At 38.2% G+C, this 72,089-nt stretch overlaps 1 protein-coding gene across 1 annotated transcript; it reads left to right on the forward strand.

Moving 5' to 3' along the window:
* Positions 1 to 13,824: 13,824 nt before the first annotated feature.
* On the forward strand, positions 13,825 to 47,764 carry Mchr2 (melanin concentrating hormone receptor 2). The gene is given in 6 exon segments (XM_004660658.3): positions 13,825 to 14,006; positions 29,862 to 30,071; positions 41,221 to 41,415; positions 44,422 to 44,541; positions 47,390 to 47,663; positions 47,666 to 47,764. Coding segments are annotated over 6 exon segments (1,080 nt in total).
* Positions 47,765 to 72,089: the final 24,325 nt, after the last annotated feature.

Raw genomic sequence — 72,089 nt, forward strand, 5'->3', positions numbered from 1 at the left:
ATCATAAAACTTGCAGTAGAAATGAATACTGAATTTTTTAATGCAATCCTTCTGGGATTATACTGTCAGAATGGATATATCTTTTCTTTGATGTTTTTGAAATTAGTTTTATGCAACTAGTACCTGTCTGTGGGAAATATTAACAAAATAAAGAATTCTTCTACTTTCTCATTGCTATTAAATATCTCATTTTTAGGTCTTAGGAAATGAAGGGTTTGATTCAGCCTTAAAAATTCCAACACAGTTGCTATTTTATATTCACAACATGTTGAGTCCTTGGAAAGGCTGCATCTAGAAAAGTTCCCCCCCCTCACACACACACACACACACATGCACACACACACACGCACACATGGTATGCCCATTCCATATAAAGTGTTTATTTATCCCACAAACTATCTGGTCAGCTCTTCCCTGTCTGTCTGACAGGGCCAGCAGGAGACCTGTAGTTCAGGTGCCAAGACCTCCTACAGCCTCTCAGATGCTTTCACACCTGAGCCTGACCAAAGTGTTAGTAGTAGCAGGTTTAGTTCCAGTCTGCCCTCACCTGGCCACCAGATGCACCCAAATAAGCTCATGGTGACAGTAGTTCAGAGTCAGCAGAGTATGCAGACCTGCCTTTAACCCATCTTATTTTCCTCACAGATGAGTCTATGGTGCTCAGAAAATTTATATTCCTGGAACTACCAAGTACTATCAGTAAAATGAATGACAACAAAGCACTCCAGCCTGTTAAAGTCTTCTGGTGAGGTTTTGAAATCTCACCTTCTCATTAATTCATCAATAATCTATAAAAGAGAGCAGTTAGTTATAAGTTGAAATAATCAAATTAAATTCAAACCTCTAACAACAGGAATCAAAATTTTTAAAGAGACTTCTTTTTTAATACTTTATACATACATAGAGAGAATGGGTAAACCAGGGCCTGTAGCCACTGCAAACAAACTCCATACACGTATGTAGATATCACATTGTACATCCAATTTACATGAGTACTGGCGAATCAAACCGGGTCTTTAAGACTTCACAGTCAAGCACCTTAATCACTAAACCATCTCTTCAGCCCATGAGACTTCTTAATATTGGTAAATTTTCAACAAGAATCAACTCTGCAAGTATAAACTTGTAGATCAGCTGGGCAAAATATTAAGCATTACAAAAACATTTTTTCTTTGTAAGTAAGGCAAGAAGAAACATATTTCAGATGTTTTCTTCCTTAAAAATATTAAAGTCTAATTCTTACAAACATATGATATTGATCACGGTATATGAAAGGGTATTAAATTAACAGCAGTTTAAATCATTATTGAGTAAATTATCAAGAGCATCATCTATTGTCACGCTTCCATGCTGCTTTGTCTAACTGAAAATGGGCCACAAATATAATATATGTAATTTAAATATATGTAAGTTAAAATTTTTCTAGTACCTACATTTAAAAAGGAAAGGGAAAGCTGGAGAGATTGCTTAGATACTAAGGGTACTTTCTGTGCAAGCATGAGGGCCTGAGGGGCTCTGAGACTACCTGAGTTCAAATCTCCAGACCCGAAGTAAAATCGCTGGGTGTGGCCACACCTGCCTATAACTTCAGTCCTGTAGGGTGGGAGAGACGTGAGAATCTTCAGAGCCTCCAAATCCCAAATACTATAAAGGAGACTCTGGCTCACCAGCAAGACCAGATGGAAGATAGTTCAGAGCAAAACACCTGCTGTTCCACTCTGGCCACCACATGTGAGCATATGGGGCACCTCAAGGTCACATACATGTGCACACACTATACACACCACATATCACATTACATACACACACATATTTTTAAAAAGGCAACATATAAAATTAATTTTAATTTATTTACCTAATTTAATCCATTATTTTCAAATAGTACTCCCACATGTAATCAATACAAACTAATTACTAAAGATTTTTGTTTCATTTTTCCACATGGAACACAAAGTTGAATACATTCAGACAAGCCACATTCTGGCACTCAATAGCCACATGTGACTGATGGCTCCTGTGGCCGCATGGGAAGTTCAGTATCACCTGCACAGTGTGGTGGTGATAGAAACATGACTTCGCCCTCAGTAAGAGCTGTGTGCAGGGATTCCTTCCTTTTGGACTTTTGGGTATTCAGTGGTGCTTATATGCATATACACAGAGATGCTTTCTGTTACCAGGTCACATGGCTCCCACCTTCCAGACAAGGACCAGGCATTCCACCACCATCTTAAGAAAAATAATTTCAATAAATATAAAAATCCACATCTGAAAAGCCAAGCCCCCTAAATCTGTACCTTTGAGCAATACAAAACTTGCATAATTGTACCAGGAGCCTTGTTGGTTCCTTTGGCCTGGTCTTGGTCATGGCTGTCATCTCTTTTTCCTAGTTCCTTCCCTGCCACATGCAGCCAACATCAGATCAAGAGCTTCAGCTTAGAGCCCTGCTTCTGAAAATCCACTACTTCCACCTTGACTGCAGAGCAATGATGGAGATGTATTATTCTTGCCTTCTTCATCTGTTCTCCTTCAACCTCTACATGCCATTATCCTCCCTCTTGCAGTGCCAGTGTGTGACCTCTCCATAAACTGTCTTGACTTTCTGTAGCATCTTTGAGACACTTAAAAGCTAGGCGAGACTATGAGATACCTTCTGATCATAGTCTGCTTCCAGAAAGGACTCAGAGGTAGTCCTGATTCCATTTATACAAGGTATTTTCCTGGAGGTTTTCACATGGTAAGCATTGCAAGTGCTACAGGGAAGAAAACCTACATTCTGCTAAGCCATTTGAAGCATTAGCAAACAAGAGCCAGGGCATCTTCCTGCTGTGGAGCATGTTCCTCCTGGAGAGCAAACCTGCTGACCTAGCTAAGTGTGGTGGTGTATGCCTGAAGTACCCCACTTGGGAGGTAGAGGCAAATTGATCAGTTAAGGCTAGCTTTGCCAATAAGTGAGACTTGGTCTCAAAATTCAAAAAATAATAAAACAAAAAATTCCCAAGCTCCAATAATACAGTTTCTTTAAATAGTTTCTATCACTACTTATCAAAACTTTCCTGCACATACATGGTAGTACATGCTTGTTATCCCAGCACTTGAGAGGAAGAGGAAAGAGAACTGTGAATTCAAGTCCAGCCTGGGTTACATAACAAGATCCTGTGTCAAAAATCAAAATGAAACAAAATGAAGAACTTCCCTAGCAAAATAATGGTGCTGAGAGATGAGCTGATATTTTCCTAAAAATGTAAGACTTCTTACAAAAAGAAGAGATAGAATATGATCTTGTCTGGACTCTAATCTGTTTTCAAGCCTCCCTTGAGCAACAGTTCGGGGACAAAAGGATATTTTTAAGAATGTTAATTAAGAGTGATACATTGCTCAAGCAGAATAAAATTAACTTTTATCCACACCTTTGAAAGTGATTCATGAATGAGTGGTAAAACATGTCACACTATATCTCAGATCATAACTGCATATCAAAGTTAAGCACTTGCATGAGGACAAATTCAGTAAAGTATAACTTCATCATAAATGTGAAATAAAAGCTGAAAGAAAAAAATCTCTGAGTCAAGCCTAAGGTTGCTATGTTGTTATGGAATGTGTGAGTTGTTTCTGACAAAGAAATATCTGTGGCAAGAGGCTAGAAAGTGGCTGAGACAAGAATTTTAGCTGCAACTCTTAAATGAAAGGCAAAAGTGGACTTTGAATAGCAGTTTCTAGACCCTGGCCAGTAAACCCAGTGCCAAGGTTAGACAGTCTGTGTGCAAAAAACTGGAAGTGGTCAGTAGAAAGAGGTTTTTGGAAGGTGTGCTGATGTGGAAAACAGAATTTTTAACCCTGGAAACCAGGTTGGTGTGCTGGCAAACTTGAGCACTGTCAGAGAGCCACCAAAGCTGACCTGTGAAAGCTGACAGGCTGGAGTAGCTTACAGCAGCCACACGTGGGACAGCTGCCTTGACAAAGGACAGGTCATCAGTGGTTTGAGGAATGGAGTGATGGGAATAGTTATGCAAGATAAACTGCACTTCCACCCTGTTTGACAGTCACCACATTTCAGGCACTTACACTAAGTTCAAATGTCCCAAAGTCCTGTTAGTTAGCTCCCACCAGCTGATAGCTGGTTTTTATGTAAACTGAAAATACTCAAATATAAAAAGGCTGAGTACAAGATCATATGGTGTCCCAACAGTGTGAGACAGATGAGAATGTGTGGTCATTGTAGTTAAATAGATAACTACCAATTATGCAGCCGACATATAGGAGTAAGGTGTTGTAGTCACTTGTTAAGCAAATTTTTAAAAAGTTACTTTTCCCCTCAGTTTTGTATTTCTGGTACTTTTTAGCTTTTTAAAAGTTATAAAATAGGCTGGAGAGATGGCTTAGCAGTTAAGCGCTTGCCTGTGAAGCCTAAGGACCCCGGTTCAAGGCTCGGTTCCCCAGGACCCACGTTAGCCAGATGCACAAGGGGGCAGACGCATCTGGAATTTGTTTGCAGTGGCTGGAAGCCCTGGCACGCCCATTCTCTCTCTCTCCCTCTATCTGTCTTTCTCACTGTGTCTATTGCTCTCAAATATATAAATAAATAATGAACAAAAAAAAATTTTTTTAAGTTATAATATAGTATCTTTTTTTTCTCATTTCTAAAAAGAAATTTACCTATACTTTTGTTGACAAGTATATTTTTCTTAAAGACCCTAATTGAATAAGCTGAAGGCCCCACAAATCCTGTATGCCTGCTCACACCCAACTGAGAGACCCAATTCCTGTAGGGAGAATTTCTTCAGTAATGTAGAAAAAAAATTAAATTGAAGAAGCTACCAAAGTTTATATACAATGAAATGCCCTTCTGTCAATTAGGGTGAAAATAAAGTACAGCTCTTTAGGCTGCATTAATTAGTGTTTTCCCCTAAGTGTAACTAGGAGATTGGTAAGAGATAGAAATGAAGTGGCAGGTATGTTTAAAAGACACTCTAATGCAGTTTGACCACACTTTTGCATCATTATGACCAACTTGTAATGTATTCACCATTGGAATAAGCTCTATTAGTCTCTCTGGCCCGTCTCTCCTTGTCACTTGGAGATAATGTGGGAGGTTGTTTGGAAAAGTGGGAGGTGGACTAACTGCTGCAGATTTTCTTTGTATTACAAGTGGCAAAGCCTAGTGTCCCTATGTGTTGATCTAATCACATTAGCTGTCATCTAAACCATCAGGAGGTAGAGATGGAGTCATGGGATATTGAGCCACTTTCCTCTGGCTTTTTCGATGTCTGAGGTGCTGGCCCTGTGTTTCTAACCACATTCCCTGGAAATTAAAGGATTAAAAATGAGCTTGAGCCAGGCATGGTGGTACAAGCTTTTAATCCCAGAACTCAGGAGACAGAGGTAGGAGGATCACTGTGAGTTCAAGGCCACCCTGAGACTACATAGTGAATTCTAGGTCAGCCTGAGATTGAGTGAGACCCTACCTTGAAAAACAAAAACAAAAACAAACAAACAAAAAAAAATGAGAGTTTTAACGTCAAACCTTTTTTAGTTCAAACTCCATCCAATGGCTCATACCAGAAAAACACTCTAAACTCTAATACATAGAGAGATCATAATGATGACTAGAAGTGTTTGAGCAGTTACTAAGACACATTGTCCTTTTTACTATTGTATTAATCATTACAACTGTATTATGAGCTAGAAACTTACTTTTTGGTGGTGTTGAGGAATCTATTCCAAGGCCTTGTGTGTGATAGGCAGGGGCTCCGTACCACTGAATTATATCCCTAGCCCTTGGCTTTTTAAGATAGGTTCTCATTATATATCTCAAGTTGACCTTGAACTCACTATGTAGCACATGATGACCTTCAACTTATCTCAGTTTCCCAAGTGCTGGCATTGCAAGTAATATGACACCATGCTTGTCTCAGTTGCTTTTATTAGGTAACCTTTGGGGAAACTGAGATATGGAGATATTACTCAATAAAAGTTACTAGTGTCAAATGGCATAACCATACACTCATATAACCACAAAATATTATGTAGTAAAATATAACCCTAGGATTCATTGACCAATATTTTATGGTCAAAGTATATTATAGTGTATAAGAAAATATCATTCTGATGCCTATTATTTTGTACAATTAATATACATGAATAAAAACAGAAGAAAGGAAACCAGGCTTGGTGGCAAATACCTATAATCTAGCACTTGTCTGGTAGAAGCAAGAGAATCAGGAGTTCAAGGTCATCCTTGGCTACATAGGGAATTTGTAGCCAGTCTGAGCACTATATGCCCTATCTCATTTTTTTAAAAAAGGATAAAGGAGAAATGATTATGTTTGTTGAATGAATGAATAAATGAGTGGTGTGATGTCACTAAAGTAAAATTCCTCAAGTAGGTGGAATGAGAGAGATGGAAGGGTGAAGCCCGCACACTCCCGGGGGTGGGTGGGCAGGAGCGCTGCAGGTGCGTGCAGCTCTGAACTCTGTGGCCACCGAAACATCATCAGTGACTTCTTGAGGTATCAGTAGCAGGATTGTTCAAAGAGCTTAAAAAGTTTTACTTGGAAATAGTCAGAAGGGAAGCAGCTTATAAACGGGCTCTTTGTTCACCTAATCTTATCCTGATAATGTTTACTGAAAAAAAATTAGAACAATTATTTTTGACTTTATATTTAGAGATAATTAAAACTGTGAAAGGATCACTGTGATGTCCACAAACACATCATCTGCTAGAGTTTTAATGTATTCCCTACTGTGTGCTCCTCCTTGCCACAGATATCTTCTTATCACTTTTAAGACTTCTTAACACACTTTTCCTTCAAAATGGTCTAATTTCCTTGAAATGCATCCTCATTTTTCTTGTCCTAGTCATTGTGAATAAATTGTGTATGTATGAAGATGAATGCTGTGAATCAGAATTCATTAAACTGACACTGTCAATCTTCTTTCTATACCAGCCTCACAAGCATAAATTTTCTTTTTCTTTCTTTCTTTCTTTCTTTCTTTCTTTCTTTCTTTCTTTCTTTCTTTCTTTTTTAACTAAAAAATGTCTTGGCTATTAAAAAATAAAGCATCCTCAACTTCTTAAGATCAGTTTGCTTGGGTCAGAGTCCAAATAAGTGTCAAAACTTGAAATTTAAGAAATAATAAAAAGGTTTGCACATAAAGTTTTAAACAGGAAGTACTTTTTTCTTTAGTAAAGAAAAAATATGGTGGGTTCACCCCAGAGGTACCACATGATGGCAGACAGAGAGATTGACTTTCATTATAAAATTTGAGGTAGTCCTATTGGAATAAAATGAAAATAACTAGAGAATGGCTTCAGCTTTCTCAGTAAATATTAACAATAATTAAAATTGAAATATAATTTAAGTACAAATGTTTAACATTTTTAAAAGCTCATATGCAACAGCCCTCACTGAATTAGTATTTTGTCTCTGTATATTTAATGAAGAGTCTCTTAAGAAAATCAAGGGAAGAATATGGTGCATGTCAGACTATATGAAGTACCAATATTGGTGATATGTTCTCTTCAAGGTTCAAGAGAGACACAACTAACAGCCAGCAAGCACTAATAGCCAGAGCTCAATCTGGTTCTCTACATCTAATAGGACTGGACTAAAGATCTGCCTCTAGTGACACACCTCCAACAAGACTTAAGTAGGAAATTTCACCTTAATCAAAAATACCTCAGGCTGCCGGGCATGGTGGTGCACTCGTGAGACAGAGGTAGGAGAATCACTGTTAGTTAAAGGCCAGCCTGAGACTCCATAGTGAATTCCAGGTCAGCTTGAGCTACAGTGAAACCCTACCTTGAGAAACCAAAAAAAAAAAAAAAAAAAAAACAGAAAGAAAAAAAGAAAATAAACTCGGGCTATGGGGGACACACATTCACATTCAAACCACTACAGGGAGAAAAGAATTATTTTGGTTCACTGTTTCAGAGGGATTTCAGCCTATCATAGTAGGGAAGGAATCACCATAGAAGGGGCTTCATCTGTGGTGCTGGGAGTCACATGATGGCAGACTAGGAAGCAGAGAGCACAGCTCAGCACACAGGTAGGTGAAACCTACTGAGTGATCTACTTCACCAGCCAGACCTCAAATCCTGAAGGCTACATAACCTTCAAAGGGAAACAGTGTAGAAGCTGGGGCTGAATATTCAAAGCATGAGCATGTCGGGGGGGGGGGCATTTAATATTCAAAACATAATGGACATTTTAATTAAATATTAAGGCTAATTAACATGCAGCAAGATTATGCTCCCAAATCTTAAATGTGAAACCATTAGTCTTAGAAATACATATTAGCATGTATGTTGACTAAAACTTGGAGAGCCATATTCATGTAGATCATATTTGTAAAAGAGATATTAAAATTCATAAATTACTTGGGAGATAATCAAAATTGATATGCATACTTCAATGGAAAAAGTTTGCATATGTACATAGGGAAATCATGATTTCAAAAGTGCATGTCACTGCAGGTGCCCCAAACGTATTCATTTGAACATATAATTCATATTTTCACTTCAGACTTACAGAAATATTTTAAGAGCAGATGTCTGAGCAAGTGAGATAACTCAGTGGGTAAAATGCTTACCTTATAGCATGGAGAACGGAGATGGATGCTTAAAATCCATGTAAAAATATGGGGTATGTTAATCCCAGTGCTGGGGAGTCAGAGATGGGACGATCCCTGGCTGGGTCTTGCTGGCAACCAGTCTAGCTTAATTGGTGAGGTCCAGTCAACGATAGACCCTGTCTCAAGGAAAAAGATGAACATATTTCTGAGAAGCAACATCTCAGGCTGTTCTTTGGCCCCATGTAGGCATACATATGCGTGTGCCTATGCAAACACATATATAAATGTGAATAAAAATGACCTGTCATGTTCTCTCCTGTACCTTAAGTTATTACAGCTAGAAAATATTAAATTTTTATATCACTACAAGTCTTTTTTACACAGATTTTAGTGATTGAAATAAAGTATCCTCTTCACTTTTTTCAAGCAGCCATATTTGTGGTTTTAAAAACAATATGAAGTGATTACTTATAAATATTTCCCTATATGAAACTCTTGAGCCATTTAACTTTGAAGCAACAAATTTCTGCATAATAGAAACACAGAGTTAACATTTATTTATATTAGCTGAGTTTCAGTTTTAAATAACTGAATTAAAATGGTAAAAGTGATTAGAGATTAAGTTAAAAAGTTAAGAAAATTATTTTTTTAAAAAAAGAAGAGATTTTGACCATTGTCTTGAAGTCAGGTAATCACACGTACACTGATTTTTAAAAATATTTTCACTGTTACAAAAACTTATAGAGCCATACATAAACATTGGCCATCAAAGATAATCATCAAAGACAACCCCTGCTGGCTGCCTCGTTATGATCCCTCTGGAATCTCTCACTAGTCACAACTCATTGTAACTTCAGAAGTAGCCAGAAGTCTATGACTTTAGCAGTTATTGCCTCTTTCTGTATTCATAATTTTAATATTATATGTATCTCTCTAATACTATAGATTAGCTTTTCCTATTTTTAAATTCACTATGGATAGTATTATAATATATGAAGTTTTGCTTTCTTTACCATGATTAAACTTTAGATCAGCCATTTTATCTTTGCACCTGGACTCTGTTCTGGTACCATGCACTGCAGAAGCTTGCACCACCTAGTGGGGCATGTACAGCCTCACCTTTGCCTCATCTTTGTGTATCATGCTTATGCGGGATCTGTAGAGTCTAACATGGGTCCTTAGGTTTTGCAGCAAATGCTGTAACCACTAAGCAATCTCTCCATCCCTGTTAATATCAATTTTGACTAATTCCAGTTTAAGACATTTAAAACAAATATTTCTGTTATCAGGCTGGGGCACTTAATCTTATGTGATCCCCCCCCCCCGCCATGGATGCCTAAAATCACAGATAGTATGGAACCCTATATATTATGTTTTTATTTTCTATAGATCTAAACAACTTCAGAATATTGCTTTTTATGAAGTCAAGAACTTTTTCCTTTCTCTTAACAAGTGCTTTACAGTCTGTCTCTCTGGCATACTGAAATTGCTAGTATCAACTCCCTTGCATGCATAATTAATAAAAGAAATGTAATGTGAGCACAAACACTGATACTTTCACAGTTGATCTATCTCATGTAACTTCTAAGTGACTATATATTTTAACTTATGTGTGCAGTATGCATATATTCATAGGTATAAACATATATATAAGTGTTTATGTGATTAGTTTCCTCATGTATACAGACAGTTGTCCCAGAGCCATCTGTAGAAGTGTATTGCCTTTCCTCACTTTGCTAATGTGACATCTCTCTCATATATGAGGTCTACTATGTATATGTGAGCCTATTTGTGAGGTATCTCTTTGGTTCCATTGATCTATTTGCTTACTTCTTCTAAAATATTTCTCTGTGTTTTACAGTGCTTTTATCATTTTTCTCAATAGCTGGTAAATCTTGTCCTATCTAGTTCTTTTTTCAAGATTTTATTCACTATGTTTAGTCTTTTGCACTTTAAAATAATCTCACATAGATAGTCATGTTTTATGCACAATAAAACTGCTGGAGTGTTTTGGGCTCACATTGATTCTATAACTTAATTTGGGGAGGATAGACTTCTACAGAATAGTGAGTATTCAAATGCACTAACTTGATATTTTTCTCCATTTATATGAGTGTTATTTAATGGTAGTAGAGAGATTGCTCAATAGTTATGGTACTTTCCTGCAAAGCCAAATTATCTGGGTTCAGTTCCCTAGTACCCATGTAAACCACATGCACAAGGTGTCACATGTGTCTGGAATTCATTTGCAGGACTGGAGGCCCTTGTATACCCATTCTTTCTCCCTCCATTTTTCTCTTTCCCTCTCTTTCTCTCTCTCTTTCAAATAAATTAAAATATTTCAAAAAAAATTTAAGTTTATAATTTTTCATGTAGAGTTTTTTCCTATCTTTTCATAGGATAAGAATTAGGATTACATATATAATATATATGCACATTTATACATAAATATATGCATCACAATTAATATTATTTTTAAATTTTCTTTTTCTACTGGTTTCAACAGGATAAATGGGAATACAATTAAATTTTTGCTTGTTTATTTATCTAACAACCTCACTATCTTCTTATAGGTATATAATGTCATCTTCTAATATTGAAATGTTTTTACAATCTTCACATATTCTTTTTCTTTTCTTTCCTCCATTGTACAAGAGAGCTATGATATTGAAGAGAAGTGGTGATAGTGTCATTCTTTCCTAATCTGAAGGGCAAATGTTCCCATCTACAGTTAGTTCACTAAGCATTTTTAGCATAAGTGTATTTTTATGTAAGATTTAAGATTTGTTCATCAACTGAGATACTAACTGAATTTTTCCTTTTATTTTTCATTTCTTTTTTATTTTTCATTGCTTTATGTTTTTATTTGGCTGCATGCCATACCTTGTCATGGTGTTTTACATAATTGGATCTTCATTGCTGATAACTCATTTTCTAGTTCCTTAAATTTTAAACTCAGCTGTCCAATAACCCCAATATCTAAAAGCTGTCCAGTGCAGTGTATTCTTAATTCAACTTGGCTAGTTTTTTATATAATTAGCAGTCAGTTTGTAGGCCATTTCCCTTGAAACTTATTGCAGGGTACAAAAAGAGTTTCTAGATTCCTTCCTTTAGGTCCTAGACCACCTCAGATTAGGTTCAAGTCTTGAGAGGCCCTGGTCAAGTAGGCTTGCCTTCTTAGGGTATAAATCAAGAAAATGCTTCTTTTGGGTCCCCCAGAGAGGATCTCTAGGAGCCACAACCTCATGGGAAGCCATTGTTTTTTGTTTTTTCCCTCTTCCTTTACATTCTTAAGGTACAAAGGCAGTTCTCTGCAGTTCCTAGTGGCTTGGAGGTAGAAGAAATAAGATCTAGATCTGGTTCGTCCTTATGTAAGGATGGAACTTCTTCCAGCTCCAAGCAGGGTCTTTCCTGGATTCTATAGACATGAGGCCAGAGCTTAAATATAATGGCACCAAAACTTGTCTTCTGGATAAATATAGCCCTGATGCTCTGATATGCTGCCTACCCAAGGTCTCACCTAAAGCACATCCCACTAACTTTTCAGCTCTTGAATATTTTGAAGTTGCCATATATATACATATATATACTCTACACATAAATGTAATTATGTATGTGTGCCACTGTTAGAGACCACTGTCATGCCTGAATGTGCTGAGGGCATGCTTGACTTGTGTTGCAGTCAGGTTCGCATTGCTGGTAGAAATCATGCAACCAAGAGCAGCTTGTTGGGGGAAAAGGAGGCTTATTATGGCTTACAGGCTTGAGGGGGAAGCTCCATGATGTCAGGGAAAATGATGGCATGAGCAGAGGGTAGACTACACCCCCTGGCCAACATAAGGTGGAACATAGCAAGAGGAGGATATGCCAAACACTAGCAAGGGGAGCTGGCTATAATACCCACAAGCCTGCCCCCCAAAATACACCACCTCCTGGAGGTGTTAATTCCCAAATCTCCATCATCTGGAAACCTAGCATTCAGAACACCTAAGCTTATGGGGGACACATGAATCAAACCACCACAACATATAAATGCACCTTGAGTCAAGGGTATTTATGATGGCAAAGACAGATAAACATGTGTGCAGATGCAAATCAGAAATGAAGCTGCCCCTACCTCAAATTAGACAAAATAAGTTAAATCCTTGCTACAGGACCCCTTACTCTGTTTACCATAACCATATTCTATCCTTTGAACTTAAAAACTACATGCCATAAAATCAAGGAAGTTCTCTTGATAGTATTATGTCAAAGTTGTTATTTATGATGCATATGTAAGCTAATTGTGATATGTGTAAGCCTGAGAAACAAATCATGGGTGGGTAAGATTCTGGACCTCTTTGATCCTTTGAGACAGATAGAGCCCCCCACCAAATTAGCCAAATTATCTTGTGTTTTTTGTTTGTTTGTTGTTTTTTTTTTTTTTTTTTTTTTTTGCAAGCCTCTAAAAGATTTCTAGTACCCTGCTGTGTGGGACCACAGCATGTCACTAGCATATATTGTTGTTTTCTCTAGAAAAGTTAAACTAAGAATTCCAATTTGTCTTGACCAGAAACTAGAGTTTAATACCATCTTAAGAATATCTTATATTAAGATGGCGATTATAGAAATAATTTGATTGCTTGGTTTCATTTATTTACTTGCTTATTTTTAGAATGATTGATGACCATTTCTCCCTATATACTTCTTTACACATGGTTCCTCCTCTGGTCACAACACTTCCTGTCCTACAGCTGTCATTTTCTGCGATGATTCTTGTTTAACCTTCATGATAGATTAAGAATCATCTCAGGAAGTCTTATCTATTCAGTTCCTATGCAATCATGGGTGAGTGTACCCCATGTGCTAGGCAACAGACAAAGGTACATGTCAAAGAACCTCAGTGCTGCAACATACTAGCCACAGATTATAAGAACAGACTCATTTGTAATCAACTAGTCCCAGTGTGTACTCAATGGATATCAGCTCTGCTCAAAGTATGGATAAAATAAGCTGTCATAGGATATGAGTACTATTGTATTTCTTATACTGTTCTGTGATTTTCTGTTAACCAATCTTTTATTAATATCTGTGATATTATGTTCAGGGACTAAATCATATATACCCTAGAATTCTAAATTGCATGAGATCTTGGTACAAAAATGGCTCAAGTAAATGTTTTTGAATTAGACAAATGAAATTCATATTGAGGAAACTCATTAAATAAACTATTTCCAATTACTTCACAGCTTTTAAGGCTGGAACTGAAGAGCAATGACTTCATTTTACTCATCATATTGGAATGCCTCTACAGAACATTTAAACAAATCCTGCCATAAAGAGTTTGATAATCGATCCCCCAGCATCGTGGATGCAGTCATCCTCCCCTCCATGATAGGGATTATCTGTGTAACAGGGTTGCTTGGCAACATCATCATTGTTTTCACTATAATAAGGTAAGTACTTCCTTTTTTGTTTCTTCCATAATTTAAGGGATACTCAAAACTAAATAAATGAATGAATTCTTCCTCCTCTAAATATTACTCATCAGAATTGGAAAATATTTGTGAAAAACAATTAAAGATTATTCTACATATCCTTTTATTTCACATTCAGTAACATCTGAGGTGCAACTCTCAGACTGCTAAGATTTAGGCCAGTTCTTACTACTGGGCAGCATTTGCAGGGGGGCTGTAATGTATGTGTGTGTACATGTTCATATTGTAAGGTTTGGGAGTCACCAGACCATACAAAGATTTTATTCTGGAAAAGCACAAGCAGCCAGGGCTGACTCTCAAGAGCAGAGCACAGCCCACCTGAGTTTTCAGGTAATGGGCTTTATAGGGCTTTTGCAGTTGGGGGAAGGTGAGAAAGGAAAAAGAACTCATTTGTTAAGTTAAATAGAAAAGTTCCTTTAGGAGAGATCATTACATTAACCATTTAAAATAGGTAGGGTGTGACATTAGAACAGTGATCATGTTATTTATGAGATAAGGGGGCAGGAAGACATGTCCTGGGACATTGTTAAGCAAGGAGAGGATAATGATCAGGTGGTTTCTTGAAGAATGTGGATAATCCGCTTTCCTAGGCCTCTGTCACCATTCTGCTAACCTTGGTGACTCCATCTTGGGATCCCATCCAGACCTAACATTCCAACCCTTTGTTAATGATAAGAGACAGTCATCTTTTCTTCTGTAATGTCTTTATGCTGACTGAAGGGGCAATGAGGTTTTATGGGAGAGGCTGGAGAATGAGGCCGATGGGTCTCCCTTCAGGACAGGTAATGAGGAAGCAGTTTAATGGTGGCTAGAGGTTGCAAAGTGGTGAGATCAATAAAGAGAACCTTCTGTCAGTGCCAATGTAGCATGCTGTTACAACTTACTCCTGAGTGAAACACCCTTTCTTTGTACCCTTCCTGTATTGAGCTGGCTTTGGGGCAGTAGCTGGTGACATCTGTTATAGATAATGTAAGGTAGATGAGCTCCGCACACCCCATAAAAGGACAGAAGGAAGAATTAAGGAGCTGGTTATCCTTGTCAATAGCTACAACATCAAAACGCCAGGTGCAAGAGGGGATGAGCACTCAGAGGCAAGTCATAGAGAGCTTGAGGCAAGAGAGAGGAAGGCAGAGGGACATCAGTGTATTCAAGAAGAACATTTTGGGATCGAACACGAGAGAGTTGAAGTTTGAGAGGGCCTGTTGTGGTAGCAGTGTACTTATCCCTGGATAAAGTAGAGTAGTATGGAGGTGACTTGCCTCTCTAGAGGTATGATAGGTGGATCTAACTGGGTATGTCCTGAAGCTTTGCAGCCACAGGAATGTTTAGGATCACCAGATGAAGTTTGATCCAGAGTAGCTTGAGTTTCTGTGGGCAGAGCTGTTTTAGGTAGACTTGGTCTCCAGGGTTAAGTGACAGAGTTGTGGTTCCCTCTGATGGTTCAGGAAGCAGGTGGTGAGTATGTTTTGGGAGAAGCTTTCTGATAAAAGTGAAAGTTGGTAAGTACCCATGGAGAGAAGTTTCTGGTAGTGGGGGAAGGTTGTTTAATAGGAAGCGGCGCCCATACATGAACTCAAAAGAGCTAAGGAGTGAGAGGCCCTGGGAGTAGCTCTGATTAGGGCTAAACAAGTGGAAGGAGCTAGGGCCAGGATAGTCACTGTTTAGAAGTTAGTTCAGACAAGTGAGTTTTGAGAATAGCATTTGTTTTTCTACCTTGCCTGAGGACTGAGACCTATATGGAATATGAAGTTTCCATTCTATTTTCAGGGCTTTGGATACCTCTTGGGTCACCTTGGAAATGAAGGTTGGTTCATTGTCTGATTGAATGGCATGGGGAAGGCCAAAGTGTGGCAGAATGGACTCGAGAATGTGAGAGGCAACTATACTTATAGTTTTTCCTGTAGTAGGAAAAGCTTTAACCCACCCTTAGAAAGTATCCACCATAGTGAGAAGGTATTTAGTATTTTTGTGAGGAGGCATGTGAATAAAGTTTATTTGCCAGTCCACTCTGGGAAGTGATCCCCTGTGTTGGTGGGGTTTGAAAGAGGGAGGGGGTTAAACTCCACCTTGTAGAGAGGCCTTGGCACAGAGTGAGCAAGCCTGTGTAGACAAAAGTTGGAGAGTAAATCTTTAAGCCTCTGGGGAAAGAGGATGGTTAGTTGTCCAAAAGTGAATTTTTGTGTCTCTTGGGCCAGAAGAGCATCGGTAGCAGGAGGATGTAGGTACAGTTGGAAACTCAGACAGAGGTTTTTAATTGTTTAGAAAGATAAGTTACAGGGGCAAAGGATGGACCCTTTATTTGGCCCAGAACTCCCAATGCCATTACCCATTTTTTTGGTGGACTAAAGAAGAGAAGGCTGCCAAAGGTCTGGAAGGGCAAGGGCTGGAGCGTCCAAGAGGGCATCATTCAGGTGGGAGAAGGCATCATCTCTCTCATACTTAGATCTAGGGGTTCACGAGGGTTTTCCTTAGCTTTAGTGAAAAGTGTCTTTGCCATGAGGGAAAAGTTTGGAATCCACATTATAAGAAACCCATCAAAGCCAGGAAAAGGGAGGATTTTTTTCTTAGAGGTAGGTGGGGACAGGGAGTGAAGATGTTTGTAGTCCAGGGTCAGTTGTCGTGAAGTGGGGTAAGGAGAAAACCCAGGTACCTAACTTGGGTTAAAGAAAGTTGACCTTTTGGGGGAAGGGGGAACTCAATATCTCTTAGATTTGAGAAAGTTAAGTTTGTTGGCATGTAATTTAGGTAAAGAGAGGGTAAGCAAAGCAACAGATCATCTACATATTGTAAAAGTGTTCTAGGCAACAGATCCAGAGACAAAAGGTCAGTGGAGAGAGCTTGACCAAATAAGTGGGGGCTGTCTCTAAAACCCTGGGGGAGGACAGTCCAGGTGAGTTGAAAGGCAGTATGAGTATCAGGGTCCTCCCAGGTGAAAACAAAGAGAGCATAGGAATTGGGGTGGAAGGGAATGGAGAAGAAAGCATCTTTGAAGTCAAGAACTAAAAAATGAGTAGTGAAGGAAGGGATGTGAGAGAAGAGAGTATAGGGGTTGGGGACCACAGGATGTATGGGCATAGCTGAGACATTGACTAGGCACAAATCTTGGAATAAGCAGCAGGTTACATCAGGTTTGATAATAGGCAAAATTGGAGTATTGTAAGGGGTGAAGGAGGCTGACTAGGAACAAGCAAGAAATTAAGTGAGGTTGGATATTAAGAATGACAGGGAAAGAATGTCGGATCTTTCAGACTGATGAGGACAGTCATGTGGTAAGAGGCTAGTGCCAGCAAGGAAGTATCCCTGGGATCAACTTCAGAGACAGGGAGGGGGAAACTTGGATTTGTTTTTGTAAGGAAGGGGGCTGGCATGAGGAGGAAGATAAAGTGTGAGCAGTAAGTCAGAGATAAAGAGAGTTTTGCATAAGATCTCCCCACCCAGAAGGGGAACAGGACAAGAGGGTATTATGAGAAATGAATGAGAGAGGGAAGTGTCCCAGTCTACACAGGGTAAGGGAGGTGATGCATGGTGAGTGGGATAGGCTATACCCAACACAGAGATCTGTCAGGAAAAAGTCTTACCAGAATTGGATGGTAGGACTGACCAACTGGCCCTCATAACAAATCAGATAGGCCTTCCTGCCAGCTGAACTGTGACCCTGGGCTCCTCCATTGTGATATGGAGAGTGTTGGTGGGGGCCAAGGTTCCAGGGCTCCATCAGTCTTCAGCCACCAGACTCAGAAGATCAGTTATTGGCTCTTGTGGGGGACAAGAAGAAGAGGCTAGCCTACCTTGTTGAGGCAAAGAAGTACAGTTGACCTTTCAGTGTCCAGCAAATCTGCAGTGGGGACAGGGTCCTGCCAGCAGGTGCGGGTTACAGCAAGTTTTTGCCAGTGACCAGTGTGGCCACATTTGAAGCAAGGTTGTGGTGGTGAGCCTTTGGGCTCCGTAATCTTCTTTGGAGGAAGCCTCAGGGCCATAACCAGGAACTAAAACTGCTGTCCGTCTCTGGCACCCTCTCGGTCTGTTCCTGGTCCTTTCTCCTACTAAAAACTTTAAATGCCAAGTCAGGCAGATTTCCCTGAAAGGTTTTAGGGCCCTTTTATAGGTCTTTAAGTTTTTCCTGATGTCAGGGGAAGATTGGGACAGGAAATGGGTGTTGAGAACTATCATGTCCTCTTGGGAAGCAGGGTCGAGGGGAGTGTATTGGGTGAGAGCCAGAGTTAGGCATTCTACAAACTCAGCTGGATTTTCATTAGGCCTCTAAGTGTCCAGAGTTTGTCAAAATTAACAAACTTATGGGATGTCTTTTGTAGGCCAGCCAGGAGGCAAAGAACCATCCTATCACGGGCCACCCATCCAAGGGAGTTAGTGGGAGCATGGTATTTCCAGTCAGGGTCCTCTCTGGAGATAGCAAATGTCCCCACTTGGAAAGTGCAATAGTGAGCATCCGGTTATGTCATAGGCCTAGGTAAGGTAGTAAAATTCTTTAGTATAGCATGTTGAATCAGTGGAGAAAGACCTTAGACAGTTCTCAATCTGGGATAAATCAGACATGGAAAAAGGAACATGAATGTGAATGATTCCTTCAGTGTCTGTGACCTCACATAAAGGGTACATTTTGTCCCTGTAAGAATGAATACATTGTGCAGGAGGAGAATGAGGAAAGGAAATGGAGAAGGGAGACTGTAGTGGCAGGGGCACAGAGTCAGAACAGAAGACAGATGAAGACAAATGAAGCTGTTGGGGCCAGGTCATCTATGACATCCAGGTCAAAAGTAGAGGGTGAGGACAAGTATGGGGAGCGGTTGAACTAGAGAACATTCCTGAGACGTTGGCTAGAAGGACCTGGTGAGAACAGCAGGTAGAGCAGAGAGAGGGTTGTGCAGGCAGAGTGAAAAATGTCTGAATATAGGATATTTCAGACCACCTGCCATTGGCAGAAGTTTTCTAAGTCAATGAGAATTTGGAAATCAAAAATACCATTTGGAACCATTATCCAGCTTATATGTGTCCAGGAAGTGTTGCTGAGAAAGATCAGAGAAGGTTTGATGTCATCCAAAAGTCATAATAGAAATTGATTTAGCCCATGAAAGCATGAGAGTATAGTAAAAGGGCTAGTGAGAGGAGACAGAAAGAGTAAAACAAGGGTGAGTGAAAGGAACCAAGACTTAAGCTGGGTTTACACAGAACAACAATATGACCATTAGGGTGAATGGGGTCTACACCTCCACATGAGCAGAGGCTGTACAGGTCAGAACTGTCAGTTGTTTAGTCTGTTAGTGGACAAGGTAAGTGCTCCCCATGGAGTAAGCAACTGGAAATTAAAGATGAGACCTCAGAAAGTGGAGGAGAGGATAGAGGGGGAGGAAGTGTCCCAAGACCAGTGGAACCAAACCAAAAGGCACCCTTTAGGGTACAATAGACTAGAGAGTGAGAGAGCCAAGGTGTCAAGAGTGTGTCTTTCTTGAGATCTGAGAGTGGGGCCCAAAAGTGAGTGAGGGGTGTAGCCTGGCATGCTAGCATGGCTTCCACAAGGAGGGATTAAGCCCAAGAGCACACTAACCCAAGAGGGACACTTATCAGGAGGAGGGAGGAGATGAAGGGAGAATGTGGGCAAATCATGAGGAGTGGAGGAGCTTGTTCCTGGTAGGTGGTTCAAGGCCTTCAAAGGGTCAATGGTAGCTCAGTAGTCTGATCAGGAGAAAGGAGGACTAGCCACTCAAGAAGGCAACTAGGAGCCTCCTATGCGAGTCATGGCACCAGCTGTAATGTTTGGGAGTGACCAAGGCAATGCAAACCACTCTGAGGCAAAGAGGAAAGCTTTTATTCAGGACAAGCATGACCTGGAAGGACTGACTCACAAGAGAGGAGCACAGCCACCCTGAGTTTTCAGGTAGTGGGTTTTATAGAGCTTTTTCAGTTGGGGGAAGATTAGGAAGGAAAAAGAACTTATTTGCCAAGTTGAATAGAAAAGTTCCTTTAGGGGAAATCATTACATTAACCATTTAAAATAGGTAGGGTGTGACATTAGAACAGTGACCATGTAACTTATGAAATAAGGGGGCAGAAAACCATGACCTGGGACATTGTTAAGCAAGGAGTGAATAATGACCAGGTGGTTTCTTGAAGAATGTTGGATAGTCCACTTCCCTATGCCTCTGTCACCATTCTGCTGACTTTGGTGACTCCATCTTGGAAGCCCATCCCAACCTAACATATATGCCTTCCTCAATTAGTGTCAACCTTAGTTTTGAGACAGGATTTCTCACTGAACCTGGAGCTCACTGATTCACCTAGCTAGCAAGCCTCAGGGATCTTCTGTCTCCACCTCCCCACTACTGAGATTATAGTCAACCACCGTCATGTCTGGCTTTTACATGGGTTCTGAATATCCAAACTTAGGTCCTCAGGTTGTGTGACAAGCACTTTACCAACTATGCTACCTCCTCAACAAGATTATTATATTTTGTTTTATTTTTTATTAATTACATATAAACTTTGTATGGATATATCATATGTTGGTACCATCATTTCCCTTCTCCCTGTCCCCACTACACTGAAGGCCCTCCTTAGTGGGGTTGCTGGTATTTACCATGGAATTGTGGGTTATGAGCTGTGAGAGCAGCAGTCAATCATTGTTGAGGGGAGGGTCAATACCTCTGGATATTCCCTCCCACCATGTGGCTCTCACATTATTTCTACCCCCTCTTCCACAAAACCCCCTGAGCTTTTGTGGGTGTGCTTTAACTCTATATTAGTGTTGAGTTCTTGGGAGCTTCTGGATTTCTGCTTTGATACATTTTGAGTATCCTCAGTGTCTGTCTGCATCACCCTGGACCAGGTTGTCAAGCCTTGGAAGTACCACTCTTGTTTATTTTGCAGTTCTCTGTAGTTTCACCTAGGCCCTAGCTGCTGAGCAAGAAGTGGTTCCTCTCCTGCCACAGAGTCAGCTATCCTTGTCCTATTGATAGATTTCTTTATTGTCCTTGGTTCTTTGCTGCTTTCTGAACAAAAAAAATGAAAATTTATTCTCCAATAGTGAGTGAGATCAGAATAGGTTAAAGGGGATAGGCATTGGTAATTTAGAGAGATTTTGATGGGAGTAGCCTCATGTTTGGACAAAGATTGGTGGGAGCTTCTCATCTGAGTTCATGATCTTGGTTTCCATAGGATTCTGACTTAGTTCCTAGTTCCAGGTATGGGTTTCTTCCACTGAGCACATCTCTGCCAATCAGAGAGCTATTGGTTACCCACCTAGACTCTGTGAAACGGTTGCACAGGTGTGTTCATCTTGTCAGGCTGGTTGCTTCATATAACAATGGCCCCTTTTTGCTCACAACATTGTTGGCCATTTTCACCCAGCAGCTTAGGTAGTGCTTTTTAGAATTATATGGGCTAACCATCTGGGGACTGGCTTCCTTCCAGGTTCAGCTGAATCTCTTGATATTCTGCACTGACAGGATGTGGATTCTTCAGCAATACTGTCTTACCTTTTACTTCAGGCAGTAATCAAGTGCTTTAACAGAACCCTGTTTTGTTTGGGGGACCTTATAGGTCTCTTCAGTCAACAAGTCAACATAGATTATATAACCAATGTCTGGTACTATGAGTTACAAGACAGAGCCAAATGTTTCAGGGATAGGCTTCATCCCATACTCTCCTGGATCTTTCTTACCAGATGATACCTCCATGCTTCTATGAAGGGTAATATCTTTTAGTCTGCTATCCAAGAGGAAGATTTTCAATTCATTTTGGAATTGATTTTGTGTATATCTCCTCCTTTCCTCCTATTTCCCTCCCCCAAAACTCTTCCAACCCTCTTTTTGTCTGTCAGCTATGCCTTCAACTCAGAGTGTTCCAGTTTAGGAACTAAATGAGGGAGAACATGTGGCATTTGTCTTTCTGTGCTTGTGTAAGTTCATTTAGTATAGTCTGTTCCAAGTCTGCTCACTTTTTTTCTGCAAATTTCATATCATTTTTTTCTTACCGATGAATAAAATCACATTGTGTATATGTACCATGTCTTCATTATGCATTCATCCAACACTGGGAATCTGGTATGATTTCAATTCTTAGCTATTGTGAATTAAGCAGCTATAAACATGGTTGAGTAAATATCTCTGCAGTGAAGAGTGGAGCCCAGTAGAGGTATGGCTGCATCATCTGGTAGCTCTATTTTCATCTTTTTTAGGCATCTCCATATTGATTTCCACAGTGGTTGTACAAGTTTTCACTCCCACCAGTAGTGAATGGACATTCCTCTTTCTGCATCCTCACCAAAATTTATTATCATTAGATATTTTTTAAAGATTACCATATTTTCTGGAGTAAGGTGAAATCTCATAGTTATTTTAATTTGTATTTCTCTGATGGTTAAGGATATTGAACATTTTTTTAAATTTTTTTATTATTTATTTGAGAGCGACAGACACCGAGAGAAAGACAGATAGAGGGAGAGAGAGAGAATGGGCGCGCCAGGGCCTCCAGCCTCTGCAAACGAACTCCAGACACGTGCGCCCCCTTGTGCATCTGGCTAACGTGGGACCTGGGGAACCGAGCCTCGAACCAGGGTCCTTAGGCTTCACAGGCAAGCACTTAACCGCTAAGCCATCTCTCCAGCCCAGGATATTGAACATGTTTTTATGTGGACATTAGCCAGTTGTATTTCTTCCTTTGAGAATTCCCTACTCAGGTTTCTTCCCACTTTTTGAGTAGATTGTTTGAGTTTTTATTGCTTAGTTTAATATAGTTCTTTGTAGATTCTAGATATTGAGCCTCTGTCAGTGGAATAGGTGGTGAAGATTTTCTCCCATTCTGTGGGTAGTCTGTTGGCTCTACTTATGGTGTATTTGTCTGTACAGACATATTTTAGTTTCATGAGATCCCATTGGTTGAGTGATTGTTTAATTGCCTGGGCTACTGGGATATTATTTAGGAAGTCTTTCCACAGTCCTATATTGTGGAAAGTTCTGCCTATTTTTTTCATCCAGTAGTTTGAGAGTTTCAGGTCTTATATTAAGGTCTTTAATCCATTTTTAGATGATTTTTGTGCATGATGAGAGGAGTGGGTACAGTTTCATTTTTTTAAATGTGTTATCCAATTTTTCCAACATCATTTGTTGAAGATGCTCTTTTATTCAGTGTACTTTGTTGGGAGCTTTTCAAAGATCAAGTAGCTGTGGTTACTTGAACTAAAGGTTGGGTCTTCCATTCTATTGGTCTCTATGCCTATTCTTATGCCAGTGTTTTGGTTACTGTGACTTTGTAGTGTATGTTTAGGTCAGGTATGGTGATACCTCTAGAGGTGCTTCTTTTGCTAAGGATATTTTTGGATATCTAAGATCTTCAGCCATTTTAGATGAATTTTGACATTATTTTTTTCTATCTGTGTGAAGAATGATGATGGCATTTTTATTGGTATTGCATTGAATTTATATAATGCTTCTGGTAGAATTGCTATTTTCACAGTATTAATTCTACCTATCCAGGAGCATAGGAGGACTTTCTATCCTCCTGTGTTTCTCTCTTGGGTTTTTTGTTGGTGTTGTTTCTTTTTATTATACAGAACTTTTGCATCCTTAGTTAGTGTTATTCAGGGAATCGGGTCAGTAAATTTTCAATGCAGAGATTCTTTCTTTCTTGCTTCTTTTGTTTCTTTTTTTAACATTTAATTTAATTAATTGACAGAGAAAGGGGGAGAGAGAGGGAGAATAGGTGCAACAGAGCCTCCAACCACTGCAAAGGAACTCCAGATTCATGCGCCCCCTTGTGCATCTGGCTAGCGTGGGTCATGGGAATCAAACCTGGGTCCTCTGGCTTCACAGGTAAACACCTTATTATCTAAGCCATCCCTCCAGCCTTTTTTTTTTTTTTTTTTTTTGGTTTTATGAGGTAAGGTCTCACTAATCCAGGTTGACCTGGAGCTAACTCTGTAATCCTAGACTGGTCTCAAACTCACAGTGATCTTCCTACCTCTACCTCCCAGTGCTGGGAATATAGCTGTGCACCGCTATATCCAGTAACACAGGGGTTCCTTTTTTAAATATTTTATTTTTTATTTATCTGACAGAGATAATGAGGGAGAAAGAGAGAGGAAAAAATGGGTGCACCAGGACCTCCAGCTACAGCAAACGAAGTCCAGATGCATATGCCACCTTGTGCATCTGGCTAACATGGGTCCTGGGGAATCAAATCTGGATCCTTTGGCTTTGCAGGCAAGTGCCTTAACCACTAATCCATCCCTCCAGCCCAATGCAGGGATTCTTTTTCTCTTTTATTAATTAGTTTTGAACTCAGTGAATACAGTCAAGTTGGTACTAGTGTTAGCCTCCTCCAAGTCCTACCCGCTCCCCCTGGCCCCTCCTTGTTGAGGTATATGGGTCATGCATTATGGAGTTAGCCCGCAGTACAGGGATTCTTATTAGCTATATATTACAATCACCTGGGGAATGCTTAAAAGTCCCTATAGGGGGATGGAGAGATGGTTTAGCAGGTAAGGCACTTGCCTGCAAGCCAAACCACCCAGGTTTGATTCCCCAGGACCCCTGTAAGACAGATGCACAAGGTGGTACATGCATCTGGAGTTCATTTGCAATGGCTAGAGGACCTGGCATGACCATCCTCTCTTCTCTCTCTCTCTCTATCTCTCTTTCTCTCTCTCTCTCTCTTTCTCTTTCCCAAGTAAATAAGTAAATAAATTTAAAAAGTGGAACTTTAAAAACAATCCCTTTAGGAGGCTTTTCCTTAGACAATTAACTCACCCCCTCATAAGGGCTAAAACTCCTTAGCCATTTCATTCTCCAGCAATAGAATAACCTCAGGAAGCTAATCCACTTGTGCTGGAAAAAAAACAATAAACACAAAGGCCTTTTTCACTTGCTTGGGCAAAATTGAGCATATACCCGATACCTCAAGATGTAGGAATCATAGTGTGCTGTTCCCTCCATGTAGACCATCCTCAAAGGGACCAAACAGAGATATCCACTTTCCAGGACTTCCTGCCTTTGTTCAATATCTTTTTGATAATTCAGATAATTTCTTCTGTCCTTAGTACAGCAAAAGTTTAGGCAGATAAATAAGAACAGGAATGTTTTCTCTAAATTTCACAGAGTGCATTTAGGATTAGTACATACATGTCTCATTGATACTCAGTAACTTTGATATCCTCCCATTATTTTCATGGCTAAGTTTTACTACTTTTAATAAATACAGGATGATAAATTTTTTCCTAATCTCTAATGATACCTTTAATTTCCACATTTAAAATGTTTCCCTATATTTATATGTTGCAAAACTAACCAATATGTGTTTTCAAGCATTATAGTAACACAACTGCAATAAACTTATTGGGAACATATTACACTGAAATGCATAGTTGTACATTCATTTAAAACAGCAGCACTCTTACTGTGCTCATTTTAAAACATATAAATAATGCATCCAGTATCATATAGCTAATAAGTAGTGGTCATGAAAAATTAGATCCTGATGTTATGATTCCAAATTCCAGGCTATTTCCTCCTCCTCCATAAAAAAATGAAATCATCAGAATTATACAGATCACTGTTGGATTAACCATGTAGATAGAAGAATCCTTAAAGGACCAAGGAAGAGCAAGAAAGAACAGCCCTCAGGCTGGCAGCATAGAAGATGCTCAACATTGCAGAGGAGCCCACAACTGTCACCCACCCAAGGGGCTTCTCATCAGCCAACCTTGTGCAGATTATTGTTGTCACTCTCTCTCTGTATAGATAGTGAATTGTGGTATTTTATGCTATTCATAGTAAACAATTAGATTTACATTATACATTAGGATTTTCCTTTTAATAATTTCAGGAATTTCCTACTGTATCCTGCTATGCCATTTGTAAATATCAAACATTTTAAATTTTATAAATTATATATATGTGTATATATAATTGAATCCAGGGACTTTCACAGGCTATGCAAGTGCTTTGCACTGTGTTAAATCCATGACCTTAGATTAATTTTTTAAAGTGATTGAAACATTGCTATTGAGTCAGTAAGTATTACTAAATGTTAGTGCATGCCCAGCACTATCTTGGGGGTTGTGAAAATACCAAAGAAAACTCAAGCATGTCTGACTCTAAAATTTTCATAGGTTAGTAAGGAAGGTAAAATCTGAACACTTGTAATAATTTAAGAAACAACATAATATATTAAAAATAATCAATTAAAAATATGGCTCAAATAATAAATTCTAGGAAAGGAAATAGAAATAAACAAATAGCTTCAGGAAGCCTAAAGGAGGCCACAGCACTGGGTAAAACTCGGATAGTCAGGCTTGGCCATGTTTAAGCTCCTCCCTGTTTGCCTCTTGCACTTGCCAGCTTCCTCTTGAAGGTGAAGCTAAGAAGCATAGGTGGTTTCGTAGAGCACAGGAGTCTATGTTGTCTGGTGGGAAGTCGGTGTAGCACTGTGGAATCGCAGGCTGTGGACTTGCAGGAAGAAACCTGAGCCATTGAAGGACACGACTCTCAAAGATGCCAGCAACAAGAAGGAGAACCATTCTGCCTTCTCTTATCCTCCTACCTTCTACTTTCCTACCTGTCTCCTATTGGCCAAATTTCATCAGCAGTCAGTTGGGAAGAAAAATCTCAGAAATGATGGATAATGGTTTAAGAACAAGTATGATCAGAACAGTGCTCTGCATATGTGCTGTTATGTTTTGTGAGTTTGATATAAGCCATGACAAATACTATTTCTGAATTCATAAGTTAAACCTGTTTTACTAGAAATTTTGAAAAAAATGATTAGAAAATACAGAGATCAGTAAAAATTAGTTAGATGCTAAATAATCACAGTGATTGTTTGACATATTCCTTCATACTTTTTATTTTATTTATGTTTTTATTATTGTTACTATTATTAACAACATATTTCATATGTTGTTTTCCCTTCTTCCTGCCCCCATTCTGCTGGGGATGTTCCAAAGTGGGGTTGCAGGTATTCCCCATGGGGTTGTGGTTTATACATTGTGGGAGCAGCAGTCAGTTATTTTTAAACAAATTTAAGCAATGTTTAAATAAATACAAATAAAAATGAATGTTTAAATAAATCTGCCATCATGCTACACATATAGTTAATATTCTTTCTGAAGCCATATTATAAGTTTTTCCCATTTGGCTATATATTATTGCACACTATAAATTTTAACAGCTGTATAATATCTTGTATGTATTGTGGATACTAAAATTTATTTTATCATTCCTGAAATTAGTGAGCATTAGATATGACTGTGTTAACTGTGTGGAAAACATGCTGGACAAAATCATCACAAGTCTGTTTCATAAAATGTTTCAGTCATAACAGACAGAAATCTAACGAAGTCCAACAAGGAGAAATCTGAAGAAAATACTAAAAAGAGACTATGAATCATATTGTCAGAAAAGTTTATAATCTCTTTAAATAGTTTTGATTTATTTTCTGCCATTTCAAGATAGCATATTGAGTATAGTTTATTATTTATATTACATCCATTGTCCTGTATCTGAAGTGAACTATCAAATGAGGTGAAACTTTAAGGAGTAGGTGTTCTCAGCTGTGACTCCACCTCTGCTAAGAAATCCATCTTGTAGTGAGCTTGTGGTGATTTGATTCAGGTGTCCCCCATAAATTTATGTGTTCTCAATGCTGGGTCCCCAGTTTGTTGCAATTTGAGTATTGGAGACTCCTAGAGTTGATGTATTTTGGAGAGCGGGCTTATGAGTATTATAAGCAGCTTACCCCTGTCTGTGCTTGGCACACTCCACTTGTTGCTGTTGCCTATCTGATGTTGGCCAGGAGGTGATGTCCAGCTTCTGAACATGCCATTATTTTCCTCTGCCATCATGGAGCTTCGCTTAGAGTCTTGAAGCCAAAACGAACCCTTTTCACCCAAAGCTGCTCTTGGTCAGATGCTTTCACCAGCAACAAGAAGCTGACAGCAACAGGGCCTCATGGAGATAGGTGTCATCCTCCTCGTCCTGAGCTTCTCTTTGTACCATTAAATTGTAATCCAATCATTTATTGTTACATTTCTAGACTATAGCTCCATAATGATAGAATTTATTGATCACCGAACTTTGCAGACCCAGAGCACTGTAATATGTTTGGTATATATAGTTGTGCTCAATGAAGTGCTTGTTGAATTAATGAACATAATCTCAGAGACACCTATTTATTATTGAATGAGTCATCTCCTAAAAAGCTGTTATTTTCTTTTTCTTTTTCAAAGCAGAGTGTCAGTCTTCCCAGGCTGACTGGAACTCATTCGGCAACACCACTGTGGCCTCAAACTCACAGCTATTCTCTTAACTTAGCCTTCTGAGTTCTGAGACTAAAGTTGTATGTGCCACCACTCCTGGTGAAGCAGTTAATTTTAATTTTTTAATTTTTGTTCAAAAACCTCTTCACCAGTAGGTAAGAATGCTATATCTAGATAGTGTTGCATTCATGGCCACAGGAGATATGAGATCATTCTCAGCACTATGTGTCACGTTACATAGTTCAGGCTTCTGTCTGGATTCCAAGCTCTTCATTGGTGCTCTTTATTCTTGGGTTAGGCTTTATGAGAATGTTTCTAATTAGTGGTTGAAATTTTATAGTAGTCTCAGCTCTGGTAGGAAAATTTGCATTGCACAATAGAAACCATTTGCTTGTTTGTTTGTTTGTTTGTTTGAAACATTTATTTGTTTATTATTTCAAGTAGTGGAAAGGAGTATAGGCTAAGGTATATGTCTGAATGTGCTTTGAGTTTGTGTAATTTATTACTGCATGGAAAATTATCCCCAAGTCTAGTGGAACAATAAACATTTATTATCTCACATAGTTTCCAAGTATCAGGAATCCAAGGGCAGCTTGGCTGGGTGATTCTAGCTCAGTGTCTCTCTTAAAGCTGTAATTGTTTTCCTTCCAAGCTTCGACTCACCTAAAGGCATGACAGGTGCTTGAGGAAGGATCTGTTCAGGGCAGCTCACTCATGAACCTGACATGCTTGTGCTTAGCTAGTTTAGCAAAAGGTTTTGGTTCCTGTTGCAGTTAGCTTCACATTGCTGAAATAAAGCACCCAACCAAAAGCAGCTTATGGGAGAAAGGGGTGTATTTTGGCTTAAAGACTCAAGGGGGGACTCCATAATGGCAGGCGAAACCATGACACAAACAGAAGCTGAACATCACCTCCATCATCAGGTAGACAACAACAGCAGAAGAGTATGCCAAACACTGGCAAGGGGAAGCTGACTTTAACACCCATTATCCCACCCCTAGTAACACACTTCCTCCAACAAGGCTCCAATTCCCAAATTGCCATCATCTGGGGATCTAGCATCCAGAACCCAGAAGTTTATGGGGGACACCTGAATTGGATCACCATAGCTCCTCTGTGTCTGACCATCTCTACAGACCTGAGTATACTCACAATATGGCAGCTGCCTTCACCAGAGACATTGTTCCAAAAGAAAAAAAGAAAGCCCCACTGAGCCTTTGTGTCCCACTTTAAAATGTTACACACATGGTCACTTCTACCATATTCTAACAATAGAAGTAATTTACTGAGTTTAACACTCAGAGGCAATTCAACTGTACCTCTTGAAAGGTATATCAAAGAATTAGTGGGGGACTTTAAAAAATGTCAGTTATTCAACTATTAGTTCAAAATGTTTAAATGTGCACAAGACTAGGCATTCCTTGTGCATCTGTGTCTACTTCCTTTTAACTTTTAAAATTAAGGCAGTGAAAAATTTAAAACATATGATATATGTTGAAGATGTGTTCTTCAAGTGTTATAATATTTAATTTCTCTCTGTCTTTCAGGTCCAGGAAGAAAACAATCCCTGACATTTATATCTGCAACCTGGCTCTGGCTGATTTGGTTCATATCATTGGAATGCCCTTTCTTATTCACCAGTGGGCCAGGGGAGGAAAGTGGGTGTTTGGGGGGACCCTCTGCACCATCATCACATCCCTGGATACCTGCAACCAGTTTGCCTGCAGCGCCATCATGACTGTAATGAGTGTGGACAGGTAAGTGAAGAGACTGGCAGAGTATAACTTCATCCTGAACCTCCACTGCCTCTCCACAGTAATTCTGATTTCAGTCACGTCAGGGTTGGTTTATAATAGCAAACCTCTTCTTCCTTTGTTTCATTTTAAGGCTGATTACTTTTGTATGTTCTTCAAGACTCATAAAGGATAACTTTTTAATCAGAAATATAAACCACTAAAATCTCTCTTTTCCTGATCTTCCGATTGGACTAAGGTTCTATTTACATTTCACTTTAAGAGATCACAAAATCACAAAATATTAAACACCAAAACAAATTCCCCAATTGTTCTTATAGCCTTCAAGGAAGGCAAGTCAAATAGAGGTGAGGGGCACAGAGAATTAGCAGAGTTAGCAGCAAAGCTGAAAATAAAGTAGGACTCCGGTAGTTTGAATGTATGTCCCCCAGTAGACTCAGATGTTTTATTAAAGGTTGTAACTTGATTCCCAGCCTCTTGGCTGGAAGAGGTATTACTGTGGGAAGATTCTGCGGTTTATCACTCAGGTATGTGTTGCAGTCAGGTTCGCATTACTGGTAGAAATCACTCAACCAAGAGGAGCTTCTAGGAAAAAGAGGTTTATTTTGGCTTACAGGCTCAAGGGGGAAGCTCCACGATGGCAGGAGAAGATGATCGCATGAGCAGAGGGTGAATATCACCCTCTGGCCAACATAAGGTAGACAATAGCAATTGGAGAGTGTGCCAAACACTGGCATGGGGAAACTGGCTATAACACCCATAAGCCTGCCCCCAACTATGCACTCCCTCCAGGAGGCATTAATTCCCCAATCTCCATCAGCTGGAAACCTAGCATTCAGAACACCTAAGTTTATGGGGAATACCTTAATCAAACCACCACATTCCGCCCCTGGCCCCCATAAACTGATAACCAGACATGATGTAAAATGCATTGCATTCATCTAACTTTAAAAGTCCCCATAGTCCAAGATCTTTTAACTGAGCCATAATACCAAAAAATAAACCTCAAAAAACCCATAATGGCATAAAATAAGCATTCACACTGCAGAAGATGGCACTGGGCATAGAAACGAAACATTCAGCCAATACAAGATTTAAAACGACCAGGGCAAACATCAAACTCTGTAGCTTCAAGTCCAACAACTCAAGTTACTCTAGTGACAAATCTCTAAGTCCAATAATTCTAACCAACAACAAGTCTCTGGAGTTCCAATCCCTCCCCACCAGCTAGTCTACTCACAGTTCTGGAAAACTTCATTGGGGCTGGCAACTTTCCTTAGCAGCCAACTTGTGGTCCCAACATCTCCACTGGGTCTCCACTGCAATCCATGGTTCATCCTCATGGACCCATGGGGTCTCCATGCAGGCAATCAGCAAACCTGCTTCATATTGCCCATGGCCATTTCCAAAACACAAGACTGTGTTGCAAACTCAATGACCCTCTCTTTCCTGCATTTCTTATACTCCACAATACCAGGTAGGGTGCCAATTTGTTAATCCAGGGGGGAATAAAGTAGACTTTGAAGAACAGGACACTTGTTGAACACTCAGGCCCCTTCAAAAGAGTCTACATCCTTTCTGTTGCCCCAGTACAGGTCAGCTGGCCCAATCTCAAAGGTTGTAATCTCTTAAACAATTTGCAGGTGGACAGACAGCAGTTTAGGCCCAAAGATTTCACTTTTTTTCTGTGCCGTATCTCTCTGCTCATACCAATTCATTTCTATGCAGAGCATCCCTGCACAACTTCTCAGGACCTAGGCATAACAGCAAGCTTTTCACACAAACTGCTAGACCAGTCCAGGCAAAGCTCTTTCTCACCCTCATAAGCCAAACCCCACAGTCCATAGTTCTTACTACATTCAGGTCTTTCAACTCTGACCAGAATAGTCCATCAAGCTGTACTTATAGCTCTGCAAGGTATCTCTTAGGTCAAGGTTTCAAATCCTTCCACATTCCTCTTGAAAATCAGCTCTAAAAGGCCAAAGCCACACACTCAGGTGTCCAGCATCAATCTCACTCCTTGGTACCTCTTTACTGTTGCAATCAGGTTTTCACTGCTGGTAGAAATCACTCAACCAAGAGCAGCTTCTTGGAAAAAGAGGTTTATTTTGGCTTACAAGCTCGAGGGGAACCACCATGATGGCAGGGAAAAATGATGGCATGAGCAGAGGGTGTACATCACCCCCTAGCCAACATAAGGTGGACAATAGCAACAGGAGAGTGTGCCAAACACTGGCATGGAGAAACTAGCTATAACACCCATAAGCCTGCCCCCAAGAATCCACTCCCTCCCTGAGGCATTAATTCCCCAATCTCCATCATATGGGAACCTAGCATTCAGAACACCTAAATTTATGGGGGGCACCTGAATCAAACCAGCACAGTATGTTTGGGGATGTATCTGATTTATAGCCCAGAGGTATGCAGAGAATTCTTAGTTCTGCCTGGGTGCCTGCTGCTTGTAAGGATGTCCTGCTGTTTTCTTGTTTGCTTGATTGTAGTGCTGGCTGTATAGTTGTGTGTCTCTGCTTGGATCTGTGAAAGCAAGCCAGTTTCTTCCACCTTTGATGGAACTTCCCTTTGGATCTATAAGCTGAAATAAACCCTTCCTCCTATAAATTGTGTCTGTTTGGAAGTTCATCCCAGCATTGTAAAGCTGACTACAACAGCCTCCTAACTCCCTATCCAGGGCTATTCCTCAAATGTTTTCTGTCTTAGTTACTTATCATCACCTCACCACTCTAAAGAATTAGTGACATGAATATAGTAGATATATGAAGCTATTTCTCAGTACAAGAAAGAATTTTATCCATACATGATTACATTTAGTTAACACAAGGCTACCAATTCACACCATTAAAAATTTATTCCACTGCGTTCTTGTTATAGTTTGAATATCAAATGTCTTGCATAGGCTCATATGTTCAAACATTTGGTTTCCAGTTGGGGATGCTGTTTAGAGAAGTTGTGGTACCTTTAGGAGGTGGGACCTACCTGTAGGGAGCAAGTCATTGGAGTAAAAGGCCTTGAGGCTTACCATGATGGGTTGTATCTCTTCAAACCATGAGCCAAAACAAAGTTCTTCCCCAAATCTGCTTATTGGTCACAGAGAAGAGGATAACAATTACTATGGTCCTAGTAAGTGCCATAGCCCTTTCTACCAACCATGTAAGGTACATCATTTCAGGGCATTGTGATAACAGTACATACATAACCAGTGAGTGGTGGAGGCTCAGACCCAGGCTATCAAATTTCAGAGATGTCAGGTAGTTGTAACCACCCTGCTATCTGGCCTGCCTGCTAAGCATGCAAGCAGAAATTGCCCAGCATCGTTTATATGCAATGACCACATTGTCCAAGTAGTTCTCCCCACATGGAAATACAAAGACAATGAAAATAATGTACAACCACGATATGCTTTCTCCAAGAGTAACCTACTTAAAATCTCCATCATCTTCCTCTTCCCACTTGTGGTGGTCTGAATATAAAAAGCCCTCATGTGTTTGAATCCTTAATTCACAGCTAGTGATATTATTTATGGAGGGTTTGAAAGCTTTAGGAGGTAGAGTTGTGCAGAATGTGCATATCCCTGGGGGAGAGCCATGAGAACTACCTGGACAGAGTGGTCATTGAATATGAACGATGCTGGGCAGTTGCTGCTTGCATGCTTACCAGGCAGGCCACGTAGCATGAGGTTGGACAGCCCAGCCTGGCTTCCATGCTCATGCTCTACTTCCTCCTGCTACTATGATGATGTGATGCCAGCTGTCTGTTCCTGCCATGCTTTCCCCACCATGATGTCTTCTCTCAGAACTATAAACGAAAAATAAACTGTTTCCTTCCTTAAGCTAATTTTGATTGAGTATTTTCTCCCAAAAATGACAAAAAGTAACTGATACACCACCCCAATCCAGAAGACTCGAACCCCTGGCTCTGCTCCACTTTTATTTATTTATGTTTTGGGTTTATTGAGGTATGGTCTCACTCTAGCTCAGGCTGACCTGGATTCACTATGTAGTCTCAGAGTGGCTTGAATTCACGGAGATCCTCTTACCTCTGCCTCATGAGTGCTCGGATTAAAGGCGTGTGCCACCACACCTGGCTTTATGCTCCACTTTTTCTTTTTCTTTCTTTTTTAATTTTTATTAACATTTTCCATGATTATAAAATATATCCCATGGTAATTCCCTCCCTCCCCACCCCCACACTTTCCCATTTGAAATTTCATTCTCCATCATATTACCTCCCCATTACAATCATTGCAATTACATGTATACAATATCAACCTATTAAGTATCCTCCTCCCTTCCTTTCTCTACCCTTTATGTCTCCTTTTTACCTTACTGGCCTCTGCTACTGTTTGGATCTCCATGTTTGTTATAGGTCTATTTAAGTGATTAATCTCATTATGATTTAATTTAGGTAGGTCATATAGATCAAGGAAATCATCCATTTCTTTCAGATTTTCATACTTTGTGGAGTATATGCTTTTATAGTATGTCCCTATGATTTTTTGAATTTCTCTGGAATCTGTTGTGATGTTACCTTGTTCATCCCTGATTTTATTAATTTGTGTCTCTTCTCTCTTTCTTTTGGTCAGATTTGCTAAGGGTTTATCAATCTTCTTTATCCTTTCAAAGAACCAACTCTTTGTTTCATTAATTCTTTGGATTGTTCTTTTTGTTTCTATTCATTAATTTCTGCCCTAATCTTTATTATTTCTTCCTGTCTACTGATTTTTGGTTTGCCTTGTTCTTCTTTTTCCAAGGCTTTAAGGCGAAGCATTAGGTCGTTTACTTGTGACCTCTCTAATTTCTTAATATAGGCACTTAAGGCTATAAATTTACCTCTTAGAACTGCCTTCATTGTGTCCCAGAGATTTTGGTATGTTGTGTTCTCATTATCATTTGACTCTATAAAGTTTTTGATTTCCTTTTTGATTTCTTCATTGACCCATTCATCATTTAATAGTGTATTGTTTAGTCTCCATTTTTTTGCTACTGAGTTGTAGTTTAACTCCATTGTGGTCAGATAGAATGCAAGGAATTATTTCAAGTTTCCTGAATTTGTGAAGATTTGCTTTGTGTCCTAATATATGGTCTATTTTAGAGAATGTTCCATGTGCTGCTGAAAAGAATATATATTCTGCAGCATTTGGATGAAATGTCCTGTATATATCTGTTAAGCCAATTCCTTCTATGACCTCATTTAGTCCAGATGCCTCTCTGTTTATTTTTTCCCTTGATGACCTGTCAATTGATGAGTGGGGTGTTAAAGTCACCCACCACCACTGTGTTTGGTGTTATCTGTGACCTTAGTTCTAATAGTGTTTGTTTGACGAATTTGGGAGCCCCCATGTTAGGTGCATATATGTTTAGGATTGTAATGTCCTCCTGTTGGAGTGTGCCCTTAATCAATATAAAGTGACCTTCCTTATCTTTCTTGACTAATGTTGGAGTAAAGTCTACCCTGTCCGATATTAGGATAGCAACCCCTGCTTGTTTTCTAGGCCCATTTGCTTGAAACACCGTCTTCCAACCTTTCACCCTAAGGTAATGTCTATCCTTTGTAGAAAGGTGAGTTTCTTGGAGACAACAAATTGTAGGATCCTGCTTTTTAACCCAGTCTGCGAATCTATGTCTTTTCGTTGGGGCATTGAGGCCGTTGATATTAAGAGATATTATTGAAAGGTGTGTATTTATGTTTGCCATTTTTTTTTTTTTTTTGTGGTTCTGGTTCTACCTGTGCTCTCTTCTGTTAACTAGTATTTGAGTATTGCTTGTTTTTTCTAGGTTCCTTATATGAGTGCTTTTCCTTTTCTTCAGCGTGGAGGATTCTATCAAGTATTTTCTGTAGAGCTAGTTTTGTCTTCAAATACTCCTTTAACCTGCTTTTGTCATGGAATATCCTTATTTCTCCATCTATTTGAATGGATAACTTTGCAGGATAAAGTAACCTTGGTTGACAGTTGTTATCTTTCAGAACTTGGAATATATCACTCCATGCCCTTCTGGCTTTAAAAGTTTGTGTTGAATAATCTGCTATAATCCTGATGGGCTTACTTTTGTAGGTAACTTGATTTTTCTCTCTAACTGCTTTCAATATTTTTTCTTTGGTGTGTGTGTTTGGAAGTTTGATTCTAATATGGCGAGGAGAGCTTCTTTCCAGGTTTTGTCTGGCTGGGGTTCTAAAGGCTTCCTGTATCTGTATTGGTTGGCGGAGCTGCCAGGGCCGCTTTTGCTGGCCTGTGCGGGCTCTGGATGCTCTGGATCTCTCCTACTTCTCCGCTGCCGCTTCAGTTTCCTATACACCTCACTTTTTAGTAAAAGTGTGTATTTTGCTGAGGTTTTTTGGTCTTTTTTCCCCCCAGGCTGCTTTGGCATGGTACCTACGCCGCCATCTTAACCAGAAGTCCACTTTTTCTTTTACTTTGCTTCAAATACATCACATACTGTTTTATTTGCTTTGTACATCTCTGCATGCTGCACTGCTCATTGTCCAGCTTCTCCTGTCTTTCAACAGTACATTCTACAAAGGCAAAGTTTTACCCACTTATATATCACATATGTCTGCATGACAGTGCCTGGCAAATAGTTGCTCAAAAAATATTGATGAATTATGAATCAATAAATGAATGTCAGATTTGAAGGTGTCTGGCAGGTCATAAATTTCCCTGAATCTAACCATACTTCTTCTTGAGTCTCATATCTTTCACCATTCTAAATGGGCCTTTGAGAATATAGAATAGAGAAAGGTCTCAAGATGGATTAAACAGGAATAGCAAAGTACAAATAAATCATTCATTATGACAAAATGATTAATGATGGTAACATTTTACACATTTTTATGTCTTGGTTTTTTTTTCTGTAAAAGAGTTGTGAATGTATAGATTATATTTCTCAATTTATTTATAATTAATGCCACATTTCAAAAACAATGCATTGTTTAACTCTAGTGAGTTCAATGATTGTCAGCCAGTGTGATCTGTGTCTTGAGGAAAGCCCATAGCTTTCCAGTGTCCCACAGCCAGGGATAACACCCTTCCAGGCCATGCCCACATAGAAAACAGCTGTAAGTACAGGCCTTAATGGTAATTCTATTATTGGGGATTAAAAAAATCCTTTAAATACTCTGTGCCATGGAAACAGGAGAATATTCGCTGTATTTTTAAGATAGATAATCTACAGATACTCTATAACAAATAAAATCAATGTGTACTTTCTGCCTCAGCAGACCCATCAAAATTGTTCTTAGTATTGGCAAGTATGTGTGTGTGTATGTGTAGGTATGTTTGTGTTTTCTATGGCTAATAGCATATACTTTTATTTTGTTTTAATCTATAGGCACAGGATGCTAAAATTTCATTTTATAATTACTAAATTCAGGCCCTTTCCTTCTGGCCCTGTCTCCACCAGAGGATCATTTGACAAAGCACAAATGTCCCTTGGCATTTCTTATAATTCTAATTCTACCAAACTTATAAAGTTCAATCAAATCTGCAACTTTCTAAGAGAAATGGAGTTTTTTGTATGGCCATAAACAAATGTCAGTGCCATAATTATGCCTTGTTGTTTATATAGATTTTTTTTTATTAATTAGTTTTGTACTCAGTGAATACAGTCAGGTTGGTACCAATGTTAGGCTCGTCCACCTCCTCCCCCTGGCCCCTCCTTGTTGAGGTATATGGGTCATGCATTGTGGAGTTAACCCACAGTTATGGGTAGGAGAAATGTCTCTGTGTATCATAACCCGATGTATGGCTCTGACATTCTTTCCTCCCCCTCTTCTGCGAAATTTCCCTGAGCCATGTTGGGTTCATTTTGGGTCTGCTTCAGTGGTGAGGTGTGTTGGGACCCTCTGTGTCTCTGGATATATGATTTGGTAGGAGTTGATTGTTCTGTGTCACTATCCTTCACCCTTGTGCTGGTACCTAGTTCACTAAGAAAACAGCATCCTTGCTTGTTTTGCAAATTATTCTTAATTTCATCCAGGGCCTTTTTTGAGGTATGATGGGGTGGTTCTCTCCTTAGGATCTGTGTCTATCTGAAAAAGAGAAGCAGATTTTCCAATGGAGTATAAAGTTAGCACCAGACAAATGAGATAACCCTTATTTTTTTTATAGAGAATTTAATAAGTGTAGGCCCACTTGTAGCCCATGATTGGTGGTAGCTTGATAATGGAGAATGGGCTCATGTTTGGATATGGTTCTGACTTGTTTCCCAGCTCCAGCTATGGGTCACATTCCACTGAGAGGATCAGTTATCCAAATCAAGAGCAGTTGGTTTCCCACCATGACTATGCACCACTATTGCACTTATGTGAGCATCATGACATGTTATTTTAATTTCTAATTTAATGGATCATACATTGAGTATTTCTGATCTCTCATTTTCTTGACTTGTAATAATTGACAACTCTGCAGAATAGTTCATAGTGACTTTCTACCTCCAAAAAATACAAAAATTATAAAAACATACAGGCAAGATACCTAGGCTTTTATTATTGGCTACTTTGGTTAAAAAACACTATTTTAAAAAATAATTTATTTGAGAGAGAGACAAAGAATGAGCCTCTAGCCACTGCAAAGGAACTCCAGACACATGTGATCCTTGTACATTTGGCTTATGTGGGTGGGTACTGGGGAATCAAACCTAGGTCCTTAGGCTTCACAGGTAAGTGCCTTAACTACTAAGCTATTTCTCAAACCCATAAATAACTTCTTTAAAATATCCAAAATCTACAAGTATAAATGAGAATTCTTCATGCATTCATCCAGAAAATGTGTTGAACATGGGCATCATGAACATCTGGCTGCAGGAGATAGCATAGCCTTAGTCAGGGACTGTGGTGGTTTGAATAGAATAGATGGTCCCCAATATATTCAGTTGTTTATTTGTTTGTAGTTTGCATCTACAGCCACCTGGCTGGAGGCAATGTCACTGGGTGGATCTTAAGGTGTGGTGGTGGGTTTCAGATTTCAATCTAAAGATATGCAAAATGTGCCTAGCTGGAGTTCCTGAAGTGTGCTGTGCTATATGGCTTTTGGCTTTTAGGCTTGTGCTTTTCTCTCTCCGCTTGGTCCTGTGAAGTCAGGCCAGATTCTTCTGTCATTTATGTAACTTCCCTTGGATCTGTAAGCTTCAATAAATATATCTTCCTCCATAACTGTGTCTGGTCTGAAAGCTCATCTCAGTGAACCTGAAGCTGTCTGCTACTGGGACCTTGCCCTCATGATAGCCCTTGCTTTCCAGTGCTCTAGCATAGACATTGAGTGGAGAACCATATGAAGGAATGTTTATTCCCTTACAGTGAAGCATCCAAGAAAGAACAGGAGGGATCTTTGATGATCTACATTGGTAGCCATTGGCACTTATATGGAGTGTGTGGTTGGAAAAGGAGAAGAGTTAAGTAAACACTCAAAGGAAGAGTGGGGAGAAGTAAAAGCAGACTTTACCAGATCTTGTGTGGCCCTGAGAGGGAGGAAATCCTGGAAGAAAGTTGTGTAGTTTGGTCTGGAATGTTCCTAAATGTGCTTATGCTATAGGCTTGGTCCTCAATGGAGTGCTATTTGGAAACAGGGGAACCTTTTACAAAGTTGGACCTAATGGAAGGTCCTTAGGTCATTGAGCACATGCTCTTCAAGAGGGTTGTGGGGCTTTGACCCATTTCTCCTTCTTTCACCCCCAGGCCATGAGGGGAACAATTTTGCGCTGCTAGGTGCTACTCTGCCATGGGCCCAAAGCAACAGGGTCAATTGATCATGGACCAAGGCCTCTGAGACCATAAGCTAACATAATTCTTTTCTGTTCTTAAGTCAATTGTATCAGGTATTTGTCATAGTAATGGAAAGCTGTCTAACACAAAAGTCAGGGGATAATCTGAAACAAATTCCAGCCCAAGTTACAAACAGGTAGGACTAGGGGAAAAAGACTTTTGGGTCATGATGAGGTTCTGAATTTTATCTGAATGGTTTGAAAACCCATCCTTCCTGGGATAAAGACGCTATCAGAAAAGATTGTCAAATTGATTCTTGCCTTGATTCCTTCATTCAATTTCAGGCAGAATGATGGCTGGCTACAGTGCAATCCCTACTTCCCCAGCAATGGGAAGGAGTCTTCTGTCCTTAGCTACTTGGAAGACATGTCAGCAGACAGAGAGGGCTGAGACCTGCCCCTTAACTGAGTGCAAAATGTCCTGCTTCTTGTGCAAAATTAAAAGAGCAAGGAGGCAGGGATTGTAACTTGATTAATATTCACCAACAGTTCTACAAAAGAAATACTTGGAAAAATATCTGTGAGTAACAAAATGATTTTTTTACATTTGTTTGATTTCTACTACTACTATCTTCATCCACTCTGCATTCAAGCAAAACTGTGACTTCCAACAGCCTACCTTCTGGACCATGTTTATTTTATCCTTTAGCATTTTCAGTCGGCTCTGAAAAATTCTAAGATTTGCTACAAGAACAAATATATCTGATATGTCAGGACTTTAGGTTTGATTGATGATTATGCTTTATTTATGGGTCTAAAAATAAAGACAAGGAAGAAGAAAATCCTTCTCTAGCCTCCAGCTTAAATTTCCTGAGGAATTTTCATTGTCTCTACTGGTCATGTTTGTTTATTTCCCTGTTATTTCTATAAAACAAACTTCCAGGAGTCTGGACACCTAATTGTAAAGCCACCTGAACAAAGTGTCTCTGGGGTGTGACTTCATCTCACTAGATTTCCCCACGAACCTCTATCAGGAGAGTGTTTTCCTCCTGCCTGTCTCCTGTCAGATAATCCCACTGGGAAGATAATCTCTTGATCCTGGAGAAAAAAATTCTTTGGAGACAAAGTTTTCCAGTACCTCCTGTATGAAAGAAGTATCTTTGTAAAGAAAGAAGTTTACACCACAGAATTTTACCATTCTCCGTTTGTTCCTGAAGCTGACAGCTATTTCAGTGAGTGTTTTATTCGGAGTTACAGGGTCAAGAGTTGTTTTCTCTACAGGTATCAGCAATCTCTTAAAAAATATAACTTTCTCTTATGATGGAGGTGTGCTTCAGAGAGGATAATAATACTAATAATTTACTCTTGTCATGAACCTTTATCCTGGAGCTCAGTGCTTTTATTGATTGTTCCCAAACCCTTCTTAACTGGCTTTACAGGTACTTGGCCCTAGTCCAACCATTTCGACTGACGAGCTGGAGAACGAGATACAGGACCATCCGCATCAATTTGGGCCTTTGGGCAGCTTCCTTTATTCTGGCATTGCCTGTCTGGGTCCATTCAAAGGTCATCAAATTTAAAGATGGCATGGAGAGTTGTGCTTTTGATCTAACATCCCCTGATGATGTACTCTGGTAAGTTGCTAACACGTAAGAAAAATAGAACTGAATTAAGTTGTGAAGTACTTCATCCTTCTTGTCAACACATGAGCAGCCTAGAGAGTGTCCTTGAGGATCCTCCTCTTCCCAGTCTTCCCTCTTGAGTTTGTCCTCTACACAATCCAGGTGATAGTTTAATTTGAAGGAGAGGGTAACCTTAAGAAAAAAAAAAAAAGATTTTGAATTCAATCATGTAACCTCAGAGGGCACAAATGCATTTAAATATGAATGTGATGGGCCACAGCATTTGTGCCAGAAACACAGCAATCAATGGAAGGGAATGTTCAGAAATAGTCTAATAATTAGCCACCTTCACAGTTTATTAATATGCTATTATAGTGTGCTTGAATTGTGACACCCATAAAGATATTCAAATCCTAACCTGGCCATATCAGGAAATGGGGTCCTTACAAATACAATCCAATTAGGGTTAGGTCAAACTGGATTAAGGTTTGCTCTGAGCCCTGTGGCTGCAGGTCCTGATGGGAAAAGAGAAATTTGAAGAGACTTTGAGGTACACACAGAAGAATTCAATGTGCAGCAACAGAGGCAGAAATAAATTGGAATGAACTGCTTGTGACCAAGAAACAGCAATGATTGATAGGAATGACTAGAAGCTTAAAGAAAGAGAGAAAGAGAGAGAGAGAGAGATTATCCTTTAGCTCTCAAAAAGGCACCAGCTGTGCCAAAACTTCATTTCAGACTTCTCCCATTCAGAACTATGAGAGAACAGAGTGTTTTAAGCTGTCCAAATGTGGTAATTTGTTATGAATCCCTAGAACACTTAATACAGCAATTACCACAGCCATTTCTTACATTTATTTTAACTTGAAGAGAAAAAAATTAAACCATAAGTTTTCCATTTTCTACTTAAAAGTTTGACCATTACATCAGAGTCTGTGACTAACACTTTTTGAGGCCTTCTTAAGAGCCAGATGCTGTGTCTGGTGCTTTTTCTTTTCATTATTTTAAGTCAGTCTGAAAGACATACTGTTTTCACTCCATCACTTGTCAAGTAGATAAATGATTTCTACATTATGTAGACATAGCCTGAGAGAGATGGCAGTAGGAACCACAAATCCAGTTTTTTTTTTAAGTAAAAAATTTATTTATTTGGACAGAGAGAAAGCAGCACATAGAGAGAAAAAGCAAGCAAGCATGGGCACACCAGGGCCTCCTGCCACTGTAAGTTAACTCTAGATGCATGTCCCACTTTGTGCATCTGGCTCTGTGTGGATACTAGGGAACTGAACCTTGGTCATCAGGATTTGCAAACAAGTGCCTTTAACTGCTAAGCTATCTCTCCAGCCCCCGAAATCTCATTTTTATAAAAAGCTACAGATGCATGCATATCCTAGTTTAGACTGCTAAAACAAAGTACCATTGACAGACCAGCTGATCTATAAATAAATGTGACTAGGAAGATGGCTCAGTGGCTAAAGGTGCTTGTGTGCAAAACCTGCCAGCCCAGGTTCAATTCCCAAGCAACCTAAATACAAGAAATGGCATATGTGTCAGGTATTCATTTGCAGTAGCAAGACTCTAGTATACACACACACACACACACACACACACACACACACACACACACACTTGCAAGTACAAATAAATAAAACTTTTAAAAATAGATATCAATTTCCCACTACTCTGGAGGCTAAAGTCCAAGATCAAGGCAACAGTGTGGTCAGTGTCTGGCTCTATTCTGCCAGCCTAGCCTGGTATCTTCACATGACAGGAGAGGAAAAAATACAGGAGGCAGTTTTTATGTCACTTCTTATAAGTGCACTTATTGGAGACCAAATACCCTTCACTTCTAACACAATCATATAGAGGGTTATGATTTCAACACACAAATTGTAGGGGAATGCATTCTATCCATAATAACATGACATACATAGCATTGATTACAAGTTTAATTTTTATCCTATCAGCATCAACTGCAGTCACAGTCAAAGGCCATCAGCCAATGGAAAAGTGAAATAATATTCTTACTAAGGCTGATGGATTAACCAGAATTCAGCCCACCCAAAAGGACAGCATATTCATAGAACATGCTTTGGGTTGTGCTCTCTTGAGTTTTGCCTATGTTACAGGAATACTGAAAAAGGTCAGCTATTTGTAGCAATGTCTACTTCCACCACTATTTCTTGGTGGCTGACACAGGATAAGGACTACCAAAGACAGTTCTGAGGATGTAACCTCTGTCAGAAGAGTCAAGTCCTTCAAGAGAACTGAGATTTATACCACTGTATTGCATTCAGGGTGCCTCTGGCCATGGGTTCTCACTCCGCCACCCTGTCCACCCACCTTTTTGGATCTGCCTCCTTTTACCAAGGCCAAGGTTCTTCCTGGAAGGATGTTTGGCATCTATGAAAGAAAGGAGTTCTTGCTGAAAGAGCAACAATGGAAGAAATGTTTACTTACCACAGAACTTCTCCATGCCCATTGAGTGCCCATCTGGAAACTTGATCACAAATCAAGGCTCTGGAGACCAACTATTTGCCTAAATTCAAATGACACCTCTGTCATTACAAGCTGTATAAACTTGGGCAAGCCTCCATTTTGGTCTTGTATCACATGCAGATATTGAGCATGTTGTATGAACAGCATTGCCCAGATTCGGATGGGATAAAATATACAAAATACTAAGGCCAGTGGCTATTAAATAATAAATGCTTCTCAATGTGATCTATTACTGTTAGTCACACTAGATATAGTGATTATATAAGTAGCCTCTGTCTGGCACTCTATATAGAAGGGCTTTGCTAGAAAAGAGAACCTCCTTGTCAGTGAGCAATTAAGCAGGACTTCTCTATAAAAGGGGTTCCAAAGGATCTTATGCCTTCCATTGGCTTTTATCCTGGACTTTGGAAAACTAGTGAATGAAACTTCAGCAACTGTAAAACCTATTACACTGAATGTAATAGTGATTTATCTCTCTTTGTTCTCTCTTTCTCTCCCTACTTCTTTCTTGCTTCACAGGTATACACTTTACTTGACAATAACAACTTTCTTTTTCCCTTTACCCTTGATTTTGGCCTGCTACATTTTAATTTTATGCTATTCTTGGGAGATGTATCAAGAGAATAAGGATGCCAGGTGGTAAGTGTTTGAGTTACTCTGCTTTATTTGCTAAAAGGACAATTCAGACATCCTGAGATCTGCAACAGAATCTTAAGTATCAATTATCTAAAACTCACTATGCTTAAATATAAGGGTATTAATACAAAACTAAGGAAGTCATGTTATCAAAATATGACATATTATAAAGCAGCTATTTGAGAATCTTTCAGTAACAAACTCTGAAATCAATAATAGTTTAACAAAAATGAAAATTTCAATATTCTATATAGAGACTAAGATCAAGTTAGTCATAAACAATCTTATTTAACTGTTTCAGTTATATTTTTCAGTTTTATACATTTGTAAATATCTGATGTTATATTGCACCCTTTCAATTTTTGTCTTTTAATGTTTAATTCCATTAATATTTGAATTATAGGAGTATCTCTTTCAGACTAGAAGAAAATTAATTGCAAATGAAACCGAAACTTGCCTAATGATAATAAATCTGGGAAGGACTTTTAAAGACACTGGGCTCTGAAGTTGTATGACTGGTTCTAAATTATATTTAACTTGAAAGTTGGTCTGCCAGATAAATGCTAGTAATTACATAACATTCTGGGTAAATGATTATTATTAAATTTTGTCTTTGGGGTAGATTTTTAGTTATTTCTTTGGAAATGCAATGTTTTTGCATTTACTTGTATACCAAGTGTAACATTGTAAATATTCTTAAAGTTTATGTGAACAATTTAACCAAATTTGTGACAAACTTTGGAATCAAAGGCTTAAGAAATCCATTGGCTTATAAGATTTTTTTAACTTACCTTCTTTAACTTCTTCAGTACTCTGAAATTACTAAAAGGCAGTCTATTTAGAATGAGAAAGGCAAGTAGCATTTATAGAAAAAATAACTTCCAAACATGTTACTGGGATTTGAGTTGATAAGAAAGTTGAAATGTAATCAGATGGAATATTGTGCTACCTTCACATCGCTGTAACAAAACACCTGGCCAAAATCATCTGATGGGAATAAGTGTTTATTTTGGCTTAGACTTGAGAAGCTTCATTTTGGCATGGGAAGGCATGGCATAGCATGAGCAGAAGCTAGACATCACTTCTGCCACGGCAAGTAATCAATAACAACAAAAACATGAACCAAGCTCTGGCAAGGAAGAGCTGACTAGAACACTCCAAATCCTGTTGCCAGCAACATACCTCCTCCAGCAAGACTCCACCTCCAATATTGTCACTAGCTGAGGACCAAGTATTACAAACGCATGATTTTATAGGGGACAACTGATTCGAACCATCTCAAATGTTAGACATGAAGGTAGCCAGAGAGGATGCTTGAGTTATTTTAAACAATTGCCCAAATCAGATCATTTTTCTCATAACATTTTCCTTAGAACTACTAAGTACATCTTATAAAGCAAAATTTATACTTTCCAACTATGCCTCAAAGCATAAGAAGATAAGAGAATGTCAGTACCTCTTCTGAACAGCTACAAAGGAGTCATTTATTTTAAATGATCTTTAACTCCAGGCTCTTTATTGCACATGGTTGCCAGAGTTTATTCAAATCCTATACAATTTTCATTAAATACCTGAATAAGATATAGCAAGATAAAATTGGGAAATTTTAAAATATTTTGTGTGCTAGAATAATTTTTAATTACAGAAAAGTGTCAAATATAGTACAGAAAGTTCTCATACAGCCCTTGTCTGATTTCCCCATTGTTGATTCTTGCAGTGTCATGATTCATTTGTCAGATAGAAATAGTAACAAGGTGTTACTATTAACTAAGTTCCACCTGGTTGGACTCCTGGAGTTTTTCAATGTACATCCTCTCTTTGTTTCAAGATTCAGTTCAGGATAACATCTTGTACTTTCTGTTTCAGGACTGAATCCAGAGTAACACATTGCCCTTACCTGTCATGTTGCCTCAGTCTCCTCTAGCCTGTGAGATTTTCTCACACTTTCCATGTTTTTCATGATCTCCACAATCTTAAGTAACACTGGCCAGGCACCCTGTATACCTTCATCCTAATATTTTCTAATATTATCATGATTAGATGTGTTTGGGGGCAGGTGGTTGATTCTTCTCATACCAGTACACAAAGTCACCTAATAGGTATACGATGTTAGCCTTGATCACCAGGTTAAACTAGTGTGCCAGATTTTGTCACTGGTTACTCCTTACTCTATTCTATCCCAAGAATTGAGTCACTAAATGTGATCCAACCTCAACAGAGAATCAAGCTGTATCTTCTAGAAAGATTATCAACATTTTTATAAAAAACATTATTGCATTTTATCTTTTCAAATATTTATATCACTATGGTCTCCTTTATGCCTTTTTAAACCTTAAGTTATCATTCAATATTCTTTATTGTCGAAAACATTCAGCTTTGTAAACTTTGGAATTTTTTAACAAGAATTATAAAACCTTTCCTATGATTCTAAAGTAGGAATATAAAAATGAGCTTCATCAGACCTAAAATGAACCCAACATGGCTCAGGGAAATTTTGCAGTAGAGGGGGTGGAAAAAATGTCAGAGCCACACATTGGGTCATGATATACAGAGACATTTCCTCCTACCAATAACTGATGGCAAACCCCACAATGCATGACCCATATACCCCAACAAGGAGGGGCCAGGAGGAGGGGGCTAACAATGGTACTAACTTGACTGTATTCACTGAGTACGAAACTAATTAATAAAAATTTTAAATTAGCTTCATTTTCAATACAAAAAATTCTATGAAATTATTATACCATCATTTTCCATGCTTATCATCTCTCTCTCTCCCTCTCTCTCTCTCTCTCTCTCTCTCTCTCTCTCTCTCTCTCTCTCTCTCTCTCTCTGACTGTCTCCTTGGCAGTTTCAACCCCAGGATTCCAAGGCAGAGAGTGCTAAAACTGACAAAAATGGTGCTGGTGCTGGTGGCAGTCTTTGTCCTGAGCGCTACTCCCTATCACGTGATACAGCTGGTGAACTTGCAGGTGGAGCAGCCCACACTGGCCTTCTATGTGGGCTATTGTCTCTCCATCTGTCTCAGCTATGCCAACAGCAGTATTAACCCTTTCCTCTACATCTTACTGAGTGGAAATTTCCAGAAACGTCTGCCTCAAGTACAAAGGAGGGTAACCAAAAAGAAATCAACAATATGGAAAACACCCTGAAACACCTTAAGCTTTTTAGGAAAACTCATGGATCACCAAGGACTTGGACTATGTTGTCTATGGTAGTGATATAACTTAAAGGGCAGGTGACCCAGTGTGCTTGACCCCAATATGTATTTGTGACCCCCAGCAGTATGGAACAGCAGTATGGTCACTGCTATGACTTTCATGTGTTAACTTTAGTTAGCAAGATACATGTGTTGATCTATATTGAAGAGATAGTCCAAGATAGCTAAGGTCTATAGTTGTGGGTGTATTATTTCAAATGTTATAAACTGATCACTGATCAAAATGGTTATCCATGACCATTGGCTTCAAACTCACCAAGGACCCTGGCCTTGTCTTGCACACTTTAACAGTTCCCTCAAAGCACCTAAGGGGGGACAACTCACAGTGAGGTCTGATATCTGATTATGTATATGTATCCATTTCATATGGGCTAATCAAATACTTTCAATAACAATCTCTGCCTTTTAGAATAACTTACCTAAGATTGCATGTAACTGGCCTCTGAGGTCAATTTTACTACCTCTGTTACTAAGACTCAGAAAGATTAATCTAGTTGTACCTGCTTGTCTTCTCTAGTACCACCTTGACCTCTTGAATTAGCTGGAAATAACCAGGAACTCTGAGGTTCTTTTACGTTCTCCTACAAACCCAGAGAACTAAAATCTGAAAGAAATGGGTTGATAGTGTAAGTCTATAATGTTGAAGTTAGTTTTATTTACATACTCACTGTAGAGCTGGTGTCTATATTTCAATAATAGTGCTTCACCTAGACACATTAGCATCATGGAGAACTATTCACTTGAGACTGTGTGGTTATTTAAGGGTGCAAAAAGGAATTATTCCTCAAACTCATAGATATCCTTTGTACCCATATTTTCCTCTTTTGGCTTATAAAAAAACATTTTTGTGGTATAGTTAGGAAGGAAAAAAGTATTTTTAAGGTTTGTATACTCAGCAAAAACAAGTAGTATTTTTGGAGATGGAGTTTGTAACCCATCTCATGTGGTTTTCCTTATGTACAAAAACATAAAATTATTCACTCCATGGACATCTGAAACTTAATTTTAGCCATTTTTAGAAAAAGACTCAAGGAGACCAGCTCTTTAAAACGACCTGATTCCCATTTTTATACCTCAGTTCTATTTGAATTCATACAAATACATGAATTTTAACCCAATGTATTTTTGTCTCAAGACCTGATAAACATCAATTTGGAACAAGCAAATGGATAAACATATACTGGAAAGATGGGTGTGTAAGCAAATGTGTCAACTACAAACTAAGCTGGATCACATCTGAGACATGAGTTCTACAGCTAAAGTCTAAAGAGCTGCTTATGGCGCTGGCCACTCCTAGATAAATCTGACTAAAAGCTGTGTCACTAATTTGATTTCAGGGGCCTTCCTACTCAGTATTTTACAGATGCTCAGTGAATAACTCTGACTTCCAGGATCCCAGCAAAGTGAGTTAGAAGCAGATGTCATCATTTGATAGTTGTTAAATTCCATTGTCATTTTTAACTCTTGAAAATATTTCAGTGCTATAGATTTAAAAGGTTTTAAACAAAGGAAGATTTTTTTTCTAGTAACATTTCCAATAACCTCAAATGATTCCAATATGGAATTGGTCAATGCTTGTTTTAATTTTATTTATTAAAAAGCTTTACCATTTAATCAAAGTAGAAGATGAAAAGGGTGGCTATTAAATTTTTTTTGTGTCTTTATACACTTTTATATGCAAAAGCACATTTATATGCACATTTACAGAGGTGGTTCGAAGATTCCCTGTGTGTTTTATATTTTGTACACCATATATTTACATGCTTAATTTGAACTTGTTGGGAGCTATGAACCAAACCTCAGCCATGTTAACAGAGACTGCCATATAGCAAGTTAAGTTTTTACTTCCTCACTAATACTCAACTACCAGAAACAAAGACTGCCATATAGCAAGTTAACTTTCTACTTCCTCACCTAATATTCAACTACCAGAAACAATGGGACTGTACACCTGGCTAAACACTCCCCCATCCTGCTGGTAGCTGATGAAGAAACAAAGGCATTGCAGTTTAACCAGTAACTCTGTAATCTTTGGCCTAACTATGTCCCCTGCCCCCTACAACTCCTTGCCCTGACCATGTCCCCTTCCCCCTACAACTCTATGTAAACCTACATGTAAGAATAAACTCTCGAGGGCTGGAGAGATGGCTTAGTGGTTAAGCACTTGCCTATGAAGCCTAAGGACACTGGTTCAAGGCTCGATTCTCCAGGACCCATGTTAGCTAGATGCACAAGGGAGCGCACGCATCTGGAGTTCGTTTGCAGTGGTTGGAGGCCCTGGTGCGCCCATTCTCTCGCTCTATCTGCCTCTTTCTCTCTCTCTTGCTCTCAAAACAAACAAAATAAATGAAAAAAAAAAAAAAAGAATAAACTCTCGAGGCCATGACAAACACCTAGCATGGTCTCCTTCTTGTGTCTGTTTGCCTTCTTTCACCCAGGTTAGCTTCTCCTCGAGTCCTTGTTCAACTCCCCACCGGCCAGGGCATGAACTAAAGCTGATAATAATCATTTCCATATATACACTTAATTCTTAAATATTCAACACTGTGTAACATTATTATAATTGTATCCTCCTCTATCTCATTAAAATTCAAGTGCTTCATTTAAACTGTTTATTAATGAATATAAATCAACAAGTAAATTTGCTTTACTTCTGGCTTATAGCTTCTACATCTTTATATAAATTATTTATTTCCTGTTTTCTTAAGATAAACAGTATCTATTGAAAACATATTAATGACCTCAAAATTGCAAAATTTGTCCAGATATGTCCAGTCATTCAGAGGTACACATTATCTTACCATGTTGCTAGGAATTTAATCTTCTGTATTGTTTTTGAAGTCCCAGAGAGTACTGGTTTTCATAGAAATAATGTTGCATGGTGAAACCTTGCATCTGAAAAATGCTTTAGAGATGCCCAAATGTAACATATAATAAAATTCACCCTAGTTTGATGAAATTACTTTTAACACTGGCCAGTGTCATGGTAAATAAGCAGAGAGAGGCCAGCCCTAAATGTCTCCTATCTCCCCGTAGCCCCTCCCTTCTGAGCAGTGGACAGCTACAGTAGAGCAAAATAACAACTGACAATTCATGTTCATAATGAATTCTTGGGAGTTAAGTGAGCAAATCAAGATTGTATACTTGTTCTAAAAGTTACAGAAATAAAATAATAATTAATTCATCATAATTTACTTGGATTTCTTGTCAGGAAGGCATTTGTTTTCATTTATTTCACAAAGTTCTTTGGAAATAGCCTAAAGTAAAATGAAGAAAATGGCAATGGTTTCCCCTTACTGCCTATTTTGTGTTAACACCCTTCTCCATGAAGAATTTAGTTCATATCATTGGGGGCTGTTAGGTCAACTAAGGTTTAGAACAGTATTCTAGCTAGGCCTACTTTGTGACTTTAAGAGAAATAGCATCCAATTGTCTTGTTTGTCCTTGGCAATTAGCTTAGCTATAGCTGTGGTCCATTGAGGATAATACTCAATTACTATTCTGATTTCTGGTATTTGAAAATTCATCATTAATGTATATTTACAGGACTCTAGTTTTATGGCACTGTGCTGGACTTCTCTGAGAATTTAAAAAAGAAATGACCTGTCCTATGTAGGGAGGAGACTAACAAAGATACCAACTTGACTGTATGCACTGAGCACAAAAATTAAAAAAAGAATTTAGGATCACACTAAATATACAGAAAAATGAATGCTCTAATACTTAATATGTTTTATGAGAACTACTCAAATCCTAAAATATGCAATATATTGAAGTATAAAAATAAAACAAGACTAAAATATTTAAAAAATACCTAAGACATTGCCCCTATCAAAAGACAAAATTAGTAGTTTTATGTAAAGCTGTTATGGGCTTTCATTTTCAGTTTCCATATTCAGCAGTACATCATCCCATAAAACTGTATGAGCATTATAATGGTAGATGTACAAAAGTTTGGATTTATAAGCAGAGAAGGTCCAAAAAGCTCAGAAACTGGAAACAAACAGCAGATTGGTCATTTCAAAGATATACTCCTTACAGGGTCTCACTCTATACCCTAGGATGGCCATAACTCACTAGAACTCTCATGGGCCTCCAACTTGAAGTCATCCTCCTGCCTCAGCCTCTCAAGTGCTGTGATTTCAGACATGAGTCACAATGCTCAACTGAAAATAGGGTATAATGAAACTAAATATTATGAAAATGTCATAAGGAAACTTTCTACTTTGTATGCTGAAACCACAGAGGAACTGGGTAGACAAGCAAGAGTGCAGCTTCCATGGTGAGCCTGACAATCAGGGCCAAAGTAAAGGAGACAAACACTGAAGATACTCAACACCTACCAAAGCTGAGATCCAGAGGCTCCTCAGAACTCATCACTGAAGTAGATTTTAAACACACCTAACATGGCTCAGAGAATCTGGGGGTAGAGGAGGCAGAAAGATTATAAGAGTCACAGGTTGGGATATCATGCCCAGAGACATTGCCTCTCCCCAATAACTAACTGACTGCTACTCCCACAATGCATAACCCACAACCCCATGGGGAATAACAACCCCACTGAGGAGCGTCCCCAATGGGATAGGGGCAGCAAGGAGGGAAAGAAGGGTACAAACACATGATGTATCCATATTAAGTATGTCCATAATTAATAAGTTTTAAAATACCAAATAATATTAATATTTAATATATAAATAATTAAACATAAATAAAATTAAAAATGCTGACACTTAGGTAAATCCATAATTATAAATTGCAATAGGTGTGATAAGGGAGGATAACTCAGTCATAACAACTACATGGCACAGTCTTTCCTCAATATTTACATACAGAACAGCTATGAAATAATTTTTTTTCCAACAACTTTATTCTAAAAGTGGCTATTGACTGGAGAGATGGCTTAGCAGTTAAGGCACATGCCCTCACAGCCTAAGGACCCACGCTCAATTTCTCAGTACCCATATAAACCAAATACACAAGGTGAAGCATGCATCTGGAGTTCATTTGCAGTAGATAGAGATCCTAGCATGCCCATTTTCCTCCCTTTCTCTCTCGCTCTCTCTCTAATAAATAAATGATAAATAAATATTTTAAAACAAAAGCAAAAAAAGTGGCTATTTCATCCAAATTTTTTAAAGTCTAGGGAAACTATTGTTCTATCTCTTTTTATGTAAAAGAGCAGATATAAATACACTGTCGATAGGGATGGAGAAAACAGATGGATTTGAAAATTCAAGCTCACACTGAATAATTAACTTGGAAAGGGAGGAAAACCAGTGGCATCTGAGACCATAGGTGCTAAGAGACAGGCAAAGGGCTAACTTATTTTTAACACTACAGTTGTCTCAGCACTAAAGGAAATTCAAACTTGATTAAAGTCTCTGAAGAGGTCAAAGAGCAAATGGAGAGAGAAAAATGTGTCTGCTGGAGAGTAATTAACATTTTGACCCACTGCCAGCCCAAGTAGGTGTTTGGTGCTTATTAGCAGAGTTTGGGTTTCCCTGGGTCATTGCAAATGCACTCTTATGAAAGCACTCTAAGCATTATTTACTATTTGAATTGAAAACAGGTACACCTGAAGAGCCAAATGAGTTTAGGCAAAACACTTCAGCAGGAATGGAGAATTGCCTCCTAAACAGAGGGAAGCTTATTTGCATATCTTCATGGCACTCCAGGATGATTGGACCAGATAACAAGGTGGCCCTTAGCCTTCAGACAAAGGGCAGTTTGGGACATAATGATAATTATGGCATAACTCACTAAGAATGAAACTTAAATATAGCCAGGGGTACAAAGACTTCCACAACTGAATCCCAATGACCATTACCCTCTACATCCTACACATAGGACATACATTCACACATCCATGACTTTTGTATGCCATTCCTGATACCTAGAACGCCTGATGCCATCTCTCCAAAACAGGCCCCTGTTCTTCATTATCCCAAATCTAAATTATCTTGCCTTGCATTCCCACTGCCAAGTCGGTTGTCTAATCCCTTGTTAATATTTAAATAATACTGTTGGCTCCCTCTATTATAGCTAGTAATATCATGTGTATGCTTATCTTGACTATTACATTATAATTTCATCTACCCAGAATGTGTCTAACTCATCTTGGTATCAGTGATGCCTAAGTATTTGTCACAGAATGGACATTCAGGAAATACTGAACTAATGGAATGAATAAGTGAATTAATTGAAGAAAAGAGAGCAGAGGAAGAATTAGGAAGGGATACTGGAATGTGTTTATGTTCATGTGTTGTGAATACATTTATATTTTCATTTATGTCCATATTCTTAGATGAATATAGGTATGGGAAGATATAACCTACGTAGCAAAATAAAAAGATATGTAAACCATGAAATGATATGTATCAGTCATATGCTTTAAAATTTTGCCTCTTTTAAAAAAATTTTAAGATTTACTTTATTTATTTATTTATTAGAGACCAAAAAAAAGGGAGGAAGAGAGAGAATGGGTGTACCAGGGCCTCTGCCAGTGAAAACAAACTCAAGACGCATGTGCCACCATGTGCATCTGGTATACATGGGACCTGGAGAACCAAACCTTAGTCCTTAGGCTTTTAGGCATGTGCCTTAACCTCTAAGCAATCTCTCCACCCAATTTTACCTCTTTTTGTCCCTTTATTCAGGCTACAGTACCAAATCATTGACATATCAATTGTGTATTAAAATTTTAAAGGCATTTTTGCCTTTATTTGGGTTTTAGCCAAAAGATAACTGGTTTGTATCTTTAAGATTTAATGTGAAGACAGTTCTGTTACTGCCATGCCTGCTGCTTCCTTTGCAGGATATTTATTTTCCAGCTAAAATAAGTTATAACCAACTAGATAGATAGATAGATAGATAGATAGATAGATAGATAGATAGATAGATAGATAGATGATAGATAATAGATGATTCAATAGGGAAAATAAATACATGAGATGAAAAATTTTTGTGTGGTTTCAAATGTCTTACATTGAATCTAATAGGAAGATATTTGGACAGAGGAAGGTACCATAAGAACTCTGACACCAAGAATAGTATCTTTTACTACTGCAAACTAAAATCAGAGGCTGAATGGTCCCCATTTGATTTTGGGTAAATGCCAGATGAGGGGTACAAAAACTTGAAATTTAGAGATTTACCAACACCCACAGTCCTCCCCTGCCATGGTCTGAATGAAGCACCACAGAATCTACTGGCTGCAAAAGGCAATCAGAACTAGGGAGGAGCTAACCTCAACCCATATGAACTCACCAACAGCAAAGGATCAGAGAAAGGAAAAGACTTTAATGTTGGGATTTTAAACTTAGTAACCTCAATTGACATCTCCATACCACCACTGCTAGGACCCCATGGAGCAAGAGACCATTCAGAACCACAAGCAGAATGGAGACTATCAGACTGCATTTGGATCAAAGCAACAGACCCCAGATACAGAGAATGTGGAAATAACAGAAGCTTGGTTAGAAAGCATGAACCTGAGGGACTCTCAACTCTCATCACCCCACACCCAGGAGGGATAAGCTAAATGGACCACAGGAATTGGTGATGTAACTTGTTGCAGGGACCTGATGGACAGGACTCAGATAAACTTGGGGGTGAGGAGAGACCTAGGCCAGTGGATGATACTTTCTCATAGGAAGCTGACAGAATTCCTAATGATGAAATGTGAGATTATCCTCTGTCTTCCACACATACACACATGTTAGCACACATGCAAGTGCACCAGCATGCAAAATATGCATATACACTACACACACACACACACACATACACACACACACACACACACACACACACACACAAGCATGCAAAAACATTCAGAGGGATCTCAAATCACCTAATGATGTTCCTCAAGTCTCCAGAAAAGCAAAAAGATGCCAAGCCTGAATGCAAGATGGCAAGAAATAATAAAGTTCAGGGCAGCAATTAATACAATAGAAACTAAAAGAACACTACTTAGAATTAATCAGGCAAAGAACTGGTTCTTAGAAAAACTAAACAGATGGAGAAAGCTCTACCCAAACTAAAATAAAGAGAAAAAACACCCAAATTCATAAAATCAGGACAAAAAATAAAGTTACTACAACAGACTCTAATGAAATCTTAAATATCACTGTCTTATATTCCATCAAGTTAGAAACTATAGAAGAAATAAATACATTTCTAAATGCATATAACCTATCAAAAGTAAAGCAACCTAAATGGACTTACAACAAACAATGAAACTGAAGAAGTAACTATCAGTCTCCCCACAAAAAGCCCAGGACAGGATAGATTTGTTGCTGAATTCTATCAGACTTTTAAGGAAGATCTACTATCAACACAAACTATTTCACAAAATAGAAGGGAAAGGAACACTAGCAAACTCACTCTATGAAGCCAGTATAACTATAATACCAAAACCAGACCAAGTAAGAACACAACAGGATAAAAAATAAAAAGCTACAGACCAATCTCTTTAATAAACATGGGTCATAAATTCTCAACAAAATACTTGACAACTAAATTCAAGATCACATTAATATCATACATCATGATAAAGTTGGTTTCATACTATGGACACAAGAATGGTTCAACATATGCAAGTCAAAAATGAATACATCACATTAATACACTCAAAGGCAAAAATCACATGATAGGTACAGAAAATGTATCTGACAAAGTCAACACACATTCATGATAAAAGTCCTGAATAAACTAGGAATAGACAGAACATACCTTAACATAATAAAAGCTATCTACAGCAAGCCTATAGCTAGAATTACACTTAAGGAAGAAAAACAGACTATTTCCTCTAAAATATGTAATGAAAAAGAGATGTCTACTCTCTCCACTCTTATTCAATATAGTGCTCAAAATCTTAAATAGTACAAGAAGATAAAAAACATTGTGAAAGCGTTAAAAATTGAAAAGGAAAAAGTTAAACTATCTCTCTTTGCAGATGCCATGATTAAATACTAAAAAGATCCCATATTCTACACAACACACACACACACACACACACACAGAGGGAGAGAGAGAGAGAGAACTTTTTGGACCCATAAACATTTTCAATAAAGCTGCATTATAGAAAATCAACATAGAAAAAATACTTTATGTATATTAATAATGAACTCTGAAAAAGAAATTGAAAATTATGTACCTTTTACAACAGCCTAAAAAACAAAGTAGGACTAAACCTAACAATGGTAAGATCTCTATAAAGAAAAACTTAAGACTGTAAATAGAAATTGAACAGGATGTTAGATGATGGAAAGACCTTCCATGCTCCTGGATTGGCTTAATTGATACTGTGAAAATGGTTATACTATCAAAATTTACAAATTTCATGCAAGCCCTATCACAATTCCAATGATATTCTTCATAGAACTAGACAAAAATCTAAAATTCATGTGGAAACACAAAGGACCATAGATAGTCAAAGCAATTCTAAGTACAGACAGAGGCATCATATTACCTGACCTCAACCTGTACCACAGAGCCACAGTGACAAAGACAGTATGGTACAGGCACAAATCCAGGCATATAGATTAATCAAACATAAGAGAAGATCCAGAAATAAACCCACACAGATATGGACAACAAGTTTTTGTCAAATTATCAAAAACATTCACTGGGGAAGAAAACACAGCCTATTCAACAAATGGTACTGGCAAACCTGGATATCCACCTGCAGGGGCGTGAATTTAGACCCCCATCCCTCATTCTGCGCACACAAAAAACCAATTTAAGCTGCATCAAAGACCTTAACTTATATCTGGAAGTGCTAAAACTGCTGTATGGATAACACCTCTGGAGATATATATATATATGTATATATACATACATATATATAAATTGCTGAATAGATACCTAATAACATAGGAAATGGCCTCCAAAAAATTGACAATTAGGAAAATGTAGGGAAATAGAAAATTTCCTTGGCTAAGAAGAAAAACAGGGAAAAGGATCCCATGGTAGGTAAGCCGATATGATGAAGGTAATGACTACACTTCTTCCTTCTTCCTGGCCTGGGAGAATTTTCCCATTGGGCAGGCTTTCTGAGACCTGCACAGCACTGGATGCACCATAGACCAACCAGAATCTACACCTTCATTTAAACTGACCAATCAGAGGCCATGGATGGACAGACTTCCTGCATTCAACAAAATTTCAGTTCCCATGAGAACTGTGGGTATTTCTGAAAATCCCCTCTTTACCAAGCAGCCTGCTTTCTTCCCCTCTTACTATGAAATAAACTATATTTGAAACACTTTCTTGTTTTTTTGCTGTTTGTTGTTTTGTTTTTTAGGTAGGATCTCACTCTAGCCCAAGCTGACCTAGAATTTACTATGTCATCTCAGGGTGCCCTCAAGTTCACAGTGATCCACATACCTCTGCCTCCCAAGCGCTGGGATTAAAGGTGTGCACCAACACATCCAGCACGACTTTAATTTTTTTTTTAATTGGCAGAGAAAGCAAACTGAAGATTCCTAGACAGTATCAATAGGATTGCACAAAAGTGAAAGATTCTGCATGGCAAAGAAAATAGCCACAGAGTAAGCAGACAGATGGAGAATGGGAGAAGACATCTACCAGCTATACTTCACACAGGGCTTAACATCTAAATATGTTTTAAAAAAACTGCAAAAGATATCATCAATCAATAAATGGGACAATGAATTAAACAGACAATTTTACAAAGAAATACAAATGCCCAATAAATAATTGTTCAACATCTCTACCCACCATAGAAATGCACATTAAAATTACTTTTTAGATTACATCTTCCCACAGTCAAAATGGAGACCATGGAGAAAATGAATGACAATAAATAGTGGTAAGGATGTGAGGAAAGTGGGTCCTTTAATCCCTGTTGGTGAGAGTATCAACTAGTCCAACTATTATAGAAATCACTGTGAAATCTTCTCAAAAAAAGTAAACTAAAAATAGACCTACCATGTGATTCAGCTATTCCACTTCTGGGCATATACCTGGAGGACTGCACATCCTACCTCATGCCCCATGGAGAATGTTGTGCTTAAATAAGGTTAACTCAAAAGCAGTTTGTTCTAGGCTTTCACTTCCACCTCTACTTCCCTAAAGAAAAGAACTCCAGTCAACACTTCTGAGTCATGCTCTGGGTTACCATAATGAATAATTTTGCACAGAATTTGAGAATAAAGACTTTTAAGGCTTTCTTGTTTATTTGGGTCTTGTTGTAATAGATTTTATTAATATTTCCTTTGTTGCAAAAAAAGAGGTAACTAGATCTATGTAGCCACAAGGCTAATTTCAACTTTAATGTTCTATCAAGTATTTTTGAGCTCCAAGCAACAACTAGAAAAACCACATAATCAGTTCAGTGGCTCCCAATTAGCTATTTTACTTCTTTTTTTCTTAATAGAATATGGCAGAATTTTTCTTTCTTTGTGTGCACAACATGTGCATATACAAAGACCAAGGTGCAATATAAATATATTTCTAAGACTAAGTCAGTGTCAAAACATACTTCTAGAGAGAGATAGAGAAAAGGGATAAATGATACATAATAGAAGATAGATAGATGATAGAAAAATTACATATAGCTACATAGGTATTAGATCATAGTTTATCTTGAAAGATTATATTCTAATCATAAAAATGAAGAGATGATAATATTTTTCTTTAAAAAGTCTTTGATACAATATGTTATCAAATAATTTTTTAGATGGCCTCAATAATCTTCACAACTCTCTTTTGATGGGAGAATTGGACATATATTAAATGATTGTGTCAACTTTACCTCCACAGAATATATTTCTACAAGAAAGTACCTGCAAATTTCTATTTGCCAAGAGAAATATTTTTTTCAAGAGCAAAGAATGAGATTTCAAAGTTGTGTCAAAAAATGAAATGCCAGTGGTGATTTATTTCTGATGAAAGCAACTTGTCAGGTCAAAGCACAAACTCGGCTTAAACACCACCAATGTTGCATACCTCTTTTAACTTTTTCCTCTTTCTAGCCAAGTTTCACTTGCTTAAAAATGGATTTATTGTATTAGGAACTATTTATATAAAACTAGAGCATGTATTCCCTATTGCCATGTCTTTTGATTCTTTGGCTTAGTCATAGCTACCAAATGTTTGTTTAACCTGCAGATGAGAATCCAAACTCCTCAATCAGCAGGCTTACTTTTATTGAACCAGATATTTAAACCCCTTCAGACCCTATTGTGTTCCTGGTCACCTCAGCTTTCTGCTGAAATCTACACTTTCCTTCCTATTTGGTTACATCATACCATCTCACCAATAAATTCCAATGTATCATTGTCAACATTTAATTGTTTCCATGGTAAGTTATATGCTTTATTCAATGACTGTGCAACTCATAAGCACAGCAAACTTCATTTGTGTCTTGTTGGAATGTAACTGCCTTTTCTTTCAGAACATGCAGACACTAGTAGTTTTTCAGTTATTTGAAGGCAAAGAGGTACTGTGAGCATTTGACTATGTGATTTCAGAGTTAGGGAGCATACTGAAATGTACCCAGATCTTTTCCATGATATTTCACCATTCCTTCCATTGCAGTGGAAATCCTACCAATTGCACATACATGAAAGAGCCTCTTAGCAGTCTTTAGGGTGTGGTGGTTCCTATTTTTTATACTGGTAAATCTAACATACTCTTCCTCCACCACCATTACTAATAGAACTTAAGAACTACGAAAAGAAAGGAGCATTAAATCCTGGACAATGATCTGGGTACACTGCAGAGTTGATGCACTGAAAGATAAACAGCAGTTAAAAAAAATAAGATAAAATAAAGAACAATTCTTGCCAAAACTTAAGTTTCAAACCAGTTCCTATCTTGAATCAAATCATCAGAATGTCACACAGAACAATTGTTGCCCAACCAATTTTCAATAATTCACTTAAGATAAAAAGATACTTTCCAAATATGGAACCAAACGAACTTTGGCCCAAAACAACCTCCATACTTAATAAATTTGATCCAAAATAACCTCTGTACATAGTGAAGTATATTCTAGCTTGTTGTGTAAACAGAATGTAACCAAACAAAAGACCCTGTTAGGCCAAGGAGATGTTCATTTTTATTTATTTATTTGAGAGCGACAAACAGAAAGAGGCAGAGAGAGAGAGAAAGAGAAAGAGAGAGAGGGAGAGAGAGAGAATGGGTGCTCCAGGGCCTCCAGCCACTGAAAACGAACTCCAGACGCATGTGGCCCCTTGTGCATCTGGCTAACGTGGGTCCTGGGGAAGCGAGCCTCGAACAGGGGTCCTTAGGCTCCACAGGCAAGCACTTAAGTGCTAAGCCATCTCTCCAGCCCTGCACAATTTTATTTAATCACTAAGTTTTATCAAATATATGGCCAATGTAGTAAAGGGGAGAAAAGGTAAATAATTAATTGACTTTAACTGATTAGAAAACCCAGTTCAGATGATTATTTCAATCATCCTACACCCACCTACTTTCAGGAAGACAGAAAAGCAAGGATTCAACCTCCTAATATTTGTTTCTACTGTCAATGTATTAAGTTCGTTCTACCACAGTACTAACAAGGATGTGTGGTGAACTCTCCAAGTTTTCAGTATCAGTATGTAATGTAGGAGAAAAAATAGAATAGTCTGGGAAGAAAAGACTCTTTCATAGAAAGTGGTAGGGGAAGCAGGAGGAATGAGGAAACAAAAATGGTAACAGTCAGGTGGATGGAAGCAGGACTTTAAGGTGGCATTCCTTCTCTCCTGAGCATCCTGGCATTAAATTAACTCTAAATTATATAAAGAGAGAAACCTCAAGAAAAGATTATGTTTTAGACAATGAGAGGACTTTCATTTTATATCTAAACTACTATAGTACAGCCTTCCTGCCACAGCAAAATAGAGCCATTATTATCAATTAATTTTCGAAACTCTTGGAGGGAAGTTGCAATAATTATGCACAATAAATGAAATATAAAAGATTTAAGAATTTACCATAGAACTTTATTTTGTTCTAGTCACGCCTGGCTTTATGTCATTCCATCCTGTCACCCTCCAGTTCCTCTTCAGAGCCCTCTTATAACCCTCTCTGCACACAACTCGCCACATCGTCTTTGCAGTTCAGCCAGATCTTCCACCCCCTCTTATACCTGATGGTGTCACTAGCATCACGGGCACAGTTCAGCAGCATGATTTTAATATCAGTGCCCACAGTGACAGAAATAAGGGAAGAATCTGAATGATGGATTGCATGGTCTTTTCTGATTTGCTTCCCTAGCCTTACAGTTATTTTTTAAATTTTTTTGCAAGCAGAGAGAGACAGAGAGGGAGAGACTGGGTGCACCAGGGCCTCCAGCCACTGCAAGCAACCTCCAGATGCATGTGTCACTTTGTGCACCTGGCTTTACATGGGCACTAAAGAACTGAACTTGGATCATTGGGCTTTTCAGGTAAGTACCTTAACTGCTGAGCCATTTCTCCAGCCCCAGTTAGCTTTAAACTAATTCTATGCATTATTTTCTTCTAGTTTAAGATATCTAACATGACTTCTGTTTTTCTTATTTGACTCTGACTAATCCACACAGCATTTGTCCCTGTTGCTCAGCTTTCCTTGTTTGTTTCTTATATTTTATTACTTTATGAATTAAATGTTTATTTCAAATGTATATGATTTTGTGATAATCATAGTACTAGGGTTAGTCACATTTCCTTCTTGGTGTCCTCATTATATCATTTCCCAGCTTTTTTCAAAGAAGTTTTGGCATCTGGATACAATGTTCATACTTACCATTATGCATATGATTTTATGACTAGAATAACTTACTGGAAGAAAGTTAGTGACATATTCTCCTTTTTGACTTTATTAACTCAAAAAAGAGAGAGAGATACAGCCTAAGTCACTTCAATGTGTCATTTAGCACACAATTAAGATCTTACACTTTTGTTCCACATGACAGCATGATAATTCTGACAAAAACTGAGTGTTTTAAGCTAAAAATCTTTAATTCCTAATGAGTTGAGAATATTCTTTCTCTAGAAGAAACAAAACTTTAACTTTATAAACACATCTAAAACTATCTTCCTTAAAGACAAAGAAATATAAAAACATAAAACAAAGCCAAATCCTCTTGATTTTTGAAACCTACCTCTTAAATACCATAATAGGAAACTGTCCACTTCTACAAGTATGAAGCTTTACCAAAATAAATTATTCCTTACTTATATAACTCTCCAGTGGCTATTATATGGCTCACATTTCCCATCTTGACCAAAGGGGATACAATTGACTGGTCTGAAAATTGACTAGAGTCTTTTTTTATCTCCTTATGATGGAATAACCACTTAAGACCATTCTTTTTGCCAGTCCAATATCATATAAACAACCTGCAAAGAGACCAGCTGGCAGGAGGCAAGAGTGTTTGAAGATTAATTCTACTGAATCAATTTAGAACACCAATGTGGAAGTCTGGCAAAATCAGAATGTGTAATAAACATTAAAAGAAATATGGTACTAAATTATCTCTGAGACATATGTAGGCCCTGAAACTATTAAAACTATGTCTACATGTGTGTAAATGCGTTGAAGTTTAGCATGAAAACTGTGATTTGAAAAGTATAAAACCAAAAGCAAGTAACTTTTAGTTTGATAATGTGACAATGCTACATTTTTCTAACATATTTTTTGCCCATGTTGGTTTAAAAGAGCTAGTAACTAACAGCACTGCTGCCTGAAGAATCATAGGCTATGCTGGGTGCTTAGAGCCAAGTACTTCCTTTCCTGGAACTGTGGGATATATTGAAAGGTTATAAAAAAATATATATAGCTATAGAATTGTAGTTAGTTCCACTCAGGTGCATGGCAGTAGCTCCTCTCAACTCAGAGAACCACCCTGTAAGGACACTCTACTGGTCCCGAAAAAGTCAAATAAAATTTCAAAGACTGGCACTTTTCATCCATACCTTTCGATTTCTTTCAAGATTTTAAAAGATTCATCCAATGTTGATAAGCAGACAAGACAAGAACCCCAAAATGTTGGCCCAGTTCATTTTGTGCTAGGCATGGAAGTGAAGAACTTAGCAGCACATGTCCCCATGTGCAGGAAGCTACTCTCAGAGCAAGTCAGGATCTCAGACAGTCCATCATATTCATTTAGCCTTCCTAGGTCTTTGGAATCCATTGCACCATGACGACAAAAATCTGGGTTGGGGATTTAATGTCAGTCATTATAAGACATTTTTGTGTTTTGTTTGTGAATTTATTTCAAAGTTAAAAATTTGCTTTTTGCAATCAAACACCTTTCAAGAAAAATTTTATATTTATGTTTATATGGCAAGTTTTGTCCATTTTGAACAGAGAGAATTCTATTGATTGGTCTGAAAATTGAAGAGTCTATTGAGTTTATAAATCTAGTATTTCTGTTGTAAATAAATACTTACATTGATTTAGTGATCAATGATAATAACTCTTACCATTAACAAGCCACAAATGATAATAATTATGTGCTTATGAGGAACATGACTAATTCATTACTATTACAGGAAATCAAAGCTTACATTTTTCTACATATATTTCCACTGTCAATGCAAATCACACAGCTCTCACCTCAAAGTAAACAAAAAAACAGTTTATTCTGGAGCCAAGAATGGCTGACCATGACCTGGGAACATAGATTCAGATTAACCAAAATTCCATGTTTCCACATATTAACCATTTCATGAAGGCTTTATAGTTACAGAACAAAAGAAATTCATAAGCCAAAGCACTTTTCAAATACAATGGTGTAAACATCAAGTAGACAGGTTACAATAATGTGGGAGAATCTCTGCTATAGGCTTCAAATGCTATTTTATGACATTCTTAGTTCTTGGGTTGATGGAGGCTGGTGGTCTGCTAGTACATTCCAAAAAGGCTTCCTCTGATCACCTGATAGTCACAAGGATCTTAGGTCAGACACAGAAGTCAGCAATAAATGGATACTGAGGGGCTAAAGGTAGCCCAGAGTTATAATTTGGTTTTGGTCCTACATCATCCCATCCTCCATTATTAAAGTAGCTCTATCAGTTCATTCAGTTTTGTTTGAATTTGATACAGACTTGTGGGGAACTTTAGTTCACACCATTATCTTTATATTTATGTTATTATCAAATAATTAAACTTTTTTGTTGTGGTAAGACATGGAGAAATTAGAAATCTTGTGCCTCATTGAGAAGAATTTAACATAGTGTGATCACAATAAAAAAAAAAAATGTGATGGCAGTGAGCTATTGGTCAGAGAACTCTATAAGGTCCCCAAAACAAAGCAGGCTTCTTTTAAAGCAAGCTGCTAACAAGATCAAAAGATCATGGTAGAATTTGGAAGGAATCCAGCTCCCCTCATAGTGTTTGAAAGCACTACATGAGGAAAATGGCCACTAATGTTGTGAGCAAGCAGGGTATCCTACTATATACAAAAAAGCAACCAACTAGAGAAGATGTATGTGCACTCAGTGGCACTCAGGAAACTATTGGCTCTCTGATTAGATAAGAGACCTGCTCAATGGCAAGGAACTCATAGGTGGTACTAGGAACCAAGTCAGAATCCTATGAAGATGTGGTTATGGGCTCCAGAGAGAAGTTCTCACTAACCTTTAGCCAAAATAGAGGATACATGTATCAAAATCTCTCTTAATGAACTATAATTAACCCCCCTTAGCCCATGCTGCTTTTATTATCCATTGAAGAATCTGTTTCCTCTTTTTCAGAAGGCATAAAAATTGGGGAGAACCAAGATCCATTAACATGATAATAAAAGATAAATGACTCCTTATCATTATATGAGCTACCTCTTGCACATCATCCAGGGTCCAGGTAAAGCCACAAAGGGACTGGCAACGTAAGCATGAGTGGTGCTCACACAGCGAGCCTGAAAACCTGCACCAGGGAGATGGCAATGCACACTGAGGGCACTGAAAATTTATCAAAGCACAATTTCAGAAGTTGCTGAGACTCAACACTAACACACCTTCCAATGCTCAAAGCACATTGCAGAAAAGAGGACAGAAAAATCATAAGAGCCACAGGGAAGGAAGGAATATCCAGAGGCATCCCATCACAACGATTGACTGCTGCTCTCATAGCTCATAACTTATAACCTATAATTCCATAGTGAATATCAGTAACCTCACTGAGGATGGCTCTCAGAGGAATGGGGCAGGAAGGAAGGGAATGGAAACAACATATGACTTGTCCATATAACAAAGCTCCCAATTAATAAAAGTTTTTTAAAAAGCATGTGGTGGTGCCTTATGAAATTAAAAATAGAAATATTATATGATATAATTAAAGTTTCAGCATATATTCAAAAGAATTGACAATAGCGTCTCAAAGATATGTTTGTACACACATGTTCATTGCATCATCATTCATAATAGTCCCCCAAAACTGAACTCTGGATGGATAAAGAAGCAAAATGAAGTATATACATAAAATTAAACTACTATTTTGCCTTAAAAAGAAATACTGATACACCATGCTGTGATATGGGTGGATCTTGAGAACATTACACTACATATAATAATCCAATCAGAAAGACAAATATAACATGATCCCACTGGCATGGGACATTTAAAATCCTAGAGAAAGGAAGTGTGGTTGCTTAAAACTGGGAAAATGGGTCATGGGGAATTGCTGAATTGGTTCAGGTTTATAAGATGAAAGACTTATGGAGGTGAATAGTGGTAATGACAATGTTATGAATGTGTTTAATACCTCTGATAAAATGGTTAGGATGACCAATTTTATGTCTTGTGTGTGTGTGTGAGTGTTTGTGTGTGTGAGAGAGTGTGTGTGTGTAAGGAACGTGTGGAATTACTCTGAAAGAATCAGAATAAGCTGTTTGTGGAAGTTTGCCTATCGTAGGATGCCCCAAGTGGTTTCTGCACCTTCAAGGCCTTCTGAGTTAAGAGAAGTTTATCAATCAGGAGAGTTGTCAAGCTTGTCTGGGACTGAATGTCTCAGATGTTCCTAAGACCTTCTAGTTTCAAGGGTAATCATTTCCTTCAATTCCATCTAGTTTCAAGGAAAGTCATTAACTCTTCAGTTTGGACTCTGGAAGGATAAAAAATGTCTGGGGAAAGTTTGGGAGTGAGCAGGGGAAAGGGGGCTATCTCAGTACTGGTTTATGTGGGGAGTGAGCAGGAGCATTGCAGAATCAAGCTGCTTCCTGCTGGATGGGGATGTGGGGATATTGATCTTTTAGGGGAGGGAGGTATCCCATGCAGTCTTGTGGAGGTTGGATGTCTTAGGGCTGATAGCCAATAGCCAATGAAAAATTCAGTGACTCACTGTGAGGTGAAGGTTTGTATTCTTTCTTGGAGGAATTCAGTGAGGCATCTAAATATGTAAAGATTAAAAGAGAGGGTGAGTACTATCATAATCAGGAGAATAAATTTCATGTCAGACACAGGATAGATTTAACTTGAAGGGAATAGAGCTGTGAGATTTCTTAACTTACAGCAATACATATCTCAGCTGATCACAGAGATGTCAGGTCACATACAGAAAAATATTATTAGCCATTAAAAGGGCTAATATAGCCCAAAATATTATTGGCTCTGAAATGGTAACATTTACTTCTCTACAATCATTGTAGTCCATCTTTGAAGTTTTAGTCACACAGGTGTGGCTTTTGGGCGTTCAACTTTAGATTCCCCATTTGCCAAACTTTGCTTTGCAATTTGTGTACATCTCACATGGATCTTATTAACAGGCATGAAGGCAATTCTTCAGGAGACTGATACTTATCAAAGCCATTAGAAAAAGAAACTCATAGATCATGTCAAATCTATCAGCTATTATGATCTAATTACTATCTATGTATGATGTTGTTTTGCATTTGACATGACATTTACAGGTGACACAAATATTATATCTAAGGTTGAAAATAATAATAATTATAGATAATAGGTAAGGGAAAAGGAATCGTTAACTTGGATGGAAAGTTAATTGGAATTTTTGGATCTATAAAGATTTGGTTTAGGTAAGGTAAGAAGTATAAGATATTAGTATGGAAGAAATATTTGAAATAGGTTAAACTATTTAACCCTAAACATAATAGAGATTAAAAAGTTAACTAATTTTGAAGTTTAGGTTTAAAGAGTTTTTTGGATAGTCTTTAATATAGAAGGCTCATAGTATTTACTTACTTGGTACAAAGATCAAAAAGGTCTTAGCTTTAGAAGAACTACTGAAATTATGTTAGGCTGAAAAAGCTAAAAGCTTGATTAATCTTGATAATTTACTATTATCAATTGTTTATTTTATAAACATAATGAAATTATGATTTACATAATTATATTGATTATATAATGCAATTAAATATATTTTATACAATTAGGCCCAGTTTTATCTATTAGAATAAGTTTATAACAAGCAAAAGTTTTACCTAATAGGAAAACATAAGAGTAGAACATTTAAGAAACCTATTGTTGCAAACAAGTATTTTATGAAACAAAATAAAGGCTTTATCAGGTGGAGAATGAATAAGCTTAATATTTGGATACAATTTAGTTTTAGAAGGTAGGTGCATCTTATTCTTTAAATATCTAATAGCTATAAATACAGACAGAATAGATCATCAGTCTTGAAAATAGTATTTTTATCAACAAATCTAAACCAATTACCTTAATTTAGAAATTTTCAGGAAAAGATCATTGTTTGAGGATGTGGCTGAACCCTGAGGTGAAGAATAAATTGTAAGAGTTAATTTACTTAAGAGCAATGAATTAGTGATACCAGAAATGAGACAGTTATTTGACTATTTGATGGCACATAAAAAGCAGAATCTGGTCATTGTTAAACTAAAGCAGATGCATTGTAATATAAACTTTGACAAATCTGTTTTTAAGGAGAAGACACTGTTATAGTTGTATAACCAATGTTTGTAGCTTAAATAAAATAGGAGCTATTTTTAAAATATTTATGTTTTCAGTATGAGAACTTTATCTTGGGAAATTAAATACTAATAAGTGAACCTTTACCTTAAGACTTAGTTTCCCAGTAATTACAACATTTGACTTGATCTGTCTTCCTGTCAGCTAGCAGTTCCTGGACACCATCAGAGACTATGGGGAAGCTGCTGCCTGAAGTCTTGTAACCTTTTAGTCCTATCTGAAGACCACCTTTTATTTTTTAATTCTACTGTTTATATCCTCACATCTTTTTGCACGTGCATTGACCACTTAAGCATCTTTCTTAATAATGTTATTTGTATCTATTATTGAAAATCTCTTTCTATGATATCATTCAACAATCTCATCTCATCTTTTACAAAACGTGAATCATTTTTATAGAACAAATAGAAACTTCACCTACCAATTGACAGAGAAACAAATAGTACAGTATGCAAAGTTAAACATTATATTATTGGAAATCTAGAGAAAAACATCTTTAGCAGAAAAACTTAGAATTTAAAGTGAGAAACATATCATAGAACTGATTTTAATAATTTAACATCATCTTTAAAAATATCTATAAGCTTCAGAACCTTTAATAATCATAAGCATTGGAATAATTAATGACCATGAATTTAGTCACAGATAAAGACAGACTACGTGAAACATAGAACACATGACATGACATGGTTGGTTAGCATTAGACATGACAACATGAAACATGGAGAGGCATCCCTTTTTAAGATTTTAGTTAAGTTTTAAATTGGTGAGGACTTAATCTTCACAGGGCAACAGCCAGTGATCTTATTTAAAGCTGACAATTTTTGTTTGTGGCCACTAGCCATATGTAAGGGGACTGGGGTTACAGGACTTTCCCTTGCTGTTGGTCTTTGTTTAGTTTATCTAGCTGTGTGGCAGGCACTGATTTTTCTAGTTATTTAAGGGTTATGTTTCTGTGTACTGTGACTGCCCTGCCTCTGTTATCTTTTTTTTTTTTTTTTTTTTTTTTTTGGTGACTTGTTATGAAATAGATAGGGACAAGGGAAAAGAGAGAGGGAACAAAACCTAGAAGCTGTATAATAATTTTAAATTTTAGCATGCACACAAGGTGGTGCATGTGTCTGGAGTTCAATTGCAGTGGCTAGAGGCCCTAGCATGCCAATTCTCTCCCTCTCTCTCTCTCTATCTATCTATCTCAAATAAATAGATAAAAACAAATCAGAAAAAAGTATTTTAAAAAAGAATAAATAAAAATTGCACCCAGACCTACAGAAATAAGATAATGAATATTGTCCTAACTCATTAAAATAAAAACCTAAATAAGCCAGGTGTGATGGTGCACACCTTTAATCCCAGCACTTGAGAGGCAGAGGTAGGAGGATTGCCATGAGTTCGAGGCCACCTGAGACTACATAGTGAATTGCAGGTCAGCCTGGGCTAGAGTGAGACCCTGCCTTGAAAAAAAAAAAAAAACCTAAATATTGAACTGTTCATACTTGATCAATAATTGTCTATATTTATGAATACTATCTATAAAATTTATACTGGATTTCCAATATTTTAATTAATCTTACTACAATTTCTGATTCTTTGTCCCACTTCCCATAGGCTTACTTTATTTACTGTCTCACAGTGACATATAGCTATAACTTGACAGTTCTTTTACCTTTGATATGTCAACTTGTAGTAGAAGCATTTTTAATCTTTGCTTAACACCTGCATGACATTTCAACAAGACACAAAGAAAGCCATTGATTTTTTTATAATGGAATTTTATTTTGCCATCAGAAGGTGACAGATCAAATAATCTATTTCCAGTGACCTTAAAAAATTAAAATTAAAAGTTAGATAACTCTGAGATCTTTTGATTAAGGAAAATGGCAAATATATCTTCTGAGAAGGCACTCAACAAGAATAGGTCTATCTGCACAAGGCTCCATTTCCCCCATTCCAAGTATGTTTCCTGTAGAGACAGAACTGTTTTAGAGACAGTTGCCTTCCTCAGGTTCCAAACATTTCCAGTCAGCTTCTCTGGCTGTTGTGTAGCAATTTCCTCAGAATTTAAATATTCCTTCTTAGAGGGAGTAACAAGGGTCAGGTCTGACACAGCTAAAACTTAAAAGGTCACAAGATCACTCCCCAAGGTCATATGAGTAGTACACAACTGTTCAAGGGTACACTCTGACCAACACTGTGCAGCAATTTTCTCTGAACTGAAACACTCCCTACTGGGAGCAGTGAGTAGGCTGGGGAGACTCAGGAGGTCGTCAAGTCTGGGAAAGCTGAAACTTAAAAGTTACATAAGTAACATAATGGGTAAACAAACTACTGGGAGAGACTTTCCCACCACCCCTGCCTTCAAGTCCTGTATACTGAACTCCAGAGATGCAGCTTCTGGAGTCAGCACCTAAACTGGGTGTGTTTTTCAGTGGTCAGAAGCCTATGACAACCCATGCTCCATTCAATAAGTCCTCACCCTCCTCACTGTGTTCTGTAAGTGACCAGTAAACTCATTGCTTAACCAAGTTGGGCTTTGATATACTCATGCTTGGTTCTGTTGTCTGTACCCTATCCACCGTGAACAGACAGGTACTCATGTCTCCCCAGTTTCGTGCAACAATCCCTAACCACTTTCCTCAATTACCTTCAAATTGTATGATATAAGAAACCGAGGCACACAGAACTGGCAGGAGAAACAGAATGGAGAATCACGATAAATGCTAATTAACATACCAGCATGAGTCCAGGGGACTCTCTTTCAAAGCCTGAGCACTGAGCTCTCATGGCTCAGTTTTTATAGGCAGTATGACAGGCAGTTTGACATCACCTTGAGTGCTTCACTTTACAGGTGAGTTAAAGTTCTGTGACTGGGGACTATAAGCAGAAGATTACAGAAGCACAGGGGAGAAAACTCCCTATGGCTGCACAAAACAGCTAACCTATTACAAGTAAGAAGCAGCTGCATAGATTGGAAGGAGACTCAGAGTCATACTGTGTCCCTTGTAAACTCTTACACAATAAAAGCTGTAAAGCAGGATACCGTTAGGACCTTTGGGCTTTAGAGCATCATTTGGGTCTGGTTTCTTTATCAAATTTCTTCTGCCACACATACATGACATCAGAATCTTCCCACTTAGGATATCCTCTCTGACCTCACTGCCACCTCATAACACTCACCCCAGTGAAGCCATCATTATTCCTCTCCAACCAGATGATTTTATGTGGGGTTTAAGAGCTCCAGGTAACATTTTATTTCAGACTGTCCCCAAATTTTCTAGTTATGACTGTCATCTTGGTGATAGATAAATCAGTGAAAGCTTTTTAGTAAGCAATTTGGGGCAGAACAATGCTAGACAGAGGAAGAGCACATTCATGGAAGCTTTGGAAAGTATGCTGCAGTCAAGTTCAGCCAGGACAGGATGGGT

This window comes from Jaculus jaculus, chromosome 7, assembly GCF_020740685.1.
Source record: "Jaculus jaculus isolate mJacJac1 chromosome 7, mJacJac1.mat.Y.cur, whole genome shotgun sequence".
In the NCBI taxonomy this organism is placed as follows: domain Eukaryota; kingdom Metazoa; phylum Chordata; class Mammalia; order Rodentia; family Dipodidae; genus Jaculus; species Jaculus jaculus.